We start from the raw sequence: 60,948 nt of genomic DNA, 5'->3' as shown, positions 1-60,948 counted from the left end.
TTAATTTATCAAATATTAAACCAGTATTTTTCAAAAAAAAAAAAGCTTTACTAGTTACAAAGTCTATTTTTTTAATCATGCTTTAAAATTTGTAATTTAAAATAATTTAATACAACAAAAATTCAAAAAAAATAAAAATTTAAAAAATATGTATGATAGATGAACTATGAATAAATTTTGTATTATTAATTACATACTTCTATAATAATTCAATGCTGTATACAGTGGTGGCTCTAGAAATTTTATAAGAGGGAGGCCAAATTAAATACAAAATAAATTAAAATATAATAAAATAAAAAAATCAACAAAATATAATTTATAGTATATAAGTCAACATTAATAATTATATTATATAAAAATTAACATTTAACTACATATTTTAGGATTTTTATATTTTTAAATTTATTCTGTGATATTTCTTATAACTAAAATTATAAATTTATCATCTGAAATAAATTTTGAAGAATTCTCTTCTTCAACATATACAATCATATAATCTGCTAAAAATTCATCTTTTATCTTATTTTAAAGTCTTGTTTTAATAATTTTTATTGTTTAAAAAGTCTATTTAATTGTTTCTATTGTCATAGAAAGAATCAAAATAAGAAATTTTTTTATAGTTGTTACTTTTTTACATTAATACAAACCTATATTTTTTAATATTTTTTTAATTATTTATATATTTATACGTTTTTATTTTTTTAACCTATTTATTAATTGCTACTAATATATTATAATACACATTATAATTTATACATATTAAGTTACTAATATGTAAATTTTTTTAGTGTATTAATATACTAAAATATATTTAATCTATAATATATATATAAGTTACGAATTTGGCCATTTATGCAATATAATATATAATTGATGCAGTCGATGTAAATTTGTTAATGTATTCAAATGAATAAACTCTAAAAGTTGGAACTCTTTTAAGTAAATATTGAAAAAATCTTTTTGCTATAAATATTATAAAGAGTATGTCTTTTAACGGAAAAATTTAAGAAACTATTTTTATTTGAGTCATTTTAGAATATGTATGTAATATATTTTATAATCTACAGATTATATCAATCCTTCATTTTCTTATCTTAAACCTATTTTTCCTTGAGGACATATATACATATATATTTTTTGGGGGTAAGCAATTGAATTGGTTTCTAATAAATTTTACATCGGCTACTTAAATCTCAATAAATTTTAATTATTTTAAAAATTATTGATAATTATTTTCGTTAGACGAATTGATTCCTTTGTTAAATTTAATAAAATTTTTAATATGTATATTGAACCAATAAATTTTATCATAAGATAAATTGATCAATTCAATCTTGAATATTTTTAAAATAATAAAAAATTTGTTAAATATTAAAATGTTCAATTTAAAATTTTTCAAAAATTAATTTGAGTATTTTTTTATATTTACCACTAAATAGAGTAGATAATATATTTATATTTTTCAAAAAAAATGATAAAAATATAAAAGTAAAAAAAAACTTGAAAGGTAGAAATTAATAAAATAAAATATTAATTAATATTAAATGTATTGCTTTGATCGTACATATATAAATCTCATTCTCTCAATTTAAAAGCGATTAGCTTATTATTTTTTTTCTAGTTGTCAACTTCTTTCCCTTTAAAAATAACCTATCCATTAATCCATATGAAGAGTATCTAGTATCTACTATCTACTGTTAAATCCTAACTTTGTTTAAAATATTTGACCCTTTTAAGATCCTTTTATCCACGCACTCTTTGTTAGGAAATTATTTGATTTCCTAACTTATTTGTGGGCAATACATATATTAATTATAATCACAAATTATGCTATTTCAAATTAAATGACTTATATAATGATGATCTCATTTATTATTTTAAATGCTAATTGAATAAGTCATTATTACTTTTGATTTGGAATTAAATGAGAATAAAACCGGATATTATCTTTTGTTCCTTAGATAATTATCTTTTTTGGATTTTAGATATATTATCTTTTGGGTTTTAGATACTATTTTATTTGGGCTTAAGGGTTTAATGGGTGCCATGCTCAAATATAAATAGACCTTCAGGGTTTCGGTCCCCGATATACCAAAGCCGCCTTTGTTACTCTTTCCCCATCAAAAGAGTTGCAGTTCAGCCTCCTAGGAATACAGAAGGCTTTGGTTGAGGAAGATCGAAAGAACCACAAGATCCAAATTCTTCCGATCGTATGATTCATGTTTATGAATTCAGGTACGCTTCCGCATTCGAGTATGATATGATATATTTTTGATGATTCAATATGGATTATCTGAGTTATTAAAATTAATTTATTCCAACAAGTGGTATCAGAGCCATCCATAATTGAGCCATTAAAAATATTAATTTTTTTTATTTCACCGGATCAAAACATGTTTGCGTTATTCGGATCGAATTCAATTTTGTGAATCCGGTGAATTCGTTATTTAATTTTTAATGTGTATACATTGACCTTATGAATTGCAGTGCCTTCTTTATATGTATTGATTTATTTGTTAATGAATTTTGTACATGTGAATGTACTGCGCCTTTGATTTATGAATTCAGAAATAAATGTGTATGATGTGTGTGCGTCGTATACTGGTACTATTGCACAAACACAGATTAATTTCCTTTTGTTAATGCCAGTACCGTGATATTGCAATTCCTGATATAAATGTGTTATCATGTATGATTGTTTATATATATTATCATTGTTTAAGGTATAACTATATATACATGAAACCGAACTGGCGTTTAATTTATATAATAAATAAATGTTTTATTTTTTAAAACATTAATAAAGTATTATTGAATTATAATGATTAATTTTAATGTTAATGGATCAAGAATTTTCGACACATGAGTTATAATCATGTTTTTCTTTAAGGTCTTAAAAGACATTATTAAGATTTAATTCTTTTTAGGATTTAAGTATTTTTTTTGTTACATAAGGAAACTGGTAACAATTTAAATTAGTATACCCATCTATTTTTATAAAGATTTGGTTTTGAAATAAATTGATTGAACATTATGCTGCCAAAGTAGCCTCTTTTGTGAAAATTGATTTATTTAAAACATTAAGAATATGGTGATATGTAATTCATGCGAATATTGGTCGGCCCAAAGGAAGGCCTATATTTGGCCGAATTACATACACATATTAATGGTAAATAAATATTTGGGTAACTAATTAAGAATAAAGTAATGTTTATTATTTATGCAAACAATAATCAGCCCAAAGGAAGTTTATTGTTTGGCCAAATAATAAGCATTGCATACTTCTGTTTATTTTCTATTAATTATGCGGTCAATAATCGGCCCAAAGGAAGGTTATTGTTTGGCCAATTAATAGAGAATATATGCGGTAATAAATAGGTTGCGAAGTTTAAGTTTCCATGTGCGCATTAAGTCGGTCCAAAGAAAGGCTTAATGTGTGATAGGAATTTTGACAATATTTGATTACTGCAATGAGAGTATCACTTACAGTTAATTTTTCTATCCAAAGATTGAAAATTAATGTTGTGCTAGATATCTCAATATGGATTTTTTACCCATTAATAACTAATATTTACTGCATGTTCTTTTTGTTCTGATCCAGAAACTATGGCTTTAGCTACCAATGTTTCTGCGCAAATTAGCAGTATTCCTATGGTGAATGGTTCAAACTTTAAAGTTTGGAAGGATACCGTGGAGATTGTCCTCGGTTGTATGGACCTAGATATAGCTCTTCGAGAGGAGAAACCCACTTCCACTCCGGAAAACCTCAATGAGGTTAAAATAGAGAAGTGGGAGAGATCCAATCGAATGAGCATCATGATCATGAAACGCTCAATTCCTGAGGCGTTTCGGGGCTCAATCACTGAGGATAAAGATGCCAAACAGTTCCTAAAGGATGTAGAAAAATTCTTTACTAAGAATGAAAAGGCGGAGGCAAGTAGTCTTTTGAGCAAACTTGTCTCCATGAGGTATAAAGGTAACGGGAACATAAGGGAGTACATTATGGAAATGTCTCATCTTGCTTCAAAATTGAAAGCACTAAAGTTAGAGTTGTCTGAAGATTTACTCGTGCATTTCATTTTGATTTCCCTTCCTGCACACTTTGGGCAATTCAAAGTGAGTTATAACACTTTGAAGGACACTTGGTCCTTAAATGAGCTTATATCTCACTGTGTGCAAGAAGAAGAGAGGCTACAGCAAGATAAGACTGAAAGTGCTCACATGGCTTCATCTTCTCAGTATAAAAGAAAGCGTGATACTACTGCGGATGTGCCTTCTCAGCAGAAAAAGGCTAAGAAACAAGATCAAGTTTCAACTTGTTTCTTCTGTAAGAAGGTGGGACACATGAAGAAGGATTGTACCAAATATGCCACCTGGCGTGTAAAGAAGGGGTTGCCTGTGGAGCCGACCGCCAAGTGATGCTGAAAGATACATCTATGTGGCAGACGGTAATATAGTTGCAGTTGAAGCTATAGGAACCTTTAGATTATGTTCCACGAGTGGATTTTACTTGGATTTATTAGAGACATTTTATGTACCGTCATTTAGACGAAATTTGGTTTCTGTTTCTCGTTTGGACAAATCAGGTTATTTTTGTTCATTTGGAGACAATAAAGTCAGTCTCTTTTACAATTCGAATAATATTTGCTCTGGTCATTTGGTGGATAATCTATATAGGCTTAACTTAAATTCCTATAATAATGAAATACTGCAAACGGGTACAAAACAAAAAAACTGAATGAGAATTCGGCATCATTATGGCACAAACGCCTAGGCCACATCTCTAAACAGAGAATTCAGAGGCTCGTGTCGGATGGAATTCTCGGACCCCTAAATTTGGCGGACTTTGAAGTCTGCATTGAGTGCATAAAGGGGAAAAGGACAAACGAAAGGAAATTAGGTGCCGAGAGAGCTAAAGATGTCTTAGAACTAATACATACCGATATATGTGGCCCATTCCCTACTGTCTCTTGGAATGGACAACGGTACTTTATTACGTTCATAGATGATTACTCTCGTTACGGGTATCTATATTTAATTCATGAAAAGTCCCAAGCCTTGGATGTTTTCAAGTCTTTCAAAGATGAAGTTGAACTTCAACTTGGAAAGAAAATTAAAGCTATCAAATCTGATCGTGGTGGTGAATACTACGGAAGATATGACGGTTCAGGAGAGCAACGTCCTGGGCCTTTTGCTCTTTTCCTAGAGAAGTGTGGTATTGTTCCGCAATACACTATGCCAGGCAAACCTAGCATGAATGATGTTGCAGAGCGAAGGAACCGAACTCTTAAGGACATGGTGAGAAGTATGATTAGTCATTCTTCCTTGCCTGAATCACTCTGGGGAGAAGCCTTAAAAACCGCAGTGTACATCCTTAATAGGGTGCCAAGCAAAGCAGTTAACAAAACCCCATATGAAATTTGGACTGGGAAAATGCCTAGTATAAAGCATATGCATATTTGGGGATGTTCAGCTGAGGCGCGACCTTATAGGCCGCATGAAAGAAAAATTGGACTCAAGGACAATTAGTTGCTACTTTGTTGGTTACGCTGAGCGTTCACGGGGGTACAAGTTTTACAAATCCTGCATCAAGGTCTATTTTGAGACGGGAAATGCGAGATTTCTTGAGGATGTTGAGTTTGGGGGGGAAGGAAATATTAGGAATGTTGCTTTTGATAAGGATTCTATAACTGACAATGATCAGGACCTTGTGCCTATTATTGTTCAAGATACAGTTATAGTACAAAAGCACAATGAGAATCCTGTTGTAAATCCAGCTACAGTACAAGAGAACAATGAGAATATTGTTGTTGCTCAAGATACTGCTACAGTACAGGAAAATAATGAGAATCCTCCTCAAACCCAACCCATACAGCAAGCTCAACAACCTCAAGAAGTGTCATTAAGGAGATCCAATAGAAAAAGGAGAAAATCCATCTATGGTCTCAAACAAGCTTCTCGTCAATGGTATCACAAGTTTCATCAAGTCATTACCTCATACGGTTTTGAGGTAAATATTATAGATGAATGTGTATACCGTAAGTTCAGTGGGAGTAAATACTTTTTTTGGTCTTGTATGTTGATGACATTCTATTTGCCAGCAACAATATAGGCTTGTTGCATGAAACTAAGAAATTTCTATCGGACAAATTCGAAATGAAAGATCTTGGTGATGCCTCTTTTGTATTAGGAATCGAGATACTAAGAGATTACTCTCAAGGTATTCTTGGATTGTCACAAAAGAACTATATCGAAAAGATTTTAAGTAGATATGTCATAGAAGGTTGTAGACCAATGGACACACCCGTAGTTAAAGGAGACAAGTTCAGTCTCAAGCAATGCCCTAAAAATGATCTTGAGAGGACATCAATGCATGATAAGCCTTATGCATAAGCACTAGGGAATTTAATGTATGCTCAAGTCTACATACATCCCGATATATCATTTATAGTGGGAGTGTTGGGTAGATACTTGAGCAATCCGGATATGGATCATTGGATAGCTGTTAAACGCGTAATGCGTTGTTTAAAGAGAACAAAGGATTACATGCTTATTTATCGGAGATCAGAAAAATTTGGAGATCATTGGGTACTCTGTTTCCGATTTCATGGCATATGGTTGCGAAACTTTGTCACTAAGCTTCATATAGTAGATGACATTGAAAGGCCATTAAAGATATTTTGTGACAATAAGTCAGCAGTACTATACTCCAATAACAATAAGAGCTTGACAAAATCGAAGCATACAGACATCAAGTTCTTAGTTGTCAAGGAGAAAGTTTAAGAAAAACAGATTTCCATAGGACATATAGGAACAGAGTATATGCTAGCAGACTCATTACCAAGGATTGACCTCTAAAGTTTTTCATGAGCACACTGCTCGGATGGGTGTCAATATTTGTGATGCCTTGGTTTAGTGGGAGTTTATGCTATATGTCCTATGACAGATAATTGAATTATTTTTCTGCAGAATTAAGTTGATGGTTTATTTCATATTATGTGAAATGTTCATTTTGCAATATTTTGTATTGTGTTTGATCTCAATAAAGTTGGACCAGCTGGAAATAGACATGCATGAGATCACTTGGCATGTAATTTCCATATTACTCATCCAAATTTGATCTATGTCGTTGAGTATATTAGGATGGTGATTGGCGTGGTTTAGTCACGGCATTTAATGTGATAAAAGCTGCGGTAGTTCCATATCTAATGTATGAGACAGACCAGATTGTTAAAGTAATGAGAGAAATAGCATTCAGATGCGCGCATAAAGTTTATAAAGATGTGATTATGTCAAGAAATAATATATGTATAGCCCAAGTGGGAGATTGTTAGGAAATTATTTGATTTCCTAACTTATTTGTGGGCAATACATATATTAATTATAATCACAAATTATGCTATTTCAAATTAAATGACTTATATAATGATGATCTCATTTATTATTTTAAATGCTAATTGAATAAGTCATTATTACTTTTGATTTGGAATTAAATGAGAATAAAACCGGATATTATCTTTTGTTCCTTAGATAATTATCTTTTTTGGATTTTAGATATATTATCTTTTGGGTTTTAGATACTATTTTATTTGGGCTTAAGGGTTTAATGGGTGCCATGCTCAAATATAAATAGACCTTCAGGGTTTCGGTCCCCGATATACCAAAGCCGCCTTTGTTACTCTTTCCCCATCAAAAGAGTTGCAGTTCAGCCTCCTAGGAATACAGAAGGCTTTGGTTGAGGAAGATCGAAAGAACCACAAGATCCAAATTCTTCCGATCGTATGATTCATGTTTATGAATTCAGGTACGCTTCCGCATTCGAGTATGATATGATATATTTTTGATGATTCAATATGGATTATCTGAGTTATTAAAATTAATTTATTCCAACACTCTTAACTTTCTATATTAACATGCGCTCTCACACTCTTTCTCCAGAATTCCCACTCAATAAGAAGAATGCGTGTAAATCACTAACTGTGAACAACAGCTCAACAACACAGCCTCTCGTGAATATCAAATCTCTCATGTTAAAAAATAAGTCAAAAATTGAGTAAAAGTTTTTTTTTTTCTAAATTTGTAAAAAATATTTTTAAGTCTTATTATTTTATTTTTTTTATTTTTTATTTGCATCAAATGTATTTTTATAGTTAATTTTTTAAAAATTTTAGGACTTGTGTATTAATAATACTTGACAATTAGAAGTCATTTTACTTATGTTAAAAGTTGTCTTTGTAAAATTATTGATAAATTAATCTTAAATTTATGAAAAAACTAATTATTAGGGATACATTTGATGCAAATTAAAATAAAATAAAATTTAGAGGTATTTTTAAAATTTTTAATAAAATTCAGGGAAAAAAATATACTTTGTTCATGAGAATAGTAATCAATTCGGATTGGTCGAGTGGTTGACTCACTCCTGCTCCTAAACAAGTGTCGAGTGGTTCGAATATCATCTTGTGTATATATCAATTTGTTGGCCAAAACAAATTTTTAAATAGAGTTTCGATTTACGACGGATTAGTTTTTTCTTACCAAACTAAATAATATATTGAAAAATTAAACAAAGAAACGAGAATAATATGTCATAGGAACTTAGACCGCTTACGCGCTGGTAAACGAAAACCACCTCGACCGAATCAGAGTAAACAACAATGTCGAATCAGGCCGTCCCTTGTCTTGAAAGAATTCACAGACGGCCACCTGCTTTCCCAAAATCAATGAGGGGAGATCTGCTGCTTAGCTCACGGAAACATCCGACCTATACTATAGTCAAGTCGTCCGCGTATCTTTCTGATCTCTCTGCCTTCTATTTATCAGATTATTGGCTTTGACCAATTCAAGGTGAAAAAAAAGGGGTTGGCTAGCTCTAAAAATATAAATTTCTTTGGAAAAAATGAATAATTACTAATTTAAATAAAGAGTTAATAGTCAAAATCGTACCTGAAAAATACTCCGATCTTTATTTTGGTTCTCGAAAGACAAAATTAATCGAAATCGTCTCCGAAAGATACACGACTTGGTCACGTTAGCCCTTCCGCCAGTTGGATGATGACGTGGTGGGTTAATGCCACGTGTCACAAGATGATTGGTTGACGTGTTAGATCAGTGACACGTGACATGTAAAAAAGTTATTTATAATCAAAATAGTACTTGAAAGTTTAGATATAAGTCATTTTCATCCCTAAAATTTTATAAATTAATCAAATTAGTCCTTATATAATTTTTTTTTATTTTTTCTTGATAATATTAAATTTGAAATATTTTTTGATACTACTAATTTTAATAGAAATGTAATTGACAAACAAAAAATTAGTAATTGTATCTTTTCTTCTTAAAAATTTTTCAATAAAATTATCTCTCTCCTTTAATTCTTCTCAAAATCTCTCTTATTCTTTTCTATTCTAAAACGTTTTTCTTACATTATTACATATATATATATACTCAAAATTAAAATGTATGTATTTGTTAACCTAAACAAAGTTATATGTTCAAAATCAAAATTTATGTATATTAACCTAACAAAGTTATACTACTATTTTTTTCTACTACATCTTTTTTTTCTATTACAGTATTATACTTACATATAGGATGTAATGGTAGTGATATTAAAAGTCAAAATTCAAGAGGATCCACAAATTTTGCTTCAATTTCAAACTTTACAAAATATTAAAAATTTGTTGCTTTATTATTATTATTATTATTATTATTATTATTATTATTATTATTATTATTATTTATGCTAAACGAATTGCTTCTTAAGCGTACTACATGCAAAGATCATAACTTTTTTTTGTGTGTTTCATATATTTGAGATAGATTATATAATTTTTCTTTTAATATCACTACCATTACATCCTTTATGTAAGTAATACCGTACAACAACAACAACAACAACAACAACAACAAAGCCTTGTCCCACTAAGTGGGTCGGCTACATGAATCAAACGACGTCATGTGCTCTGTCATATATCATATCTACAAAGAGACCGTTTACATGTGGATCTCGTTTGACCACCTCATGGATGGTCTTTTTAGGTCTTCCTCTGTCTTTCGCCCCTTATCCATCTTCCATCTCATCCACCCTCCTGACTGGATGTTCTATCGGTCTTCTTCTCACATGTCCAAACCACCTGAGACGCAATTCAACCATCTTTTTCACAATGGGTGCCACTCCAACTCTCTCCATTATATCTTTGTTCCTTATTTTATCCAATCGCGTATGACCACTCATCCATCTCAATATCTTCATCTCTGCCACACTCAGCTTATGTTCGTGCTCCCCTTTAGCCGCCCAACACTCCGTACCATAAAGCATAGCCGGTCTTATAGCGGTGCGATAGAATTTACCTTTAAGTTTTAAAGGCACTTTTTTGTCTCATATAAAACCAGATGCACTCCGCCATTTTGACCAACCTGCTTGGATCCTATGATTTACATCCTGTTCAATCTCTCCATTATCCTGTATGATGCACCCAAGATACTTAAAACTTTTAACTTTTCGTAGGATGTTTCCTCCAGTCTTCACCTCTATATTAGGGTTTTTCCTTCTCATATGTAAGTAATACCGTAATGAAAAAAAAATGTAGTAGAAAAAAATAGTGGTATGAGTATGAGGAGACTATGCCATTTGAGCTATTACTCATTGGCTAAAATTTGGAAAAATAGGAGACTCGAACCCGCAACCTCTTAATTGAGTATGAAGAGTCTATGCCATTTGAGCTATTACTCATTGGCGCATATAACTTTGTTTAGGTTAACAAATACATACGTTTTAATTTTGAGTATATATATATATATAATAAGAGAGATTTTCAGAAGAATTAAAGGAGAGATAATTTTACTAAAAAAAATTTTAAGAAGAAAAGATACAATTACTAATTTTTTGTTTGTCAATTACATTTCTATTAAAATTAGTAGTATCAAAAAATATTTCAAATTTAATATTATAAAAAAATTAAAAAAATTATATAAGAACTAATTTGATTAATTTTTAAAATTTAGGGATGAAAATGACTTACGTCTGAACTTTCAAGGACTATTTTGATTATAAATAACTTTTTTACATGTCAAGTGACACGTGGCATGCCAGGTGTCACTGATCTCACACGTCAACCAATCATCTTGTGACACGTGGTATTAACCTACCACGTCATCATCCAATTGACGAAAGGACTAACGTGACCAAGTCGTGTATCTTTCGGAGACGATTTCGATTAATTTATCTTTCGAAGACCAAAATGAAGATCGGAGTATCTTTCAGGGACGATTTTGACTATTAACTCTTTAAATAAAATTTCTAATTACACAACTCAATTAGTTAACATAATAAGTATTTGAATAATTAATCCTTTTTCTTCTTGTTATTCGAAATGTATGCACAGAGGGAAGGAAGATTAAGCAAGTAATTGATTTGTATGTTTATGGAAAACTTTTAACTTTTTTTTCTAATTATGCTTGATCTGCCCTAGATTTGATTCATGGCTCCAATGTGATTTGACTTTTTCCTCTTTTTTCTTCGATGATGGATTGAGAAGTGAACTCCATTTTCCTTCCTAAGCTTTACCCGAAGCGTTTAACATTGCAGCTGATGGAGTTTGTGTTTGAGGCTTGTGGGTTTGGTCTTTGTTAAGAACTCTTTGTACATATGTTCTTCTTATTCGGCTTGCTGATTTTTTAGCCTTGTGGTTCCATTGTTTGGGCTGCACCAATGACTTTTGGGCCTGCACAACTATACAACAATCAAACACAAATTGGGCTTTTAACCCAACCAAACTCATATTTGTCATCATTAATAAATTAAATTGTTTTTCAACTAAGTTGGGTTAGTCTAGTGGTTAGCTCACTAGTTCGCTTAAACAAATGTCAGGAGTTTGAATCTCGTCTTGTGTATACAGCAACCCATTGGCCAGCGACAAATCCTTAAATAGAACTGAGTCCCATAACAGATTAATTCTTGACCTGTAGGGTTAAAGATACCTGGAAGAAGAGTTTTCAGTTGAAATCCCGGAATGGAATAAGATGGAGAGGAAAGCAAGGGAATGGAATGGAGTAGAGTGATATAATCATATAATTGTTCTGTTCCATTGTTTTGATATTTTTGTTATTAAAATGGAGTAATTTCTCATTCTATTTTTTTGATATAGCAATGGAATATACTAATTTTGTTGGGGGAAAGAAATTAGCATTTTGCATTGAATCCTATTCCTCCCAAATTAGAGGGAAGAAAACCAACATAAGATGATGGCATTAGATGGAATTTATTTTATCATTTCCCATGTCCCTCCCACTTTCTGAAGTCCTGTTCTTTTTCTTAAGGTTGATAGAGGTGGGGAAGATGCTTTGCTTGTCAGCAACTATAATGGGGGAGTTCTTGCTATTGCTGATGGTGTTTCTGGGTATGCTACTCTCTCTCTCTCTCTCTCTCTCTCTCTCTCTCTGTATCTAGCTCTTTCCTAGTGTAAAACTTCAATCATTGAACAAAAACACAATATAAAACTTTGAAACTGGTTTTGATTAATTAACTTAACTGGAGTAAGATTGCATCATATGTTAAAATTGAGCTGTATTAACATTATCTTCTTCTCGTTCTGTGCCACAGTTGGGCAGAAGAGGACGTGGATCCTTCGTTGTTCCCACGTGAATTGCTAGCTAATGCTTCTAATTTTGTTGAAGATATGGAGGTAATTATGACAATGAATATTGTTTTTAAGTTATAATTATTCTGTTCTCAAGGTACATGCATTTGTTCTTGGGTAAATGACACTGTCCTCCCTTGAGGTTAAGGAATATTATACACGAGTCTGGTTTGCAAAAAATACACTGACCTTTCTATCTTACAAAATGTGATACCGAGCTCCCTACATGCCATTAACATCTTGGGTGGTATGTGTAGGCATGATGAATCAAGGGTATTGTTTGGAATATCGATGTGAATGTTTCTATGTAGTTAATGCTGTTGGCTAACTAGCAACTTGGATATTGATGGGTTAATCAGGTGAACTATGATCCTCAAATTCTTATAAGGAAATCGCATGCTGCTACTTCCTCAACAGGCTCAGCCACTGTGTAAGTCCATTCACTTTTCAATTGGATTTTAAGTTTTCAGTAGATATATTCAAATATTTACTTGTGCATTTTAAACAATTCCACTTTTAAGTTACTTCATTTTCTATCTTTTTCATGAAGCATTGTTGCTATGCTGGAGAAGAATGGGATTTTGAAGATTGCCAATGTTGGGGATTGTGGATTAAGAGTTATCCGCAATGGTAAGATCTAATGCTATATTTCATCCAACTATGATCTTTGCTGATAAGTCTAATGGAATTTGCTATATGAAAATTTTTGGGTAAATTAAAGTGAGATACTCTAATGTTCTTGCTAATGTTTTCTTTCTTTTGCAACACCCTCCTCAAGTGTTGAGAGCTAAATCTTCTTTTATGTGCTGTTTTGCTTTTTCCAGGCAGTGTAATTTTTTCCACTTCACCACAAGAACATTACTTTGACTGTCCATTCCAACTGAGCTCCGAGAGGGCCGGCCAAACATACCTTGATGCAGCGGTACCACTTCACATTCATCTTAACTTGCTTTAATTTCGTCCTCTCACTCAAACTACCAAGAACCATGTGTTTGCTTAGGTTAAGGCAAAGAAATGTAATGTTTACTCGGAATTGTGTGCTGGCCTTTGCACACAACTTTGCAATTTTGATTTCTAGATATTTGTGGTTCTTTCTGTTATATCTTTTCATACCAACCTCTTCAGCTGGGAAAACAGGTAAGCGATGTGGAGTTGATAGAGGGAGATACAATTGTCATGGGGTCTGATGGTCTTTTTGATAATGTTTTTGACTACGAAATTGTTTCGACCATTGCTACATACAGAGATGTTACTGAGGCTGGTATTGTCTTCCTTCTTTCCTTTCTTGTTGATTGATCCATTTGGAGGAATTTAGAAAACCACCATTTGAGCTTCACTAACCTGAAATTCATTTTGTTGCTAGCAAAGGCATTAGCTAACTTGGCAAGAATTCATGCCACGGATTCAAATTTTGATTCTCCCTATTCATTGGAGGCCAGGTCTAAGGTAAAGAAAAAGTCACCGATTCCGTTTTGAAATGATGGTCAATTTCGACAAAGTAGTGTATTGAAAAATTAATATACTCGGATTGTCCAAGTATATTAATTTTTTGATGTACTACTTTGTCAAAATTGACAACTTTTTGAATCAGCGAAAGTTTAGTTAAGAGTTTCACAAACTTTGGCTCTCCCTTTTCATATTTTTTTTTAATGTTTCTCTACCAATATGCCAGGGTTATGATGCGCCGCTATGGAAGAAGATTCTTGGAATGAAGCTTACAGGTAAGGCAAAACACACCATAAAATGAGGGTATGCTCATGTGAAGATTTCCCATGACCTTATCGTGTTGATTTTCACCATTGATTAGATGTTTTTGACTTTCTATGGGTCTATACTTGGCTCCGCCTTCTTGATCAATCATGAGAATCAACACGATAAGGTCGTGAAATTTCCACGTCTGAAAATCCGTTCCTTCTTACAGTTGTGTATTGCAAGGCGCATGGAGGTTTGAATTTATGACATCATGAAAGCTACTATTCGTATCTTTACCTAGAGACTAATCTTAGCAATTTTATAATGACTATTTTTCTCCGAATTTGTGGCTAACCACACTACTATATCATTGTATCAGGTGGGAAGCTTGATGATATTACCGTAATTGTTGGTCAGGTTGTAAGTTCCTGAGAACTGCTAATCCATCTTGATTGGTTGATTATACTTGAAGAAAGCAAAGATCCTGATTGTGGAGATCACCATAGCAGCAATTCTCTTCAGTATACTGTGATCACTAAATGTTGGTGATTCACTCGGAAAATGGACATAAGGATTTATCATGGAAATATTTATGCTTTGCTATGAAGTGTTATGTTGTGCATCATGCATTTAGAGTGTGTTTTATAATGTGATATTCTTTATAAATTAATTTTCTGTTTCTGAAATGTTAGGTCTGTTTCTGATGAAGGGTAGTTATGTAAGTAATTCTACAAAAAAATAACGTTATAATTACTGTCAATTTGAATTAGAATTCTGGTAAACAATACTCTCTTCAATTCCTTTGTCTGATATTTTAGACTTTGATATATTCTTAATCAGTACTATAAGATCTAAAAAAAATACTAAAAAGTGAAGTGACAAATGAAAGGTTAGGGAGAATTTCAGGAAAAGTACGACCAGCCAAAACCAAATATAAACTATATGGAAAATTCAAAACTTAACTCTGTCCAGAGAATCCCACAAACACGAACGAATCACACGTGACAAACCCTACCCTACCTGATTTCAATAACAGAGAAACAAATTAAAGAGCCAGATAAATATACAAACACAGTAGTTGCCATAAAAGTGAATCCCTTAAAGTTCCAGAATATATGACAATCCTTCTGGTCAAATGTTAATAATACAAAGGTAAAGAAACAAATGCATTATCATGAATCCTTAAACTATGGATTTGCTATAAGCGTGGGATAGGGGATGTATTCAAGGAATAACCTTGTGGTAAAAGGTATAAATATTACAATGAGCTAAACAAAAATAATAAAAATATAATTGTAAGAATAATTTATCAAAATTGGCAGGGTGTACAATACTAAAAAGAATGTACCCCCTAACTTAAGCTAACGCCTGCCTCATAATTATGTAATCCTCCAGGGTTCCACAGGACTTGAAAAGCTAGGCCATGCCCCTGATTGAAGAAGCTCTTTCTAATGATGTTGACAAATAAACTAACCACAATGTAAATACAGAACTAGGGGTATTCTAACTCCATTTGTTCATATGATAGTGCTGCTGTCTTTACTCTGATTTAATTCTTGGAAAAAGGACTTCCCAGCCTCGTACGTTGACCAGCAGATTGCGGCTGCAGGAGCATGGAACAGCATCCTTGGAATCCATCCTCGCATGAGCCCTCTGTATCCATCCTTTTTCACTATTGTTTTTAAAACATCTGCAATTGAACCATTTTCGAACCTATCGCATCCACAGACACCCTGCACCATAAACCGATATCATGATACTCCCTCCCTTCAGCAGATATGATTAAAATACCAACTATGATATTGGTTGTGCAGAAGCTGATAGGGTACATACAAAGGAATAACACATGTATCTATATGCATAAAATTTCTTGCATGCATCTTAGCCTTGAAATGAGAATCAGATGGGTCATAATCAAAGACTAACTATTACTAACATAATCAATGGTAGACTAGCAATTTTTACAGTTTGAGATTAAATACCTGATTAGTAACTCTCTTTCTCTCAACTCATTCCTTGTCCGTTCGCTGTGAACTTCTTGACTAAATATATTTTGGACTATTTTCAACTCGATTCACACAAGTACATTAAACTTACACCTCAGAATACGACTCTACCCTTGAGTATATGAATAATTTTGAAGTGCTGGTTTCATAATATCATCTTTTTTTATCAAGTTTATAAAGCATAGTACCAATCATAAATAAAATCCCAGCTCCAACTACCATTTCTTTCTTGATATTTGTTAAATTAAGTTGAGCAGGGTAAGTTATATTTTAAGAAGGGAAAACATGATTTGTACGAAACTGAGCCAACAAGGCAATAGCATATAGATAGATCCAAACTTACAGGCTAAGTGTTGTAGGGTATGTAGTATATACTAGATAGACACTTCAACGCGGCATCAAACTTCCCATGAAACCAACATTACCAAACGATCAATTAAAATGATATTCATAGTTACACTTAAACGGCAGCAAGTCTCTTAGGAGACCACTGGATCCTGGGACCAAGGCCATTTCTGGCCACGTAGATAACCTACTCCCAAGATATGTTTGGTTGGAGGGTAGAGAAGGGTTATGGAGGAAAATGTGTTTCGTTTCTAAGAAAAAGAAATAAAAAAAAAGGGGGGGGGGGGGTTTAATTTTATCTTAATCATCATTTATCGGATAACAAGAATCTAAGCTCAACCCCACCACAAATACATCAGGTCCATTCAAGGCAGCTTGTAATCACATCCTCAAGTTTATAATGTTATTACTCCCTTCACACAGGTTACAGATTCGTGAGAAGAGAGCAGACTGTTCACAAGTTAGAACCTCGCACTCAGCATCCTAACACCCCACTAATCGGAACAAACTATTTCTGATAAATAACCCATAAGAGCTGTTCCATTAAATCATAATCTGAAATCCAGATCAACAACTTATTCTTCTCCTTGGTTGGTGTCTGCTACAAGGACAACATGACCCATTACCATCACTAATCTATGTTCATGACACTTCATGATTCTACATAGCATTACTAGGTTGCAACTTGTCATAAGCCTAATGCCATCAAAGGTTAGGCTATGCTATCACAAAATTTGCAAACAAACCATCATATTAGTCATTGAAGTCAACGAGTGACTGACATTAAATTCCTATCCAATGTTAGGAGGCCAATCCAAAGGTCCTGAAGTTGCTACAAGTCGGTCAAGATGTTGAGGGACTAACTTACTCTACTTTCTTTCTTTTCAGTTTTAGATCAGCTTCAAGGACCTCAGCAGAGCTTCTAAAATTCCAGAGTCGAATTTGACATCAGCTGACAATTTCTTCGGTTAATTTGCAAGTATATTTGAATATTTGCAACTTGAACAGCACGAATAGGTAGACACAAAAGCCTAATTACTGCAACTATCTACTCTATGATCATAATCCTCTTGAGAACAAATAACATTTTAGGCAGATACAAAAGTATAATTAAAAGAAAAACTTACAAGCTTCTACCCACTGAAAAGTGGTGTCTACTACATAGAACAAAAGCACCCATTGCATCCTATCATAAAATGATAAACCATATCTCTACAAAAAAGTCAGCTTCAATATTTTTGTCAATAAATTTTCTTTGCCTTCCTCTATTTCGCCTGTCTTCTATTTATTCTAGTCTTCTTATCTCTGTGGGTAGTCTCATTAGTCATTACCCGACTAAATCACCTAAGACAATATTCTCATATCTTTTTCACCAATAGGCAACAGGTGCTACCCCCAACCGTTTCTTCTTTATAATGCACTCATTCTAATTATACTCTCTAACATGTACGTGTGCAAATTAAGCCTAATTATTAGAAATAGATAGATTAATTATAGGAGGGAAATAGTATAAACCAGAGGCATTAAGTGAAATATTACTAGAGTCTCTTCTACCTGATTCCTTCACTCAAATTCCCTCTCTACTCTCATATTTTCTCAATAGTTGTACAATTCTCATACTAGTCTCTAAGATCCATATTCTTCGTACTCTCTTGCTATCTAAATGCATTGATCCAAAGATGTAAAAAATTTTCATATTTACATATAAATAACTATTGAATAAGTATAAAACAAACCCGACATATATACCTGACACTGTAACTGAGTTTTAACAACATCAAGTGGAGTAGTAACCGCTGCGGCCAAAGCACCGGCAGCGGCACCAGCAGTCGCATGAACAACCAACCGTTCGTCATCGGCGCTCTCCGGTGTCGCCACCTCAATAAGGCCGCGTTTGGCAGCCTCATAAGTAACGAAATGGACCGCGGTAAAAGGCGCATTCATCAACACAGTGGTCCTATACGAAGCATAGAAAGCACCAAACCCTTCCTCACTCATCACCCTCTTCACACAGTCCCAGACACCACGATAACCATTCGCACCACTCAGCTGAAGCCTCTGCTTCACCATGTCCATCGGCGTGAACACTGCATCGCTCACAATAGTGGCGCATACACCGGAAACAGCGTGCGCCAATGAATTGTTAGGGTTCCCGCGCGAGAAGAAGGTCTTGCAGGTTTCGTAGAAGGAGAAGTAGACCGCATGGGCCGGGCCTGCGCCCAGGCCCATTGCGCCGATTCCGCGGTAGAGAGCGATGGGCCCTCCGTTCGACGTGATGATGGTTCTTAGGGCTTGCGAAACGGTGACGTTTCGTTTGAGCGGACAGGTGCCTAGGGCTTGCATGTGGGTCTTGACAGTGTCGACGGGGAACATGGCCATGTGTTCGACGGAGCCAGCGACGGAACCGGAGATCATTAGCTGCCAGAAACGGAGGCCGTCTTGGGAGGTTAACGGCGCCGTTAATTCCCGAAACTCTGCGTTCTGAAATTTCGCTGCTGGTGTTGGTGTTTTTGCGTCTGTGGCCATGGTGATGTTGTTTTTTTTTAAATATATATTTATTTAAATTGGTTAGTAATTGGAGGTGTGAATCCGAATCCGAAAGGGTGTTTGAAGAATTGGAACTGTGATGTGGGATTTTTTTGTTGTTGGGCGGTGGAATGCGTTTTGTGTTCTTCCGCCATAAACGGCTTTAGTTAATGGATAGAAGTGAAATGGGGATTGGATTTTTTACATTCTGAATCTGAAGGAGTGGAGTTGATGAAGAAAATGTCCGTTTGTGAAAGATAACTTGCATTTATTTATTATTCAAATTGGGTTCCAGTTTCCACATGAATTTGTGGGTTTTTTCTTTCAATGAAATTTGCAAAAATATTTGAGTATAAGATAAATGGTTCCTTACCTTTTTAAATGCGAATATTTTTATCTCTCAAGATTGAAAAATACATTTAAATTTCTCACCTTATAAAGTGCGTGACAATTATACTCTTCCGTCGAGTTGGGGCTCAAAACGACAACGAAAAATGTTGACCTGAAGGGGTGAAGACTGAGCTGTCCGTTTTACCTGATGATGTAGATTGGAGAACAAATTATTAAATGACAAATTCGTCCTTATGCTCCAAAATGACGCCGTTACCATCTCTCACCTTATTTCACCCTTTGTAATCCTCATAACACCCAAAAACCACTCTAGATATTACAGAAAATCCTACCAGAAGACAAACAGCTTCCTTCTCCCTCCAAAAAAAACATCTTCCTCTAGTTGAAAGTGGTGGTGTGCTTAGTGGACGTCGTGGTTGGCAAAGGAAACAGCAAGCTTCGTCTGGCAAGAAGCAGTCATCTTCTACAGAGGTAAGGGTAATAGTCGCATGTATACGTATGTTGTTGTTTAAAGAGTAAAGTATCATTTTTGTCCCCAACGTTTGGGGTAAGTCATATTTATGTCCCTAACGTTTAAATCGTCCTATTTGTATCCTTAACGTTTATAAAAGTGATTCAATGTTATCCTACTATCAATTATACTAACAAATCATATTATATTTTTCAATTAGTCTCACTTGGATGTATTCATTCTCAATTAGGTCTCACTTGGATGTGTTCGATTTTAATATTATACCCATTATTTGTGTTTAGATTCAATTATGTCCCTAGAAAAGTGAATTATGTAAATGTTGTAGGAATTAGTTTCAACATTTGATGAGCTAATTTTTGGAGTAGATCATCGATTCTATTCCAAACATTTGTATTAGGATAACATTGAATCACTTTTACAAACGTTAGGGATACAAATAGGATGATTTAAATGTTAGGGACACAAATAAAATTTATCCCAAACGTTGGGGACAAAAACGATACTTTACTCTTGTTTAAATGTTTGTGACAATATAATGCATGGGGTTCGGCTTAGGGGTGATTGCATGTTTTATTTCTGGTAAAAGAATGAGAAAAAAGCTATGTGAAGTTTATTGATTTCTAAATTTGAGGCACCTGATGTAAGGTTTAATGTCTGATTTATGTTGTTGTGGATAATACAGATGGACAATATATATGTGATACCTGTTTTTCATCACGAAGGCCATTTTGGTAGAAGACCCAGTGGAACTCTTGAGTATATTGGTGAGAAAGTTGAAAATTTTTCAAAGATGGACTTGGACTTTGTGAATTTTGACTTGGTGACATTGTTCAAGGGTCTGGACTATGCATCATACAGGGCAGTTTATTGGTATGACCCAACAAGTAGTGACATTGAGTCTGGACTGCACATTCTGAGAGAGGACGCAGGAATAAATGAGATGCGAGGGAACAAGTTAAGGAATTCAAGCACCGATGAATTTTACATTTACTTCGACCACCCCGTGGATGAGCCACAGATAGTGGAAGAAGATGCTACTGCAGAAACGGGGCAGAAGAATTTGATGATCACATTAATGTTGATAGCATCATGAGGGAGTTTCAATCATCACCATCCATAGAAGATGATGGGTATGATAGTGGGGAGGACGAACTGTATAAACCTCCTCCAACTGTCTCTGAAACTGTTTCTATGATGATTATTCTAGCTGTGATGAGGAAAATGATGGTACGAAGAGAAAAAGAACTCTGAAAGAAAAGGAGAAGGTTCTGCCACAGAGTAAGGTCAATGTCAAGGAAGGGATAGGGACATACAGAGTCAAGTGGAAGTAAAAAAAGAGCTGGACAAGGAGTGTAAGTGGGAGTGATGCCAAAGGAACTAGGCCAACTGCAAAACTCAAAGGAACTGAGCCTACTGTAAAGCCCAAAAGGACCAGGCCTGCTGCCAAGCCCAAAAGAACTGGGCCTAATGTAAAGCCCCAAAGAACTAGGCCTGCTGTACATGTTGAAGAAGTTGTGCCTACTGTGCAGTCCAATGATAGGCCTCCAATCGGACTCTATGTGAATGAGGAGGTTTCAGATGATGATGACCCCATTTATGAGTATGAATCAGAGGATCTTCACACACTAGTGTCTTCAGAGGATGAGGGAGAGAAGTAGGCATGGCAAAAATCTCCGGCAGGGCGGGTACCCGCGGGGATTTACCCGTCGAGGAGCAGGTATGGGGGAAATTTTTTACCCGCGAGGACGGGGACGGGGCCCCGTATAATAAACGGGGCGGGGTCGGGAGTAGAGGTCCCCGCCCCGTGGGGACCCGTTAATTCTCTGTTTGTGTGAAAAGACAAAAATACCCTAATATATATATATATATATATATATATATATATATATATAATATGTGAACCATACTAATGAGTAATGTCCTAACCCTAGCCATCACATTCCTGATTCCCCTGCTTCAGAGAAACTCAGAAATAGAGAGCAAGAACTGAACTGAGACTCTCCACTCCTCCTCAAACCCTCAGCCCCTCCTGGCTCCTTCCCGCTGACCGCCGACCGCCGACCGTCGCCCGCCGCCTTCCACCCTCTGGTCCCTCAGCGCTGCCTCCCACCCCAGACCCCTTGAGTGGCTCGGTTCGCTCACTGAAGGTGTCGAGGCAGTCGAGCTCACCGTTGCGGGCTCCGACAATGTCGTCTTCTTCTCCTGGTCGCAGCAGACTCGGCAACGTCGTCCTCTTATCCTGGTCGTGACAGACTTGTCGCGGGTCGTCATCTTCTCCTTTTTGCATTGCCGGTCTTCGTTGGTCTTCCTTCCCCTTTTCTTCGTCAGGTTCAGGTAAGTTAGCCCTGGTCTTTGCTGGTCTTCCATCCCCTTTTCTGAATTTAGATTTCTGAAGTAGGGTAAAGAATTTCTGTGTTTTGAATTTCTGGATTTCTGAGTTTTGAATTTGTGAATTTCTGATTCGGTTAATAAATTTTTGAATTTCTGATTAGGTTAACTAATTCATATGTCCGTTGCATAATCAAAAGGCTGATACATAAAAGTATGAGTACCTTTATCTTAAGAAATTGTGGTTGCTAATTAGGTCTTGCTGTGTTACAGCTTTTTTTCGCTGAGTTATTATTTGCTTATGTAGTTTATTGGTTAATAATGGATTTAACAATTAATGATTAATTTTTTGCATAGAATTCCATTTGCAAAAGCCTGATTGTAATTTGTACCGTTGCTCTTATTGGAATATTTTGTAGTGCCAAGAAATAGTTCATGATAGGACAATACTGCACTAGTTTATAAATTTTTTTGTGAAGTTGTTCCTCTATGTTTTTTCATTGTTTTTTAGTTTGATTAATTTATCTATTATCATGCATAACATTATGATCATCACACTAACATTGTAATCAAATCTCATTTTTCTGTGTGTTCTTTTACTGATAGTGTATTAGGTTCCTTGCCAATGTAATGTGTGGCTGCTAAAATAGATTTATCATAACAGTTTAATTGTTATTTACTGATAATGTATTGGTATTTAATTGTGTATATAAGACTCTTAAGTTAGTGAGTAATTGAGTCAAACAATTCTGCTGATAATGTATGTGTATTTAATTGTGTATATATTTCATGATTTATAGAATGTCTTCTTCGGATGCATTAAGTAATACTCTTGAGAAGAGTACTCCATCAGAAGAACCTATAGGCACTAATATTCAAACTAACAAGAGGCTCCTCAATCTCAACCTCAAGAACCCCAAACGGATACCGCAACTACTAATAAGGGAACGACAAACTCTACAAGTGGTGTTCGAAAGAGGAAGTTAACCTCGGAAGTGTGGAATCACTTCAAGATTGTGGAAATCAAGGGAAAATTAAAGGCTGAATGCAATTATTGCAAATCGAAGCTACTTGGTGACCTAAAACAAGGCACTTTGCACTTACGTGATCACTTCAAAAGCTGCAAGCTCCACACCACTAGAGATATAAGACAATGTATGATGAAGACAACTCCAACAACTAGTGGGGAAACAGTTGTGGTTGGTGCATATACCTTCGACCAAGAAAATGCAAGGAAAAAGTTATCAGTTATGGTTTGTCTTCACGAGTATTCGCTATCTATTGAGGACCACATTGGGTTTCGACGATTTTGCAATGCTTTGCAACCTCTTTTCAAGGTGATTACTCGCAACACTTTAAAGAGTGACATCTTAAAGCTCTACAATGATGAGAGATCGAAGACAATGAATGTCCTTGAGCGTAATAAAAGTCGAATTGCAATTACGACTGATATGTGGACAGCAAGCAACCAAAACAAAGGTTATATGGCTATCACGGCTCATTACATTAATGATTCTTGAAAATTGCAAAGCTGTCTTGTGAGGTAATAATATTATCATTATAGGTTCTTCCGAATGTTTATATAATTGCAAAGCTATCTTGTTTATATAATTGCGATATGTTCTTGTGTACAATTGCAAAGCTATCTTGTTTATAATTGTACTAAATTATCATTACAGGTTTATATATGTGCCGGATCCCCACACGGGTGAGGTACTTTCAGAGGTTCTTGTGGATTGTTTGATGGATTGGAATCTTGATAGGAAGGTATCCACTTTGACAGTTGATAATTGCAGTACTAATGACGTTATGATTGAGAATATTTTGACTAAAATGTCACATAGAAACTTTATCTTGGGTGGTAAATTATTTCACATGCGATGTTGTGCGCATATATTAAATTTGATTGTTAATGATGGGTTACAACTTATTTCACATGCTATTGAAAGGGTGAGGGATAATGTTCATTATTGGATTGCAACACCTAAAAGAGAAGAAAAATTTAAGGAAATATGTGCGCAACTTAAAATACCCTACACAAAAAATCTTTGTCTTGATTGTAAAACTAGGTGGAATTCAACATTTTTTATGCTTGAAGTTGCAATTATGTATAGAGATGTATTTGAAAGATTGTCATTGCGTGAGATTCAATATAAATCTTTGCCTACTGAGAAGGATTGGGATATGGAGGATGAGATTTTTTAAAGATTGAGCGTGTTTTTTGATGTGACTGAATTATTTTCTGGAACAACTTATCCTACATCAAATCTTTATTTTCCCAAGGTTTGTGTGATTAAGTTGGCTTTGATGGAGTGGAAAAATTGTGAAAATGAGATAATTGAAATGATGGCTACTAGTATGATAACTAAGTTTGAAAAGTATTGGGGTGTGATTAATACAGTTATGGCTATTGGGACTCTTTTGGATCCTAGGTACAAGATGTATTTATTGAATTTCTTTTTTCGTAAAATATATGGTGAGACGGAGGCATGTGTTGTAATTAGTCAAGTGAAAAGGGTAGTGCAAGATTTAGTTTTAGAATATGCAACAAAGGGAAGAGAGAGAGACCAAGCTGCCCAATTAGATATGTCGCCACCACCATCAATTCCTTCAAGTTCAAAGGGGAGGAAGTTCAGTCATAAAGATTGGCAAGCTGATTTTGCTGCACATGTAAGTGAGGAATCCACATTTATTGATACAAAGAGTGAGTTGGATTATTATCTTGAAGAGAGACCGGTACCACAAACTGAACATGATTTTGATATCTTAAATTGGTGAAAGTCAAATGGAGCGAAGTTTCCTACTTTGCAAGCTATTGCTAGGGATTTTTTGGCGATTCCTATCTTTACTGTTGCCTCTGAATCTTCATTTAGTACGGGTGGTTGATTTGTTACGCCACATCGTAGTAGATTGTGTTCGAACACATTAGAGGCTCTAATGTGTAATCAAGATTGGCTTTGAAATGAACTTGGCACCACGACTAACATAGAATTTGAGTGTTACACAATTCATAACATTGAAGGAGATGTTGACGTAAATTACATATAACACACTATTTTTTATATTATTGACTTATTGAGTTATTATATAATTTTAACTTTAAATTGTTTTCTTGTCACTGTAGGATTCAAGTAAGTCGGAATCTACCATCACTACCATTACGGGATGAAAGGAAGATTGAGATGGTGGAATTATGTTTTTATGATGTCATGAACTTTATTTGGTTGTTTATGAATATGGTTGGTTGTTTATGTAATATTTGGTTGTTTATGGATATGTTTGGATGTTTATGTTTGTTGTTATTGCTATTTAAGTCTTTAAAGACTATGGATATTATGTTTGTAATAACAATTGAGGATTATCTTTGATTTTCTCTAATTTTTTCTTTTTTTTTTAATTTTTATTAATTTTTACAAAAATCCGCGGATATCCGCGGAGACCCAGGTCCTCGGTGGATACGGGGTCCCCATTCCCCGTCATGGGGACGGGGCGGGGACGGGGACAGATATTGGGGGCAGGGGGCGGAGAGCGGGGGGCATGTCCCCGCCCCATGGGGACCCGTTGCCATCTCTAGAGAGAAACATGAATTTTCAGTTTTTAATGATGAGTATGGGTTTGGAGAGGGTAGATTTGAGATTGGAACCAAGTTTGCCACCAATGATGGTTTCAAAGAAGTGGTAAGAAATATGTTCATTTCTGAAGGGAGGGAACTTGTGTAGATAAAAAATGATAAGGAAAGGGTGAGGGTTGGCTGCAGGGGTGAAGACTGTCCATGGCTGGCACATCTATCCTACAACAAGACACTGTTATATTTCCAGGTAAAGACTTACAAGGCAGAGCATACATGTGTTAAAGATTTGGGTAGTAATGCTACTGATCAACACTGGATCAGTAAGAAAGTGGATAAGAGAATGGCAAGTCAACCTCATATGACAACTAATGAGACAATTGACTTTCTTAGAGAAGAGTTTAACCTAGTGGTGCATTCGAAGATGGTTTACAGGGCAGTGAAAGAGGCCAAAGAGAGGATAATGGGAAATGAAAAGGAACAGTATGGGAAGCTCGGGGACTATGGGATGAAGATAATTAAGAGTAACCCTGGGTCGGCAGCAAGAGTTGATGTGAAGCCTATTCCACAATCCCTTATTGTGTTTGACAAAATATATATCTGCTTCGAGGGCTGTAAGCAAGGTTTTAAGAGTGGATGTAGGCCTTTCATCCATCTAGATGGAGCTTTTCTGAAGACATACCACGGAGGCCAACTACTTTCAGCAGTTGCACAGGATGCGAACAATCAATTATATGTAGTGGCATATGGAGTTGCAAGATCGGAGACTAAAGAATCATAGAAATGATTCCTCAAACTGCTTCAGGAAGATTTGGGTGATGCCAGTCAATATGGTTGAAACTTTATGTCCGACCAGCAAAAGGTCAGACTTTTATACTATTTATTTAGGTAGATTAGGCTAGTGATCAGTGGTTTGCATCATTATATTCTAGTAATCAATCACTACATTTAGGTAGATTAGGCTAGTAATCAGTTAATATGGTTAGAGCATATTGCATGACTTTGGACTATTTTGACAATGTTATGTGTTTGCATTATTATATTCTATGTAGGGCCTACTACTAGCCTTAAAGGAGGTAATGCCGATAGCACATCATCGAAACTATGTAATGCACATGTGGAAGAACTTCATTAACCAGTTCAAATACATGCACATTAGAGACAAAGTACGGGAGTGTGCTAATTGCACAATGGAACTAGAGTTCAAAGAGACCATGGAGAAGTTGAAGGGGGTTAATAAGGCAGCATGGGAATATTTGATGAAATTTGAACCTGCCACTTGGGTTAAAGCTTTTTTTCAACCCAATTGGAAACCAAAAAGAAAAAAAACCTAAGAAGTCTGCTGATGCCTCACAAGCCTTGGTGCTGCTTCCCCTTTCATAATCAGCACCTCAACCAGAGGCAAGCAAGTTACATGTATACATTAGGTTACTTTTTTCCATTTTAAAAATTGTTAGTGGTTATGATGTCATTTTTTTATTTTTCTTAAGGACTAATTTGTCCATTTTGTTTACATTGCTGGATTTTAATATATAGGATCTAAACCAATCTTAGGGTGAAAACTATGCTGAAACTAGTAATGTGCAAGAACAATCTGCTGTAAGATCACAATAAAGCGTACACTTTTAGTCCCAATCAATTTTTTCTTGTCCAACTACTTTGAATATCTGGGTATTTTGGTTATTTTTGCAGAATAACGTCACTAGCCAGAATACCGCTAGACTGCCAACAAACACAACAATGCAGCCAGCATCATCAGGGGCTGCACCACTCTTTCCTCAAGTAGCAGCAGCAACACTACCTTCTACTCCAATCCAAACTCCATTCATGCCTCCATCCCAGCTACCAGGAGTGGGCCAACCCAGAAATCGAGCTGCTGCCTCTAAATTCAGACCCAAGCAAACAATCGTCCAGCCCCAACAATTACAAATCCACCACTTGCTAGACCACTAAATCCACCACAAACTCAAAGCACCAGCACCAGTGTGCCACTATCAAAGGAGACCTTGAAAGCAGCTAGCAGTGGCACCACAACTACTTTCAAGTTCATCCCTACTCCTGGATCCAAGCATTAGAAGAACTGAACATAAATGCATGAATTCTGTTTTTTGTCCTAGTTATTACCATCAATTTCTAGCTATCATAGTCTGGCAAACTTGTTTACATGCAAACTAGACGTTTTGTTATTTTGTGGCAAACTTATGCTGTTATGTAATGTTTGGGATTAAACCAGATATATTATCGTGTAATGTTTGGTTATAATCTATTCAAAATTACTACCTTATATAATACTTGACTTGCAATATTATTTAGTTGTTCTAATTTCAAAGAAAATTGGAGTCAGTCCAAAGTAGAAATCAAATTACACAGCCATCAGTAGCAATTGTCATTACAACATCACAGGTACATCAATCATCTCAGCCCTTTAAGAAATATACAGTAAGAATAACAACAACTACACTAATCACAGTAATATGCCACAAATTCATTAATTTTTTCTTTTCAATAGATAATAGCTTCCTCTCAAAATCCTCCATTTTTTTCCAATTCTTGCCTTCGAAACAGCTGTTCTTCAACTTCTATTCCCTCACCATCATCCACACCACCAAATGCTCAGACTCTATGACCCTGATTTTTTCAGGTGTTCATCAAGCCAGACAAAGAACTGGTAGTGACATTTTTTAACCTGAAGCAAATTTTTTGAGAAAATCACCCAATTAGACACATTACAGTCTCATTCAACTATTGCTAAAATAGTAAATTACCTTGAAGAATGGACACCCGAGAAACATTTTGTTAGGGTTAGTAGTTGTTCTTGACTTGTACAAAATGGCATATACGCCGCAGAAACACTTTGGCGCAACCCCATCTCGCTCGTATCCTCCTGGCACGACGAATGAAGACCTCCCTCCAGGTCTTGTGCATGAAGAACCCCCTTCACTCATCATGGACGATCGCACCATCAATGGCCATGGCTTCGTAGATGCATTTCGATCAAATAGGGCTCATTCCAGATAACGGCGTCGTTTTGGAGCATAAGGACGAATTTGTCCTTTAATAATTTGTTCCCTATCCACATCATCAGACAAAATGGACAGCTCAGTCTCCACCTCTCCAGGTCAACATTCTCCATTTCCGTTTTGAGCCACAACTCGACGGAGGGGTATAATTGTCACGCGTTTTTAAGGTGAGGGATTTAAATGTATTTGTTCAATCTTGAGGGACGAAAATGTCTGCGTTTAAAAAGGACAGGGACCTATTTGTCTTTTACTCTTTTTAATAAAGTTCTACATCCAAGTCATAACCCTAACTAAGTCTAACAAAGTATTTTAAATTTATGCGCGCGTGCCATCGTTTCTTCTTTTTCTTCTTCTTCATTATCTTTCTCTTTCATTATTGTCATCACTAACAACACCACCACCTCCTCATTTAAATTTCTTCTTCTCCTTTCTTTTTCTTCTCGTCCTCCAGCATCATGATCATTATCGTTATCATCATCTTCTTCTTATACATATCATTGTTATTGTTATCGTCGTTATTGTTATTGTTGATGTTGAATTTTCGCCATATTGATGATGTTGTTAGATCCAAAATTGATTTTTGATGTGTTTTTATTCATGATTCAATCTTGTTTGTGTGATTATTTTTGAACTGAGTTAATTGTATCGCAATTATTATATAATTTCGGTTCATTTCTGAGTTAATTGTGTCGCAATCGTTATATAATTTCGATTCATTTCTGAGTGAATTAAGGTGTATTTGGACTCGTTGTCCTGCACAATTCAAAACACTTTCTCCTCTTTTTTCTCATCTTCTACTGCTTCTTATTTTTCATCTTTTTCTTCTTCATCTTCACCTTCTTATTTTATTTTCTCAAAAAAAAAATTTATTTACTCTCTTAAAAACCAAGAAAAAGAGAAGGAAATATCAAACAAAAAAGATGAAGAAGCATATTAATGACGTTGTTTTTGGATGTGTTTTTTTTTTTATAATTCAGTCTTGTTTGTGTACTTGTTTTCGAACTGAGTTTATGTATCGCAATCATTATGATAACTTTCGCTTCATTTTTGAGTTAATTGTGTCGCAATCTATTAGGTAATTTCGGTTCATTTTTTAGTTAATTGTGTCGCAATCATTATATAATTTCGTTTCATTTCTGAGTGAATTAAAGTGCATTTGGACTCGTTGTTCTGCACAATTCGAAATTATTTCTCCTTTCTTCATCTTCTACTGCTTCTTCTTCTTCTTTTTCTTCTTTTGCTTCTTCATCTTCTCTTTCTTATTTTATTTTTTCAAAATTCTTTTTGATTGACTCAAGTTTAACACAATTTCTAAATTTATGTGTTAAATTTGAATTTAGCTCTTGAACAAGGCCTTAGAAAATTAATAAAATTAAATAGAAAAAAACATAACAAGAAATAATGAATATAATGAATATTTTTCAAGTATTCTACAAAGATAGAAAAAAAAGTATTTCATCAACCTTCACAACCCTAGAAAATGAAATATGTCAAACAGTTTTGATATGAATTATGAATTTAATATAAGATACCATAAATATACTCATTTTCTCTAAAAAGCTTTTTTTTTCTATTTTTTTTCTCTGTTGTAGGCTTGTAGCTAAATTCTCCTCAGTTGAACTTGAAATTCACATGCAAAAATCTCTAAATTCATGTTGAAAATCTTTTATTATTAATATCCATTGCTTCTCAAACCTGCAGATTCTTTATCATTGTTCTTTGTCTCTCTTTCTTTCTGAGTTAATTGTGTCGCAATTGTTATATAATTTCGCTTTATTTTTAAGTTAATTGTGTCGCAATCATGATATAATTTTGGTTCATTTCTGAGTGAATTAAGGTGCATTTGGACTCGTTGTCCTGCACAATTTAAAACTATTTCTCCTCTTTCTCATCATCTTCTACTGCTTTTTCTTTTTCATCTTTTTCTTCTTTATCTTCACATTCTTATTTTATTTTCTCAAAATTCTTTTTAATTTTGCTCTCTTGAGAAAAATAAAACTAAGAAAAAGAGAGGGATCAAACAAAAAAAGAAGAAAAAATATATTAATGACGTTGTCTGATCTAAAATTGATTTTGGATGTATTTTTGTTCATGATTCAGTCTTATTTGTGTACTTGTTTTTTAACTGAGTTTATGTATATCATTATGGTAAATTTCGGTTCATTTTTGAGTTAGTTGTGTCTCATTATTATATAATTTCAGTTCATTTCTGAGTTAATTGTGTCGCAATCATTATATAATTTCAGTTCATTTCTGAGTGAATTAAGGTGCATTTGGACTCGTTGTCTTGCACAATTCAAAACTCTTTCACCTCTTCCTCCTCATCTTCTACTGCTTTTTCTTCTTCTCTTTTCATCTTTTTCTTCTTCATCTTCTCTTTCTTATTTCATTTTCTCAAAATTCTTCTTAATTTATTCAAATTTAACACAATTTCTGAGTTTATGCGTTAAATTTGAGTTTAAATCTTGGACAAAGCCTTAAAAAATCAGTAAAATTAAATAGAAAAAGATATAACAAGAAATAACAAATAGAATGAATATTTCTCAAGTATTCTACCCGAGAAAAAGCATTTCACAACCCCCAAAAAATGAAATCTCTCTAACAGTTCTAATATAAATGATGAATTTAATATAAGATACCATGAATATACTCATTTTCTCTAAAAGGCCTTTTGTTTTATTATTTTTTCCTCTGTTGTAGCTAAATTCTTTTCAGTTGAACTTGAAATCCACATGCAAAAATCTCTAAATTCATGTTAAAAAACTTTTACTATTAGTGCAGATTCTTTACCATTGTTCTCTACTTCTCTTTCTTTCTGAGTTAATTGTGTCGGAATTATTATGTAATTTTGGTTTATTTCTGAGTGAATTAAGCTGCATTTAGACTCGTTGTCCTGCACAATTCAAAACTATTTCTCCTCACCTTCTACTGCAATAACAGCAATAACAGCAGCAACAAAAGAATGATGATGAAGAAAAAACACGCGAAAGAGAAGAAGAAGAAAAATGACTTGGTTTTTGTGAACGTAAATGACTTGGTTGAAAGAATGATGTGTGCGCGTGTAATCACGCTCTTTTTAATGAGAATTATTTTTGTGGGTGTTGGATCTACTTGGTTGGACTTGGATGGTAATATTACTTGGATGTATAACAGATCTATTCTTCATTAAAGAGAGGATTCTGCAATCTTAATATAAAATGGGACTCCAACTAACCTCTTATTGCATGAATGACAATGTTGTCAATAGCAGTAATCCCGTACAACTTATTAATACTCATCCACTTGTTTTTTACGGAATTTTTTAATACGATAAGTCAATAACTAATTCGTCGTGATTGAAATTTCATTTAAAAATTTATCGCTGACTAATGAATTGTTGCATGCATAAAATAAAATTAAAATCCCAAATACTTGTTTAAGTTAATCACTAAACTAACCTAATTTAATTACCGCCATTCATACTTTGCTCGAAAGCTTCATATTGCCCTCATTTTGGTCTCAATTGTCTTTGTTAGTTCAAAGTAACCACCTCAGAATACTTAGTAATTAATATGGAAATGTATAGGGAGCCAAGTGTCCACCAACCAAGAATTGAACAACTCAATTAATAATGATTAATTTTAAATTCAAAATTTAATTAATTAACATTAGTGGAATTTTTGAATCAAAACTTACTTTAGTTTGTTTTTCCTCCCACTCAACATTCACCATACAAAACCGCAAATCCTAATTTCTCTTTCTAATGCCCCACGCTGTAGCGGTTTCGTCCTCGCGCCGCTAGCGTCGCCGCTGCACCGTCCTCGCACGCCATCGCCGGTCGTCCGTACGTCCTTCTCCGCCACCTCATCTGCCGTTCACGCAGGAAAGACAACCACCATCGCACTTCTACTTCACCCTCCTCGCATCCCATTGCGATTCCCCATCGCTCGCCCGATGCACCATCGCAGCTCGCGACTCTCCATCGCTCGCCGCTCCCCACTCGCACCCAACAACTCTCCATCCGTCGCGACGCAGCCACCACCAGGTCCCCATTCGCGACACGCAATCAACTACTCCGATCCATGGCGATTCCTCCACTCATCGCAACGCGCCATTGCGAGTGCCCCAATTGTCCACGCAACGCCGTCCAAGATGTCGTCGCCGGCAACCTGTTCTTCTCCTCCTCCTATTTGGTTTTGAATGATTTTTTTAACTAGTTTTTTATATTTTTTTTCTACATTTCGGATGATTCTTTTTATTAGTTTTGGATGATTCTTTTTCCTATGTTTTGTATATTTTTTTCTTAGGATTTGGATGATTCTTTTTATTAGTTTTGCATGATTCTTTTTCCTATGTTTTGTATGTTTTTTTCTTAGGATTTAGATGATTCTTTATCTTATGTATTGATGTTTTTATTTTTTAGAGTTTCAAAGTTTTTTTTTTGGAAAGAAGAATTAGTGTTTGCGTAATAATGGTAAAAGGTGAATTAGAATAAGAAGAGACAATTAATAATCATTAATTTTGTATCTTTTAAAAAAAATTAAATAACCACTAATTAATGACAATTAATATCATTAATTAATATAAAATATAATTCAAAAATATTTGTTAGCTTATTGTTGGCTATACCTCCCTTGGTTTTTTAGCGGGATTGAATAATAAAATCCAACATTTTTTTTTTTTGAGAAATTTTATGGTATTTCATGTCATCAACCATTGAAAAAAAAAAAACTAATTTCTCAAGCTCCTTCTACATATTTGAACAATTCCTTTTGTACATGCATTCCTGTATTTTTATTTCATGTTGTACTTTTCTCTTTGCATATCTTTTTTTAGATTTTTTTTTTTCAATTTTTAAGTTAACTTGGAGGATTCCGCAAAAATTGGCAGAAAAGCAAAAAACGAAAATGTCCCCGCAACGCAAATAAAAAATGGTGATGATCTGGGAGTTAGCACTTAGGAGATAAGGATAGGAATGGAGAGCATGGAGGCACTCTCGACCCTATCCCATTCACACTTTTACAAGCCACTTGTGCTCATTAATATTTTTGTTATTTGATAATATTAGAGATATAAAAAAAAATTAAATTTATCTTATTTAATATTTATTAATTTTAACAAATATTAAATAAGAAAATTTTGACTTTTTTTTATATTTTTTTTATTGTGAAATATTTTCGTTATTTTATTTACACACCCCTATCTCAATTATCATGCACCATTGCAGTAGCTAGTTGCAGCAAACTTGCAATTATTGTACGTTCATTGACATCAACATACCATACCAAACCATGGCTTCAGCTAATGTGGTTAGCTTCTCTCCACAGCTGTTCCAATCGTATAATTTAATATATTTGTTCATAGAATATTTAATTAATTAATTAATTAATTAAATATCGGAGAAGAGAAGGTGAGAATATCTGGTTGAAAACAAACAAGAATATCAGCTCCTGGGCCCGGGCCCGGCCCCGACCTGATACGTGTTCATGTTGATAAGTATTCCTAATGAGGGGCACCCCCCGCAAGGATTAGAATGCTATTCTATTCTATTCCCATATATTCTACTGAAATCTCAATTGAGAGCGACCCAATGCAAAAAGCCAAAACATAGTACAATTTATTATTTTTTATAAACAGTTAATTAGTAATATTTAAAATTATTGACTAAAAATATAATGTCAGACCGTTAACTAAATATCCTAACCATTTTAATTGAAATTACTGTTTCTTAGGTTTTTCCATTTATATATTTGAGAAAATTTAGAAAATCAATATTTTTATTAAAATTTGACTAAAATTCATTTAATCAGTAAACAAAATTTTTTTCATATCGTTAAATATAATATTATATTATTAAAAATATTAATAATAATTAATTAATAACTATAAATTATAAAATCTGTTGACCCATAACACTCTCAATATATTTAACTATGGTCGATGAGATATACATAACATACATACAAAAGGACAGCACAGGTATAGTATCAATACGGAAAGTATCCAACTAAAATACAAATTATTGAAGAGGCATATATACAATTATTGAGTGGGGGCAGGAAAATATCATAGACTACTAGAAAAGTCTAGGCTTTAGATATGGGAAAACATCCCATTCGATGGAATAATGTTGCTTTCAAAGCAAAATTATGCGAAGCTTCATGCAAATTGCCTCCTAAACTTACTTGGATCATTCTCATCCACAATAATTATAAAATTAAGAGAAAATATAAGGAGTCAATAGCTTAAGCGTATAATGTGTACGATAGAAGTTTAGAAAGTATTAAAAATATGATTATTAGTGTTATATTACCCGATCAGATTATATTTTTTAGATGAGTGGTTTCATGATATGATATTAGAGTTCTAGATACGAAAGGTCAAGAGTTTGATCTTTGGTGAACTCCAAAATAAACTTAAATTTTGGGATGAATGGTTTTATGACATGAGATGGTTATTCTGGATAATATGGGTGATGTTCATTTTATTCATGAATCAAAAATTTAGTCCATTGTACACATTATACACTTAGGTCATTGGTTCCCTAGAAATACTCTAAAATTAATTATTATTTCCTTTACCTTAGTTTTCTCGTTTTTTAAAAATAATTCAGAATATTTAAGGACGTGCGTGGAATTAAGTTGTCAATAATAAGTATGATCAGTTTTAAATTAGTTGTTTTAATTTAAATTTTGAAAAAAAAAATTGTTATAAAGAATGCATTTAACTCCTTTTTACAATAAAAAAAAATACTAAATACATAGAAAAAATTAGTTAGCATATATTTATATATAACACGTATTATTTAATTATTTTTACTATATATTTTATATTTTAATATTAATTTTATATGTATAACCGATTTAATGACTTATTTTAATGTATAAGTAACATGATTGAGTTACAATTTAGTCAAATTAATTATATTAGATTAAATTGTTAGATTAGTCATAATAATGGAATTTGGATGTCAATATGTTGCTCAATAGTAATAATAATAACCAAAAAAAAAAATAAAAAACTAATGAACTATAAGTCATATGGCATAATCTCTTTATACTCACTTAAAAATCGTTGATTTAGGTCACCTAATTTAAAAAAAAAAAAAAAAAACGAAAGGCTAGAAGTGTTGCCTACACACATTATATAAGGGAGATACTCCCATAAAGACGCAGAAAACGTCTTTTTTTTAAAGATATCTTTTAATAATTAAAATTTAACACATATAATCACTTAAATTATTATTTTTGTCAAAATTAGGTCAGATAAATTAATTTGACCGAAAAATAGTGAATCAAATTTTGAATTCGTCTAAATTAATATTATTTTTTTATAAAAAATGACTACAATATCCCTATTATATAAAATGACTAAAATACTCTTATTATATATATTAATTTTGAGAATTCTAAATTCTAACCCTTTTTTTCTCTATCGTTATAGGGTTAGAATTTAAAGTTTTCAAAAAATATATATAGATAGGGATATTTTAGTTGTGTTTTATAATAGGGATATTGTAGTAATTTTTTATAAAAAAATATTAATTTATACCGGTTTAAAAATTTAATTTATTAATTTTTTTGCTAAACTGATTTATCCAGTCTAATTTTAATAAAAATAATACAATTTAATTGATTATATGTGTTAAATTTTAATTTTTAAAAAATATCTTTAAAAAAAGATGTTTTTGACATCTTTATCTAAGTGGCTTCCTTATATAAAGGACCCTTCACGTATTGCACCAACACATAAACATAACCATATAACAATTGTGACTTTTGAAACTGAAACTATTGATATACCCTTTTACTCTCCTCCACAAAAATGTGTTCCTTAACCCACAATGACTTGAAAAGAATTTTTGAGAAGCTGGACAAGAATGGCGATGGATTAGTGAGCCTTGACGAGTTGAATTGGCTTCTAGACAAGACAGGAGGCTCCAGCACTAGCCTCCAGGAGCTAGAAGAGCATGTAGTTGGAAAGAAGAGCCTCAACTTGGATGAGTTCTTGTTCTTCTACGACTCCATGTTAAAGATCAACGACAATGGCGAAAACGAGGGCGAGGTTGAGGAAGTCGAAAGCGATCTTGCGAAGGCGTTTGAGGTGTTTGATTTGAATGGAGATGGATTCATAAGTAGCCAAGAGCTTGAGTGTGTGTTGAAGAGGCTTGGCTTGTTGGAACAACAGAGTGGGAATAAGGATTGCAGGGCAATGATTTTATCCTATGATACTAATTTGGATGGACAACTCGATTTTGAGGAGTTTAAGAATATGATGATGCTTACCACTTCATAATAATCCTTTTGATTTTGGTATTTGCTATATTATTGATGCATCTATCGAAAAAAAAAAAAATACTATTTATACACTAAAAATCAGTCATATCAATATGTATTTTATTTGAATGACCAATTCAGTAGTAAAATTTTGATGTATAGATGATATAATTAAGCCAAAATTTTTTAATGCATTTGGATAAAGAATACTTTATATATGTTTTTTGTTAGTAATACTTGGCATTAAAAAAGTAAGCTTCTCAAATATGAGAAAATTGAAACTAGAAAGAAAAATGAAGAACACATCTAGTAGTATGATTATTATACTTTAAAATGTAACAAGGATGAGCTTAAATAGCTTATTTAAACTCAATTAGTAGCATTGCATTTAGTAGTATCAAGAATTAGTATAAAAATTATGCTATGTTTTTCTCTGTTCTCTTTATTCTCTTCTTTCACAGATAGTTACAATTCTCAAATGAATTAGTGCACAGAAAAGTTTTCCGGTATTGTGGCAGAGAATGAAGATAGTTAGAAACATTACAAGGAAGATTATTATCAAGTTGAGAATCCACTAAGATCCAATTCTGAGACACAAGGCAGATTAAAGAATAACACCAATTCGAATTAGGGGCGTCCATAGATCGGATCGTATCCGCAGATCCGCGGTAAATATCCGCATTCGATCCGCACTCTTTGCGGATCGGATCGCGGATATCTGCTCTACATCCGCGTATTCGATCCGTAGATCCGCACTATAATAATTAAAAAATAAATAAATATATATATGTTTGGTATTATATTTACTTGTTTGTATGTTTTAGTTAGTAATTATTATTCATATATTGTATTATTTTATTTTGTTATTTAGAGAGAGTTTGATTAAAAATATTTTAGGAATAAATAAGTTTAAAAGTATGAAATAAATATTTTTATCGAATTCTTTTACATAGAAATATGATTAAAAAGAGAATGTTTAATTATGCAGATATATCCGATATCCAATCCGATCCGATCCGCAAACACCCCTAATTCGAATGACTTATCTGGCGTATGTGATTGGAGAAATTATAAATAATTCTTAAGAATTTAAAGATAAAAATATCATATTTTTATGTTTAGTTCAAAATTTAAAAAATTATTCTCAAACAAGTTTAATTCTAAAAAATTAAAATACCATTATTTTAATTCTCACCGGTATATTTGATTTTCATAGAAATAGAATCTAACTAACAAAATAATATTTAAATTACACACTCTTAGAGTTAGGAATGAAGAGATACCAAAGACAGAGTATGAGAAATTCATTAGTTAATACAAGGAGAAATAATAAATTTGATATATGAAACACTAATAAAAAATATTAATAAAAGACACTGATAATTTTAGCTAAAAAAAAGTTAGTTAGTCTTTGTTATAAAAAAAATTATTGGACATTTAGAATTTTGTTTCAACAGTCCTGCAAACTCTAGGGTGTTAAAAAAATAGAAGAATATTATCTGCATTACTTTTTTTTTTTTAATTTTAATTAGGGAAAGACTTAACTTTCTTAGCTCCAAATTAAAGAGAGCATCAAAAACCTTCCCATTCACATAGACATCTTGCCAACCTCCAAGGCATCATAGTATCGTTCAAAGTTCAAACCTAAACCCTGTCTCAACATATATAATGTGGTCTACTAATAAAGAGAGCTTGATTTAGACAAAAGGGCAAACACAAAGAACAAGTTACACGTGGAAGTGCAAAGAGATCAGAGTTTCAAAGGGGGGCTACACAAATTGATTCGACCTGAAATTTTGGTTAAGCCTGAAGTTTTTTGGATTGAGGTTAAATTTGTTTTTTTTTTTTTTTAAACGTTGGTTTGAATTATATTTTACATTAATTTGACCTCACCAAGTTTGTTTTTCATTAAACTAGTAATACATAATTACATACTAAAAAACTATATTATATATTGAACTAATTTATTTTACTTTATAAATTATAATATATATCAATCATGTTAGTACATATTAAAAATTAACTATCTATATATTTAAAATTTTTTTGCCACAATATCTCTAATTTAATAGGTGATATGTATCTTAAATGTCCGTTATACGAAGAGATAAAATTATAATTTATTAGGTTATATTTTTAGAATGTTTAATTTAGTTTAATATATTTTGATTTCGTTTATTTAGTTACTAAATTGAGTTTTATATTATGGGCTTAGAATTTTTCTTTATTTTAACCTAATAAAATATTATAAATACTTCATAAATTATAGTAGTTGTCATTTAGTAATTAGAGGTGTGAATTCCTTTTTGCTTTCGTGAGAAAATCATTATGTGAACAACTGAAATTGAGTTAGTCCATCTCTTGTTTTATTCAGGAATTGAATAGAAAATTGAGGAGTTCCTTCAATTCAATTTTCAAACTATGTCGTGGATAAGTTAGGTTGGATAGTTATTTATCCTTTTTTTCCGTATTAATAGGTTAAGAACTCTCGACATTTGTTTTGACTTTTGAACCCGTGACATTTATTTAACTAGATGAGTGAGTTAATCATTCAACTAATAAATTAATTATATATTAAAACTTTTTTTTTTCACAATATCCCCTAATCCGACAGGTAAAAAAATAATCCGTCGCAAATTGAAACTTCATTTAAAGGTTTGCCAATGTCTAATGAGTTGCTTATGTACAAAAAGAAATTTAAATTCCGATACTTATTTAAGTAGAATAATAAACTAACCACTAGATTAAGTCAAGTTAGTTATATATTAAACTTTAATTAGATCCAACTATTCTCACAACAATTAAAGTGGGCTAAACTCAACTTATATATGGGTTGATGAAAAATATTAGGTTGAGTTAGTTGGAACCCAAGTCTAACTCCATACATCCATCCCTAACCTAGCCGGCTATGGTGTATCTCTTGTATGTTAGTAAGATATACCATGTATGTATCTTACAAAATTAAAACGTGGTTGAAAGCAAGAGAAGTGTTGTTAAGACTTAAGAGGTCTGTGATGGCATTATGACAAATTATATGGAACAAGAATGCATTTAAATATCTTAATTTAATGAAAAGTAGAATTAGACAAGGTTGGTCAGCTGTCATTACATCAACCGCAATATCACAGCATTTCCGGTGAGTTTACAACTTTTGGGCCTCCATCAATTGTTCAAAAGCAATCATCATGAATTAATAAGCAGTCGGCAAAACCATTTATCATTGACTAAACTTCATCTTTTTTAAAAAGAAATTCAATAATTTATGATAACTACAACACAAACTTAGTATTTTAAAAATATAAATACAATATATTCTTTGGTGTTAACAAGCTAACAAACAAAGGAAACAAAAAAGAATTGAACTCGCAAATCTGCTATTGAATTCGCCGCCTCTGAATGAAAGACAATTGGATCGTCTAGTCCTTCTGCTTGAGTTAGGGATAGCAATAGAGCAAAATAAGGTGGTTATTTAATTATTTATATCCGCATTAAATATTTAATTTTTTTTCATTATCTACAAATATTTTAATTTTTGTCTGGTATCTAAACTCGTGAATATGTATATACTTGTCCTATCTTCACTCTGCCTCACTCTAAATAGGAAAGAGGAAAAACAATGTCGGAATAAAAAGAGAAACGACATTAGAACTGGAGAGAAGGAAGAGTTGAAGAAGATGGCATCGACATTCATCAAAGGAATAGAGTTACGAAAGAGAGGAAAAAATTAGCATTAGCAGAAACAGTAAGGCGGCAGAAAAAATGAAGAAAATGATTGATAAAAGAGATTAGGAGTATTTATAGGTTGGGTCGGATTTATGAATATCTAGACTCAAATCTAAAAGATTAATGAATCAATTTTGACAAATCTAAAAGTAATTTAAAATAAATTGGGTTAAAGCAAGTGGATTCAATATAATATCAGCATATATAAATTTATAAATTTTATATATTAAAGTAATAAAATTTTATTTTTAAAATTATATTTAATAAATATTATATCATATTTATAATAAAATAAATTATTTTAAAATAAAAATATTAATAATTTTATTTTAAAATATATGAAAAGACTATAGTATTGACGCAGTAAAAATTATTTTGATCATAGTAAAATAAAATTTTAAAATAACTAATTTCATTAATGTGCAGCTCATCTTAATTAATACAAAAAATATATTTTATAAATAAAAAAAATATAACAAAAAAAATCAAAATCATTTAAAAACGTTAATTAAAGATGAAAATGATATATATACTCCTGGATTCACAATTTCACACATCTTTTCTCTTCCTTAGATATAAGCAAAGCACACTTTTGCTCTATATTACTCTAATTAATTACATTCTTCCTCTCATACTTAAGTTTTTTTTTGGTGACTGTCTCATACTTAAGTTTGATATAAAGATTATTCTTCAGGAAAAAGAAAACTCAATAATGTAAAAGAACTTATTTGAAGATGTACATGTGCCAATAAAAAATTCTAAATCCATTTAGATGTAAATAAATAAAATTCTAAAATAACTATAATTAAAGATCATTAAAATATAACTAAATATTTTTAAGAAAAAACTAATTATAATTTTTAAAATACTTGTTATATAAAAAAACTCATAATCCATTTTTTGTTACTGATTCACTCTACAGTGAAATAAAAATACGTAGTCGGCAGCATATAATAATATATAAGAGTACGCACTCAGCAATCAGCATTTAAAAATTGGTTTCATACCTTTTAGCAAAAAAAGACGATAGTCTATAATTCAATGCAGAAAAGGTAGTGGCGTTAGTTTACATAATCTTTGACCACTTTTTATTTTTAATAAAAAAACAGTGTTCCAAACTTCCAATCACTTGGTTAAAATTTTAAGCGTAGTATTTCTTAAAAAACATCTAGACAGACAAAATTAAACGCAAATAATTATTTTAGTAATTGTAAAAATATTATTTATTGACATACAATCTTTTAAAAAAAAATAGAAAGCTACTGTTTACATATTTTTTGAAAATTTAAATTTAATTATTTTTTATTTGACTTTTTTTTTTAAAATACATATAATGATTAACAATTTTCAAAGTATTTTCTATAACCTTTTAGAAAGAAGAACTGCTTTTTTATTTTCTTTTGTCAGAATCATATACAAAAGTTTGTATGGTTAATTTTAATACTAGTTATTGTATTTAAAAGTACTTAGATTGGAACGAAGAATGAACCAAAAGGAAGAAAAAAAAAATCTTTATTTTGATATTCTTGTTCCCTTTAAGTATATCTATGTTAGGTTTGTAATTATAATTGAGTTTGAGTGTCAACCGTTCCATGAAGTAGTTTTAGTTTATTTAATATTTAACTATATGCGGAATAATTATTTTAAATTATTTTATAACTTTTATTGATTTAACTATTTAGTATATATATGTAATAAATGTAGTATTTTGTATTAATTTATTGTGATAATATTTTTTATTTTTTTTTTCAATAAATGTAGTTTACTTTACTATTTAACCAAAGTTTGGTTTAACGTATAAACAATTGTTCATGTAAGACTTAGTTTGATAAAAAAAAATTGATAAAATATTTGTATTTGCTGAATTAAAAAAAAAAATCATGTTGTCGTATTTATAGTTTTAGAATATTATTAAGGGTGTTTTTCTAGTAATCAAAAAAAGTTTTTTTTAAGGTTAACTTAGTTTGTATTTATTAAAATAAAAAAATCAATATAATTCTATATATTAGCAATATTTAAATTTACTCTTACACTACAAGAAAAACACTGAGAACAGTTGGAGTTACTGTCGGATTTAGCAGCGATGTTTATCGTCAAATTTAGCGTTGTGAAATTCGTCATGTAAAATAATTACCGGCGGACAGTGGCTTCCGACAGTAAAATTGTCGATAACTTTTGGTGGAAAACCATGACAAATAGGCACCAACTATAGCGTCGGATTTACCGCCGGACTAATCCGACGATAAACACGTTTAATGGAAACACTGCTTTTTGGTGATCCGAACCGCGTTACCGTTGGAAATATCTGCCGGTAAATCCAACGATAATAGTGCCCTAAATTGGAACCGCGAACCACTCCGCCTTCATTTCGAATTCCTCTTCTCTCTCTAACCTTTCTCTGTCTCTAACCTCTCACCTCTCAATCTCTCTCTAGCCCCTACCACCGCTGCCACTGTCGCTGCTCCAATCGCCTCCACTGTCGCTGCTGCCTTGCCCTGCCGCCACTGGAAAGATCGCCACTACCTCCAACCACCCCATTATCTCTTCTCTATTCCCGCCGCATTACAGCGCCTGAGCACCCCTTTCCTCTTCTCTAACAGACTGCCGCCGCCTCCAACCGCCCCGTTCTCTCTTCTCTGTTCCCGCCATATCTTCTCTATTTTTTGCTGTCTCTGCTTTCAAGTTCTTGATTAAAATTCTTTCTAATTTTTGTTTAGTTAAGTTTAATTTTATTTAGCTAGTTTGATTATAGTTGTTAATTAGTTAGATTAATTTGTTGTTTAGTGGATTTTATGTGGTTAGGATAGGTTAGTTTAGTTTATTGAATTCTGATTTTAGCTTAAAGTGTTTGGAATTCTTCTGAGTTGTTGATTGAGTTTTTAAAAATTGCTACTGAAATTGGTTGAAACTTGTTTGATTGTGTGAAAATTTATTGTTTCATTACCGATTTTGATGAATTGTGATTCTGGAATTGTCTAGATGATGTTTAACTCTTACCTGTTTGAATGTTGGAATTGTTTTGATTGTCTAGATAATTCTGAACTCCCTGCGTTAAGGTTATTTTTGCTCAAAAGTGGATGCTAGACTTGTCTGCATTATGCTTGATTGTTTTGAGAATTGATTGATGGTGTTGTGATTCAGTAGTTCATTGTTGAATTTGCCGAAAGGTTGTTGTTGATTTAGCTAGTTGATGTTTTGTTGATTTCTTGTCGTTCTTGGTAACCTAATGTTGAAAGCATGCTTGTTTTGTTGAAAAAATGTTGAGAATTAGATTGAATGGCGTTAATCTAAATTTGGTCATCAATTACTTCTTGCTTGCATTCATTGTGCATGTTTGTGTTTGCGCATGCCATGTGTTGTCCATATGCCTCAGAGAGCTTTTTATTGCAAATTTCGGTCAATTTCTTGAAGTTAATGCTTGTTTTAACATTCTTATTATTCTTATGCTAAACTAACGAAAACACTTATTCATTCTAATGTAATTATTTTGAAACTAAAACATTGTAATTTTCCATTTTTTATATAAATTTACTAAACTAAAACACTTTTAGAATTATTTGTTATTACTTGAGTTTCCTCTTATGTTATTATTTATTGGAGTTTGTTATGGTATTAATATGTTACTAATATGTTCGTTGTACAGACATGACGATAGGTAGTAGAGGTAAGTCGAGTGGGTCATCTCGTGGTCGTGGTAGAGGATGGGCTGCCACCGAATCCCCCAAGGCTGCCCAGTCATCGCTCTCTACCCCGGTTACCCCGTCGACCCCTTTGACGTCACAGGCGGGTCCGTCAAACCAGCAGTTTATCATGGTCCCAAACCCGAACTGGGTGCCTCCATCTGCTACGCCCCCTGTAGATGCAGTGACCCCGTCGACAGAGCCTGCAGCGGGTGATACCTCCAATGCCCCCGAACAGGATGCTTGATTGTGAAAATAATGATGTTAATTTGGTTTAGATGGAACTCTTCAAGGGTGGCAAAATCCGAATTTCAGGGGAGATTTTGTAGAAATTTGTATAAGATTTTCATTTAAACGAAAAAATTAAAATTTGCTTCATATGTATTTGTCTGTCATTCTTTAATTTGTTCGTTTATTTTACTGTTTGATTGATATATGAATTTGTAGTCTAAGTTGTTGGATCGTAAGGTCACACTAGCGGAGACCTTCAAGTATACGCATACTTTGAAGGCAAATAAGGAGAGATTTGCTGATGAGCGGTCGGCGGCCCATTATGTGAGTTTAAATTAATAAAAAATTTCAGCTTTATTTGGTTTTAAGTTCGTTTATTTAACTATTATCCTAATCACAACTAACGCGTGTGACGCAAGAGAAGTATTAGCAAAGGTTAGAAACTGCAACCAGCAATCTCAGCCGCCCAGTAGAGCCGACGAAACCGGCTCGGAGACCTCAGTCGTGGATCCCAACAAGATTTCGTACGAGACCGCCTCCAAACCCTACAAGAATCACTGCTTCGGGTTGGGCTCGTTCTTCGCCAGTGTCCTCCGCTCCTCTGCGTTGGCGGCTTCCTCTGCCACCAGCCCTGCTTCCCTAGCTAGGAAGTTATCGACCTGAGAGAGGAGGTGTAGAAGCTAATACAGGAGCTTCACCAGCAGCAGGAGTAGTTTGAGCAAAGGTATCGAGAGATTCTTGCACGCTTTGCCGCTAGCTCGGATCTAACGGAGAAGCTAGAGCAGCTCGATCGGCTGCGATAGCAGATGGAGGAATACAACCAGCAGATGCACGCTGGAGGCAGCGTGGCGACGCTGCTAGTGGGGCATACACAACAACACCTACTCCGCCGCCTCAGCAGGGGGACACGACGACGATTATCAGGATCTCTAGCTGTTAGGGTTTTATGCCATTTTGTTTCTTTAGGGTACATTACTTTTCTGTGACATTTTATTGTATTCATACCATTTATTTTTTATAAAATAATTTGTTGATTTCTACTGCTTTTAGATTTTTTATAACAATTTTGTTAACAAGAATTTTAATCCATTAAAAAAAATAAGAATTAATAATGCTATTGGCAGATTTACTGTCAGATTAATCTGACGGTAAGTTTTGGCGCCATTTAAAGAAGAATGGCGCCAAAGTTAATGTCAGATTAATCCGATGGTAATCATCAACCCCAGACTCGATAATCCATTGAAAACACCGACGAAAAATCTGCCGGTAATTAGCGTTGGACAAAAAAAATCTGTTGAAAAAAGATTTTCGACGCTGTTTATACCGTCACTACAAAACGATGATAAATCCTATGGTACTTATCATTTTTTTGTAGTGTTAATTAAATTATTAATATCAAATTTTATTCACGATCAAATCTCTTTTCCTATTCTCTCTATTTATATCTATTATGGTTATTTTAAGGGTTAACCACCAAAAATGCTCCCGAATTATTCAAACGCTGACAAAAATATACTCGGATTTTACTATCGACAAAAATACCTTTAAATAATTTAAAAACACAACAAAAATACCCAACAGTAAATATATATTTTCAAAAAATGCCTTAGAGATTGAATTTTGATGCAATTTTTTGCAAGAATAATTATAAAATTGAGATATTATTATTCTTAAAATTTGGTGATTTTTCATTAAGTATATTATTTTTTATAATTTTTTTGTTAACAACTAATAATACTTTTAAAAAATCACAAAAAAATATATACTTAACAAAAAATCACCAAATTTTAAGAATAATAATATCTCATTTTTCTAATCATGCTTGCAAAAAATAGTATCAAAATTCAATTTCTAATGTATTTTTGAGAAATACATATTTAATGTTAGTTTTTTTGCAAGATTATCTAACATTAAATATGTATTTCTCAAAAAATACATTAGAGATTGAATTTTGATGCGATTTTTTGGAAGCATGATTAGAAAAATAAGATATTATTATCTTTAAAATTTGGTGATTTTTTGTTAAGTATATAATATTTTTGTAATTTTTTTGTTAATAACCAATAATACTTTTAAAAACTCACAAAAAAAATATATATTCAGCAAAAAATTACCAAATTTTAAGAATAATAATATCTCATTTTTCTAATCATGCTTGCAAAAAATTGAGTCAAAATTCAATCTCTAAAGTATTTTTTAAAAATATATATTTACTGTTGGGTATTTTTGTTGTATTTTTAAATTATTTAAAGGTATTTTTGTCGATAGTAAAATTTGGGTGCATTTTTGTCAGCGTTTGAATAATTCGGGGGTCTTTTTGGTAGTTAACCCTTATTTTAAATTTTAAAAATTATTTTACGAAATACAATTGTTATTATTTGTATTTATTAAAGTTATTTTATTTTAATTTACTAAACATAAATGTTACCATATTTAAAAATTTATCTTTCAAATACTAAATAAGTTGCATATTTTTTAAAAATAAATTTTTTATCAAAATAAATTTAAATAAGTTAAAAAAATTATGAAAAAATATGACAAAAACTTAATTTTTTGTAGTTGTAAGACATAATTAAATCGTTATTTTTAAAAAGATATATTCACTCTCAAGAAATTATGAGTTGATGACAATATCGCTCTAGATATAATAAAACCTTTAAATTTTTTAGTTAGCTATTAATTTATTATCAAGAAATTTGTCTCTCTTTTAGATCTATTGAAAATGACAAAAAAGAAAAAAAAAATTCTGTATTGTGGGATAATGCTTTTCTAGAGAAATTGATTAATGTTACCACATATTCATGTCACATATCTATATTGCTTATGCTCATGTATGTTCAGTTTGTTTCAAAGGAATGAAGACTTGAATAAACAAATTTGATAGTACCAGTGAAACCTTGAATAGATGTTATAGTTTAGGAAACATTTCAAGTGCACCAGAGAGTACCGGTGCACCAGTTGTTTTAATCGTTGATTTTAATTAATATATATTATATATATTTTTTATAATTCAGATCAACGGTTAAAACAACTGGAGCACGGATACTTTCGGTGCACTTGAAATGCTTCCTATAGTTTATGGCACTTAACACAACTGTTGCATACACGGTTTTTTTTATCTTTTAAAATACTTATGCACTAAGAGAAGAATTTTTTTTCCCTTGAGCATTCTTAATTTTAATTGTGAAAGAAAAAAAAAACGAAAAAATATTTAGAAATATTGGTGATCGAAACAAAACTTTTATATTAAACACAACTTTTTTAAAACATTGTATTGTCTTTAAGAGAGTATGGTTTTTGTCCCTAATGTTTGGGGTAAGTCCCAAAGTTATCCTTAACATTTTAATTGTTCTATTTAAGTTCCTAACGCTTCAAAATTGACTCAATATTGTCCAGCGGTTAGGAATCCGTTAACAGAATTGACAGCAGAACAAAATTGAGACGATTTTGAAACATTAGAGACTTAAATAGGACAAAAACGTTAGGGACAAAAACGATACATAAAAATAAATTTAATTCAATTTTATCTTTCAATAATATTAATTTTTTACTGTACATAGTATTCAATTATTTTTTTAATTATATCTAAATAAATTACACTTAATCACATTACTTTCATTTTAAATAATTTTTTTTTTATAATTTTAAAGAATTTTGATACATTAGAGACAAAAGGTATAATTTATATTTTATTATATATATATATATATATATATATATATATATATATATTATTTTTTCTTTTCTGCAAATTTATATACTAGTCATTCTACAAACATTTCATGATAACTAAAAATCTTTAAGAGTAAATTTATAAAAAAAATTAATTTATTTAAAATAAAAGTAATATGATTAAGTGTAACTTACTTAGATGTGATTAAAAAATAATTGAATACTATGTATAGTAAAAAATTGATATTATTGAAGGATAAAATTAAAATTTATTTCTATGTATTATTTTTATCCCCAACATTTTCGTCTTATTTAAGTCCCTAACATTTCAAAATCGTCTCAATTTTGTCCCACCGTCAATTCTGTTAACGGATCCCTAACGGCAGGACAACATTAAGTCAGTTTTAAAACGTTAGAGACTTGAATAGGACGATTGAAACATTAGGGACAACTTTAGGATTTACCCCAAAACGTTGAGTACAAAAACGATATTTTACTCTTATAAGTTTATGATTTAAATTTTAGAATTTAAAATAAATAAAATATTCTAAAAAAATTGTTGATGTTGGTTGAAAAAAAATTTCTTACTAATATTATTCTTATTATATATATATATATATATATATATATATATATATATATATATAACAAATAAGTAAAACTATTTAAAAATATTTTTAATAAATATTTCGGATAACTATCTTTTGGTGTCTCTAAAATATATTAAATAAACTGAAATTATATAATAAATTAACTTAATCAACATTTACATAGTATAAGCAGTCGAAGAAACTAAATAAAAAATACATTGTCAACTAAAAAATTATAATTCACTAATTACGAAGTCACCAACTTACACATTTGTATTATTTCTTAAGTTTATTTGTTGTTTCACAGCAAACAAAAATAAAAATATACTTTAAAATTTACACAAAAAAAACGATGAATTAATAACACGTAATGTAACTAAAGGTATCTATGAATAGACTAAATAATTTTATAGAAAATGACTATAAATAAGAATAGAAAACAAATTTATAGCCATACCTCTTTTGCAACAATCCAATTGAACTTTTGATTTTGTTGGAAAATAAAAACTTGTTATATTATGTATACCTTAATTTTCATATTATATACTCAATTAACACGTTTTTATAACTAGAAAGGGGTCAATAATATAGTTTTGAATAATAATAAAAGAGTGTATATATCTTTTTTAATACAAAATATCGAATAAATTAAGGCCAAATTGATTAAGATGATAAATATTTTTTTAGGCGAAAACTCAAGTTATTAATTAAGAATTTTTAGATGATTTAATATATTTTATTAAATTATTATTTAACGATTTTTAATTATCAAATTTTTAGATGGTTATTATGGTTTAATATGTGAGTCCTTAGTAATTATTCTATTCTTTTGACTATTATTGCTGCATGCACACAAAATTTAAACTTTCGACATTTATTTAAATAGATACTTTTTTTAGTTTTAATAATAAAAAAATAAAAGAAATTATGTACTCTAAAACCTGTATATAATAAGTGAACAAAGTGGACTTCCCTCAGACCACATGAAAAAAATTGAATCATATGAATCCACACAGCAGAAACTCTCTTCATTTTGGTTCCCAACTACCTTAGTTTTTTCCTATAAATTACTCTTCTTCTTTTTCCTTCTCGTCTCTCTTTTTGGTTCCTCTCTCCGTCTCTTAAAAAAATTGGCACTAAACCATGGCAAAGAAAAACCAATGAAGCAAGTATGGTAGAATCTGTAAAGCTCAGGAGGGATAGCGCCACCACAAACCATACATAATTATAGTGACGCTATCTATCCTGAGTTTTGTGGCTTCTTCTTACTATTACATGTTTCTACGCACTCATTACAGGTAATGTTAGTATTGCAAATAAAATGTTCTTTAACTACGGAAATCAAGATCTTGATTTAATTACGAATATGATAATTATTACATATGATGAATAACTTTCATGGATTGCCCCTAACTTTGTATATGTTATCCTTTGACCGAAATTTTACTTTATCTATTGATCATATTCTGTATTTAATTTCTCAGCCCTATATCTCACTCTTCCAACTTTAGTTTATACGCCTGTTAATTGCTATTATCATAATCTTTTTTCTTTTTTTTTTCTCCTTTGCTTGTTCTTCTGTTTTTCTGTGTTCCTTTTCTTTCTGTCGAATACCAACTGTTTTTGGAACAAGATTGCTTTAGAAATAAAGTATAATTAATTGTAGGTTGTACACTTTTAATTTTAAATCTCACTATTTCTGTTTTAGAGTACAGAATAATATATATATATATATATATATATATATATATATATATATATATATATATATATATATATAGAATTAATTTATACATAGCTGATTGGTAACTATTATAAGGTAGTTCTTGAAATGATAATGATTTAATTCCGAATTATTTGATTTATTGGTTAGATTTTTTATTTTTTTTGAAAGAACTTAGATCTTTATCTTTGGAACGCAGTAGACTTGACCATAAAAGAATTAGGTCTTATTGACGACTTCTCTTTAAAATAATTATGTTCGGACAAATAATAAAAATTAAGAAGAATATTAGAAGATTATCAAAATTTATTTTTGAATAGAGTACGATCATTAGAATTTATTATTTTAGCCATTTAATCATCAGTGTTTATAAATATAGATTAAAATATATTATTAAATTATTAGACTAAAAAATTAGATCGATAATTAAATATAATGATAAAAATAATAAATTAAGATGACCTTTTAATATATGTTTTTAGAAATTAATTTCGCTCATAATTCAGATCTTATGTTCGAGTGTTTCTTTCTTAAGAAAATAAATATTATCATCAAATTCTTTTTTTTTATTAAAGACATGAGATTCGAACCTGTAACCTCTTAATTGAGTATGGGGAGATTATGCCATTTGAGCTATTACTCATTGACTATTATCATCAAATTCAGTTGCTTAAGAAAAAGAATAATTTTATTCTTTTAATATTATCAAAAATTCAGTTGTTTGAATTTTAAATCACATCAAAATTGTTCTTATAAAATTAAAATGCGTTCAAATAAATAATTTGTTCTTATTGTTTAGTGCACACACTAGCTAGTTGTTATTCCAACACCTCTCTCTTTTTCATATTTTATGAGTTATACATTAGATTTTTTCATTCCCTTTTATTCTTAATATTTGTTTTTAAAACAAAAAGCATAGAATTTACTTTCGGCAACATCATTTATATTATTTTTCCGTAGAGTAGTCAAAAAGTAAAATTGTTATTTTTTAAATTTGTTAAATAAAAATATTGATTTTATATTTTGGGTTTTTTTTCTAAAAGATAAATTTTTATTTTTAAAATTTTGTGTAAAGGAACAAATAGTCAAAATATGATCTAATTTTACTGTTTTAAGTTTCCTTTCACAAAATTCTATGCATATAGCCAAACATTAATAATAATAAAATTAATTAGTCCCTTAATGTTTAGTTCTTTTGTGAAAAATTATTTTTAAAATCTAAGTAGTATCATTTTATTATGTGTTAACTCCAATAGTTTTATTATATTTAATTTTGGTTTAACAATTATTCTAAGAATTTAAAGTATAAAATCATTTTATACGTGTATCTAATCACATAATATTATATTTAATAAAAATAACTACTTTTTATATGAACTGTGTGAATAATCTTTATAAAATAATTATAATTGCATAATTATGTAAAATATTTTATAATGTCACTGCATAAAAATTAAACTCTTATCCTAATATCTAAATTATTTCTTGTTATCAATGTAGAACCACTAAACATTGGAATAATGTTAGAAATTCTATTAGATTTTATTAGGTTTTAATATATAACAAGATACCAAATAAATACTTACATTGGTTTAAACGATTTACATCAAGCACCTTGATTCTTAACAAGTTTTTATTACATTGTAAATATTCAAAATTTAATTTTATCGGACATATTGATTTTCTATCATTTTGAATGGGGAGTAATTTGTTTTATAGTTATTTTTTATTTTAATTATCTGATAATAAAGTTTGTTAAAAATTTATTTATTCAATACACATATTAAATATTTAATTAAAAATAACAAATAAACTAATTTATCTAACAAAAATAACTCTTAAAATTTTTTAATAAAAATAATTTTTAAGAATTTTTGAAAAATTTTAAAACTGGCAAAGTATCAGTTAGTTTTAGTATTTATCCTAATGTAGGCAAAGGCCAAAGTTTACCAAAGTCCAAAAATAAGATCCCTGATGTAGTTTCTTTCTTCAGAAAAAGGCATAATTTGAAGGCAGTTACTGGCGCGTGCCTTGACCTGTTGACTGACACTATACACAAAAAGATACAACCTTTTAGAAAAAATTTGAGATAATGCTGATTTTTTTTTTAAATAATACTATAATTTATTATTTTTATCAGCTGTTAGTCAATAATATTAAAAATTATAGACTAAATATACAGAGTTTAAAGTATAGACTAAGGAAACTAAATTGTTAGTCACCAACAAAAAAAAAAATTTTAAATTGTTGGTTAAAAATATTAGTCCATATAAATTAAAAAACTCTTAGTTTTTTCTTTTTTTTTTTCATTGATTATATTCATATCTAATAAAATTCATTTTTTTTCAAGTATTTGATGTTAACAATATTAGATAAGAAAGTCACCAAAAAAAGAATATTAGATAAGAATCATACAAAATGAATATAAGTTTGGATTTTTATAACCTCAACACTTATCATATTTATAGATTATTTAATCGTATTTAACTATTTATATATTTAAATAGTTTTTTAAAATATTAAATTTAAAATAACATTTTTATTAATGTAATAACACATGATTAATTATTTATGTAAAGTTTTTTACTCTAACATTATATGAAAATTAAATTTTTTATTATTAAAATTATGATTAAAAAAATTATGATATGGACTAGAAAACTAAATAAATTTTCTAAAGTATGACATATGAATTAAAATATCAACTATGATATTTAAGACATTCAATTTTTGTAACACATTCTTTTGCGAGAAAAAACTATCTTTCCTGGAAAAACACAGTGGAAGATGAGCAGTGACTAATCAAGTACTTTATTTTTAATATTGGAGAGTACACATCAGAGAACGAACAGTGCAGTTCAGTTCTGATGGTGTCAGTCTTTTTTTCTCTTGTTGGGTATGTTTTGTATGTATCTATCCAACAGTAGAACCCTATTTTAATTAGTCTTAGTCTTCATCTTGGAACTACAAACCTACTATGTATTTCATAGCTTCATAGCTTAGGGTTTCCATATTATTGACTACAACTTTTTTGCAGAACCTTTTTATCCTTCATCATCAATTTTAAATGAAATATATTATCTAAACAAATAAAAGATCATTTTTAATATTAAAAGTACACCGTAAGAAGAGGAAAAAATATAATATATTTGTCTTTAAATATTAAAAGATAAAAAATATTAGGCGGTCAAATAATCTTAAATCAAATTTAATTAAATTACAATTATGTACTCTTTGATTTAACGAAATAAATTTTTATTATTTTTTATTTTATATTTTTTTAAATAATTCTTCTTATAAAAAAATAAAAGGGTAAAAACAAGAAAAGAAAAAGAAAAAAAATGTTGAACAAAGAAGATGTTGAAATAAAAAAAATGTTACAATAACATTAAGAGAAGGAGAAGAAAACAAAACAAGGAATAACAAAAAGAGGAGGAAAAAAATGAAGAAATAAAAAATGCTACAATAATATTAGAATGAGGAGAGGAGTAAAAAAAATAAAAAAAATAAAAAAGGAGAAAAAACAACTGTACAATAATATTCAAATTTTTATCTTAAATAAAATATCCACTATTAAATTAGAGATTTGATGAACTATTTTTTTATCATTTATTTATTTATTTTTTAAAATAACTCTTTAACCTTATAAAAAGAATGAATAAAAAAGAAAAAAATCAAATAAAATAAAAGACAAAAAAAATACTACAATAAAATTAAGAGAAGAAAAAGAAATACCACAACAAAATATTAGAGAAAAGAAGAGAAAACATAAAAAAAAAGATGAAAAAATGCGTAATTCACATAAAATAAAAAATACAGCAGCAATAGAAAAAAAGATTAGGAAGAGAAAATACACACAAAAAAAAATAATAAATGCAAAAAAGAAAAAACACAGAAAGAAAAGTGCGTGTATTTAACTTGATTGTTTGATTAGATTTTATTAGAGTGAACTACTAATTTGATTTCTGTCTATTTTTTAAAATGACAAGTGACTTCTTAAGATAAAAATGATTTGAATCCCGTTAGAGAGTGAATGGAATATTTGTACAATGTGTACAATGGGTTATGAGTTAAAAAATAAACATTATTCATACACTATCCAGAATAACCATTCGGGTACCAGGGAGAATGAACATCTCATGTCATGAAACTATTCATCCCAAAGGCTTAAACTGATTTTGGGGTTCACCAAAGAAGATCGAACTCTTTGACTACTCTTGACTTTTCGGATCTAGAGCTCTTATATTATGTCATGAGACCACTAATCCGAAAAGTTTAAGCTGATAGGAAAATGCAACACTAATAGTTATATCTCTAAAACTGAATCCGACATCCCTAAACCTCCATTGTACACATTGTACAGATATTCTATTGGCTCCCTATATTTTCTCAAATGATTTACTTCGGTTCCTATCATTTACTTCCGTGACACAATATAGTTTTCGTTGGTGTTTTTCTGTACACTCTAAACAAAAAATACTGACATGTCAAGTTCAAAAATGAACAAGACCTAATTGTCTCTAAATTTAGATTAGTTAGGGGTTTACTTGTCCTTATTCTTTAAACAATATCTTTATCAAATTATTTTTTTATTCATCATTACATTAATTTTTTTTAATAAATGATTGAATATATGGTATAATAAGTACAAACTAATTAATAAAGTATTCAAATTAAAAAATATCATTTATTATAAAATTAAATAAATAATTTTCAAATATAATATTTAAATATTAAAATATGTTTAATACATTATTAATAATAATAACCCTATGATTTACTATTAGTATTATCATCTAGATAATTTTCACAATAAAATGAAAACTAATAAACATACACATTATTTGATATATAGTAAACAATTTTTAGTAATAACAAATTTAATTTTTTATCTCTTTAAACTAAATTAATAATTATATTTGATATATTTGCACTAAAATACACAATAAGTAGGCTACTAATACTAAATGAAATAAAACATAATATATATATATATATATATATATATATATATATATATATATATATATATATATATATATATATATATATTATGAAGACCATTTATAAACTCAACACACTCAAAGCATCAATAATATTATTAATCTATTAATTTTGTCATAAAGTTAAAGATCAATAAAGATTTATCAATATAAAAATAATATAAATTAATTAAAATTTTACGTATATTAAAATTCAATTAAATTTACATATATTTTATTTAAAATCTATTAAATTTACATTGTTCTTATATTGATAAATGTTCATCGATCTGTAACCTTATCACAATCCGTATTATTAATAGATTAATAATATTATTGATGTTTTGAATTTGTTGAATTTATAAATTATCTCCAATAATATATATTTTAGTATAAAGATATTAAATAGAATTATTAATTTAGTTTAAAGAGATAAAAAATTAAATTTGTTATTACTCAAACAAATTTTACTATATATCAAATAATGTATTCATTAGTTTTTATTTTATTATGAAAATTATCTAAATCATAATACAAATAGTATATCATAGGGTTATTATTATTAATGTATTAACCGTTATTTAATATTTATTATTTATATATTTAAAAATTATATTTGAGAATTATTTATTTAGTTTCGTAATAAATGATATCTTTAAATTTAAAATTTATTAATTAGTTTGTATTTATTATACCATATATTTAATAATTTATTAAAAAAATATTAATATAATGAATAAAAAATAATTTAAAAAAGATATTGTTTAAAGAATAAGGATAAATAAATCCTTAACCAATTTAAATTTAGAAACAATTAGACCTTTGTCTATTTTTGAAACTGACACGTCAGCATTTTTTGTTTAGAATTGACGAAAAAATACCTACAGAAATTATATTGTGTCAAGTAAGTAGAGGACAGAAATCGAAATGAATCGTTTTTATTTTAACTAATCGCGTTATTATTCTAAGAAATAGACCGAGACTGAGTTGGTAGTTCTCTCATTTTATTACTAAAAGAGTTTGTTTGAGTAGCAAGACTCAACTATTATTGCTCTAGACAACTCCAAAAAAAAAAAAAAAAGAAAACTATTATTACTCTTTATATCATCTCATCTTTTTTATTTTTTTTGGGTAGTATCATCTCATCTTCTTTGTTAATGCGTATAACCGTATAAGTATATAATCTTTGAACACCAATTTATATATTGATATTGTTAATGCATACTTAAACTTTCAACTTCAGTATTTTTATAACCCATTTATCATCACTACTTTTATTAATTATAAATACTCTTTAATTATCATTTTCAAAACAACCGTAATGCATTGTCATTTTCAATGTTGAATACAATTAGTTACAAATTTATAATAGTAATAAAGTTTCCATAATTTCAACTCTTTATCACCTTGTATTATATTATCATCAAATAGAGAAAATATGGGAAACAAGGTTAACTATGAACGATGTGAATAATGAATTAAAAAAGAAAGATAGAATTAAAATAAAAAATTAGAATTAGCATTTAGATTTATTCACATTATGTAGAGTTATTTTTAATCTCACTATAACTTTTAATATACGTTTAAAATTTGCCGTCATTTTTTCCGGTCCTCACTTCGCGCCGTTGCATTCTTAACCGGCCATACCGCCGCTGCCGCAGCCTCCCGTCGACACCGTCTCCACCTTCGCCGATCAGCCCAACACGTCTCGTCCTCCGGTGCTCAGCTCAATACTGCAACTGCTATTTTCGCGCCACTCTCCCGGCAGCCATCATCGCGGACGGCAAGTCCTTCCTGTCGCGCATCCGTTGTGCCAGGCTCGTCTCTCTCTCTTCCGTGCCAGAAGCCAACCTCGGGGTCATTTTTAACCACCGCCGTCTCTCTTTCCATACGGTCGTACTCTTTGCCGCTGAACTTGTCGGCCCCGACGCTGCTACGCCGCACACCCCGTCCGTCGTCGAGCTCTCACCAATCTCGCGGCTAGGCTTCTTCGTCCGTTGCTGGTTCGACCAGAACCCCCCCCCCCAACGGCGTCGTGGTTTTAGGATGGTCATTTTAACAGATACGTAGATGGTTATTTTAATTATGTGAATAATTATTTTGATTAGATTGAGTATAGTTATATATAATTAAAATATGTTGGATGTTCAATTTATTAAGTATGTAGATAATTATTTTTATTCATAAATAGATGGTTATTTTTACTATGGGTGAGACACGCCGGTGGCGGCGTGTGGCAAGTCAAACAACAACGGTGAAGTGGAATGATTATTGATGGAAGTCGCTTAGGAGAGAAGAGGGCATTAGAGTAAAATGTTTGATAAATTAGAGTTTGAAGTTTTTATTTAGGTAATTTATAAAGTGTTTTTTTATTTTTTTATATATATTTAGACTAAATCTACAATCTATCATTCAAATTGTTTAAATTTTTCATTGTCTTTTTAAAAAAATTCTATTAAATAAGAGTGCTTCAAACATCATAAATAATATTTAAAAACATCATAAATATTTTTACGGCGCCCCCTTTCTTATGCAATTTTACGCAAGCTAGATATATATATGACAAAAATATTTTTGCCAAGAGACCTACTAACATCTCTCTTCCCTAATCACATACAGTTCTCTCTATAGCTGTTTATTTGAGTTGTTTGTGAAGAGTGATTATTGTTACCTCAATCCGTTTATAAAGATGGTTTGTTACATATTTTTGGCTTAGAAATACTAATTATAAAATTATAAGTCAATAATTATAAATAATTTGGGTTGGTCTAGACGTCAAGTAGTCAATTCACTCATTCGCTCAAATAAATGTCGAGAATTCGAATATTGTTTTGTGTATATAGTAATCTATTAGCTAACGACAAATTTTTAAATAAAGCTCAAATTCATAGCAGATTAGTTCTTGGGGATCTTCAAGAATGCAAGAGCAAGCCTGGAGGTCATACACACAAGGACGTTGATGAGCTACACGGAATGGAGTGGTGGTGATCCTGGGGGAGGATGAGAGTACTGGGGATAGTAGGGGTTGGTTTATTTGTTGGTAGCTAGTTATGTGTCTTCTTTTTTCTTTTATTTGCTCCACTTTAATGTGTTGAGCTTCCTTTGTTTCAAAAAAAAAAAATTAGTTCTTAACCTATTGTGTTGGGATCATGGAGAACCAAAAACGATCAACAAATACCTTTATATAAGGTAAATATAAATTAAACTTCTCTCGTATTAATTGTAGTTAGAATTAATAAATATTAAATAAAATAAGTTTGGACGATTTTTTTATTTCTTTAACATTATCGTTTTATATAATATGTGGTGTAAATTGTTGAATTGGTTGTTGATAATTGACTTGTAGTTGTATAATTAGCATTTTGGATTTCGGTTTTAATTACTGTAGTTGTTGACTTGTTTCCAACATAGTTATTTAGGTTGGTCATCAGTGTCCCCGCATCCTTTATAAACTTTCTAATGCTATAACATTTTCATAATAAAATCCCCATCATTAAATTTCCATTACAAGTAAAGTTAGAGAACGCAATAGGTCATTACTACCCCCTTTATAATTGCCAATGATGGATGCTTAAATTGGCAAAACCAAATGTTAATTAATTCGATGTTTTAAGGAATTAATTTAATTATTTCAGTCAATTAGAAACTAATAAAATAGTAGATGCGCAAAGATTAAGATGTAAAAAAAAAAAACTTAAAACAAAAAAGATTGGCTGAAAAAAATTAGTTCCTAATATTTTTTTTAACTCTTATTATTTTAAATAAGTACTATCTTTAGGCCAATGAATTATAACTCAAGTAGTATAATCTCCTCATATTCACCTAAAAAATCTCGGATTCAAATTTTTTTATATTCGGTAAAAATAAAAAATAAAAAATAGAAAAACACTACCCTTATAATTCACTTTCTAGTTAGTTAATATTATATATCCACTAATCCACAGTGACCGATCATGAAAATTTTTTTTGGGTCAATATATAATTTTTGGTAGAATTTAAAAGATTATAAATTGTGAATTTTCCATCAAATCTGTACAAATAGAATGATACCAATGTTTATTGAATATTTTAATATTTTATCTAAAAACAATTAAATTAACGAACCAATAAAACATAGATAGTACTAAATTAAATAAAATAAAATAAATCTTAATTCCAATCCCACTAATTGCAGCGTGAAAATTGTAAAATCTTATCGTTTTGTCCTACTACTTTTTTTCTACGAGTGAGATTCTTACTTTTCTTTTTCTTTGGAAGTAATACTTGTACATTTTTTTTACTACAAGTAATACCATGTGTAAAATACGAAGGCTTTTCTTTTTTCTTTTCTCTAAGAAATTTAAAGGTTTTAACCAATTAGTAAATTAGCCAAAACCCAAAATACAAAGGTCAGTAGTCTAATTTGGACAACAAAAAAGTAAAAAATGAATGGAAAATGTAGGTGTTGAACCTGATATAGCTGATTTAGTTGTGTACGTAAAATCTTAATCCAATGGCTTTTTTTACAAAATATTTAAGGGTCATGGCCCATTGTCTCTTAAAAATTCCGCCGGTGGTATATATTATTTTTTTGAAAAATCGTGTTTCTATTTTTTTTATGAATATATTATGAATTTTTGGTGTAAATTGAATTATGTTGAATTGGTTTATATTATGATCATTATTTTATATTATTTTTTTTAATTTTGTTTTTAAAAAAATTTAATTAATATTTATGGATACCGTGACAAAATAAAGAGGGAACGGAAGGTATTTCTCTGTTGCCATTCTTATATATAGATGAGCTAATATTTTATTTTATTTTATTTTTTAGGTTTTGGATATTTTACTTAAATTTATCAATAATATGAAAATAGAAAGATAGCCTTCTATTAATATATCCTCTCTTTGGGTCACCAGAAATCTTTTCCAGTGCTTTCTTTTTATATATATTAATTATTATTATTTTTATTTTTTTTTCTAAACATGCATTCATATTAGGGATGGCAAAATTTTTCAAGACACGGGAAACCCTACGAAAATTGTCTCGAATAGGAGTCTGATTGTGGAGAATTTTTTCTGCGGGGATGGAGATGGGGACAAAATTCCCCTGAAGCAGGCACGGGGACCCGAGCAGGGATCTCCGTCCCGTCTCTGCTATTTC

At 31.0% G+C, this 60,948-nt stretch overlaps 3 protein-coding genes across 7 annotated transcripts; 2 read left to right on the top strand and 1 right to left on the bottom strand.

The window, feature by feature from the left end:
* Window positions 1–11,994: 11,994 nt before the first annotated feature.
* Window positions 11,995–15,115, top strand: LOC112719934 (probable protein phosphatase 2C 26). Of its 4 annotated transcripts, none has more exons than XM_072206315.1 (10): window positions 11,995–12,054; window positions 12,322–12,401; window positions 12,605–12,686; window positions 13,001–13,071; window positions 13,192–13,271; window positions 13,466–13,563; window positions 13,767–13,902; window positions 14,005–14,087; window positions 14,314–14,362; window positions 14,563–14,615. In XM_072206315.1, exons 1-10 carry the CDS (start codon window positions 12,025–12,027, stop codon window positions 14,598–14,600), a joined length of 747 nt encoding a protein of 248 aa, XP_072062416.1. In that variant the 5' UTR covers window positions 11,995–12,024; the 3' UTR covers window positions 14,601–14,615. The 4 variants fall into 4 exon arrangements, with proteins under 4 accessions (XP_072062416.1, XP_072062415.1, XP_025626466.2 ...); XM_072206314.1 differs by lacking the exon at window positions 14,563–14,615 and adding an exon at window positions 14,713–15,115 and having other exon boundaries at window positions 12,001–12,054; XM_025770681.3 differs by lacking the exon at window positions 14,563–14,615 and adding an exon at window positions 14,713–15,115 and having other exon boundaries at window positions 12,009–12,054; window positions 13,779–13,902.
* Window positions 15,116–15,411: 296 nt separating this feature from the next.
* On the bottom strand, window positions 15,412–19,564 carry LOC112719933 (uncharacterized). Of its 2 annotated transcripts, none has more exons than XR_003161952.3 (2): window positions 16,316–19,552; window positions 15,412–16,066 (listed from the first exon to the last, which is right to left on the bottom strand). XR_003161952.3 is itself a non-coding variant. In XM_025770679.2 (2 exons), exons 1-2 carry the CDS (start codon window positions 19,208–19,210, stop codon window positions 15,851–15,853), a joined length of 993 nt encoding a protein of 330 aa, XP_025626464.1. In that variant the 5' UTR covers window positions 19,211–19,564; the 3' UTR covers window positions 15,412–15,850. The 2 variants fall into 2 exon arrangements, 1 of the variants encoding a protein (XP_025626464.1); XM_025770679.2 differs by having other exon boundaries at window positions 18,434–19,564.
* A 17,113-nt stretch (window positions 19,565–36,677) lies between these two features.
* Window positions 36,678–37,422, top strand: LOC112719932 (probable calcium-binding protein CML44). The gene has a single exon (XM_025770678.2). The coding sequence runs from the start codon at window positions 36,753–36,755 to the stop codon at window positions 37,221–37,223; it is 471 nt and encodes a 156-aa protein (XP_025626463.1). The 5' UTR covers window positions 36,678–36,752; the 3' UTR covers window positions 37,224–37,422.
* The last annotated feature ends 23,526 nt before the right edge of the window (window positions 37,423–60,948 follow it).

This window comes from Arachis hypogaea, chromosome 11, assembly GCF_003086295.3.
Source record: "Arachis hypogaea cultivar Tifrunner chromosome 11, arahy.Tifrunner.gnm2.J5K5, whole genome shotgun sequence".
NCBI classification, from domain to species: Eukaryota; Viridiplantae; Streptophyta; class Magnoliopsida; order Fabales; family Fabaceae; genus Arachis; species Arachis hypogaea.
Note: the sequence above shows the minus strand (reverse complement) of the source record. Positions and strands in the feature narration are given on the sequence as shown.

Excerpts from the sequence above, each read along its gene's own strand:
- LOC112719934 (XM_072206314.1), top strand. The coding sequence starts at position 12,025 with ATGGAGAGGAAAGCAAGGGAATGGAATGGA. Across the intron at positions 12,055-12,321 it reads AAGCAAGGGAATGGAATGGA|GTTGATAGAGGTGGGGAAGA; the intron begins GTAGAGTGATAT and ends CTTTTTCTTAAG. Across the intron at positions 13,272-13,465 it reads ATTAAGAGTTATCCGCAATG|GCAGTGTAATTTTTTCCACT; the intron begins GTAAGATCTAAT and ends TGCTTTTTCCAG.
- LOC112719933 (XM_025770679.2), bottom strand. The coding sequence starts at position 19,210 with ATGGCCACAGACGCAAAAACACCAACACCAGCAGCGAAATTTCAGAAC. Across the intron at positions 16,067-18,433 it reads AAACTCAGTTACAGTGTCAG|GGTGTCTGTGGATGCGATAG; the intron begins GTATATATGTCG and ends TTTATGGTGCAG.
- LOC112719932 (XM_025770678.2), top strand. The coding sequence starts at position 36,753 with ATGTGTTCCTTAACCCACAATGACTTGAAAAGAATTTTTGAGAAGCTG.